We start from the raw sequence: 72089 nt of genomic DNA, 5'->3' as shown, positions 1-72089 counted from the left end.
CGCCAATGCTCCATGGGCTCTTTCAATTTCTATTCGAGTTTTTCCCCTCCCAAGATCTGTGGGATCCATCTTTTTATAAATCTTTTTATATCTGCCCCTTCTTCACCTTCTTTCAGGCCCACTATTTTTATATTATTATATCTACTGAAATTCTCTAAAATGTCAAATTTTTGGGCCAATAAATCATAAATCTCCTTGTCTCTATCTTCAAATTTTTTCCTAACTCATTCACCTCCATTTTCATGCCAATCACTCTGTCTTCCACTTCATCACTTTGTTTCCTCATGTCTGCCATAGCATTCTCCATTCTTTGCATTTTACATCTGTCTCTTGCATGTTTATTTTAATAGTACTGAGCTCAGCCATGATTGTTTCCATTAGAATCTTTATTTGACTGTCAAAGTATTCCTTATCAATCATGTGCTTCTGTTTTTTCTAACCTTGTTTTTTTTTGTAAGTCTTTATCTTCCTCTTGATCTTCTTTCTCGAGCTCCATTTCTTGGCTCCGTGTTGATCCTGCTTCTATCGGTGTCTTCTCCGTGCCCTCTCCCATTGCCGATTCAGCGTCCCACTGTCGGCGTCCGCTCCCACTGGTGTCCTTGCTTCACTGATCAGTCCATCCTCTTGGGGAGAGCTCCCTGCTCCTGGACACCAGTAAGGCCTTCCTCTTTTTTTCTCTGGCGATTTCTTTATCTCTTCTTTACTTGACATTGTAGTCTTTTCCTTCTTTGGAGCCATCTTCAAGTTTTTCTTAAACTTTTTATCTCGTGACTTTTTTATATTTCTCTGCCTTGTTTTTCTACCTTTTTTCCAACTTTCTCTGTGGAGGGCTGGTTTTCCCTAAACAACCACTACTCCATCACATGACCACCCGCCTTCTGAATCATTCTTAAATTTTAAATTGATATACAGGCCAATTCACCCCTACGAGTCCATGCCGCCTATTTTAAACCCTATTAACCTACACACCAGTACATTTTTGAAGGGTGGGAGGAAACCGGAGCCTTTCGAGAAAACCCATGCAGACATGGGGAGAATGAACAATCTCCTTACTAACAGCACAAGATTTGAACCCTGTCCAGTCCCTATCACTGGCACTGTAAAGGCGTTGCGCTAACTGCTATGTCAACTGTGTAATGTATATTCCCTTCCCTTGTCACACATCCTCAACTGCACTACCTTTTATATCTTGGATTTAAATACCATTTGCTATTTTCCTGAATAACTGACCACACTGTCTATATCCTCTCACAACATTATACTTTCTTCTTCGCTGTCAATCATGTGTCTACTTTTCTATTGTTTGCAAACTTCTTTATCATGTCTTCTAAGTTTAAGTTTAAATTATTGATATATTGCAGAATGCAAGGGATATGCACTGAGCTCTCTGAAATTGCACATTAGTACATCAACTATTTATTAAAACAGAAAATGCTCAAAACACTTGAGTTCAGCAGCATCTGTGGAAAGAGAAACAAAGTTAATATTTCAGATTGAAGCTCATGGGAAGAAGAATTTTTCAAAAAGTCATAAATAAATCATACTTACTTTTCTGATGAAGTGCTCCTTCTAATTTTTAGTAGCCAGAGTGCGCAAAAATCTGATGTGTGTGGTACGATCAATGACCACTCGCAGACACAAAGCAAGAGTCAAAGGATTTATTGATCAGAAGACCCAGACGTGGCTCTACATGTTACTGGCTCGTATCTTTTTTTAAATGAAGTCCAGCGGGGTGATGGGCAATGTATAGTTCAAAGATTCAGCCACTCCAGCGGTTTTATTTGGTACTGAGATCTCTGAAGTGCTGCTGGCTGTATCCTTGGTTCCAATGAAACGGTGGCTTGTTCGCTTGACTAGTGTTGGAGAGCTGAACAGTATCTGTGTCTACCGGGTCCATAGGGGAAATTAGTTTGTAACAGTTGGGGGGGGGGCACATTGGAGGTGGGATCACTACTTTGTCTGTCAGGGTGATCCCTGGGCTGCCTGGTCCCAGATGGACACTGTATCATCCCGTCCGTCCAGGTACCTTACCAACGCATGCTGGGGGTTCGCATGCAGGAGGTGCACTTCCTCAACCAGAGGGTCTGCCTTGTGTGTTCTATCATGCTTCTGGAGAAGCACCAGCCCCGGGGTTGTCAGCCAGACCAGCAGTGTGGTTCCCGACACAGACCACCTAGGGAAGAACATCTTTTCATGTGGCATTGTGTAAGTTGTCATGCAAAGTAGGGACCTAGTGGCATGCACTGCTTCAGGATGGACCTCTCCCACTGGGACTAGAGGGCCAATAGGACTGCCTTCCAGATCGTACCATTCTCCCTTTCCACCTGCCTGTTCCCGTGGGGGTTTTAGCTGGTGGTTCTGCTTCTAGCTATGCCTCTGGAAAGGAAGTATTGCAGCAACTCCTCACTCATGAAGGCAGGTCTCCGGTTGCTATGAACATAACTGCGGTATGCAGAGTGAATACTGCAGAGTGCTTTAATGACCGTGGAGGTGGTCATGTCAGGGCAGGGGATGGTGAATGGGAAACGTGAGTACTTGTCCCCAATGCTCAGGAATTAGATGTTCTGATTCATAGATGGGAGAGGCCCCTTGAAGTCCATGCTGAGACGTTCGAAGGAGCGAGTGGCCTTGATGAGTTGGGCTCCCTCTGCTCTGTAAAATTGAGACTTGCATTCCGCACCATCCAGGCAATTGCAAGACAGCTTCCTGACTTCCTCCACTGAGTAGGGGAGTTTACTGGCCCTCACAAAATCGTAGAGCTTTGTGACCCTGGGGTGGCCGAGGCTGTTGTGGAGGGCATGGAGGTGATCATCTTGCTCTCTGGTGCATGTTCCCCTGAACAGGGCATCAGGTGGCCTATTGAGCTTGCCCGGCTGATACAATATCTCATAATTGTAGGTGGACAGCTCAATTCTCCATCTCATGTTCTTGTCATTTTTTATTTTACCCTGCTCTGTTTATTATTAAACATAAAAGCCATGGCTCTCTGGTCCATCAGCTGGGTGAATGGTAAGTAGTGCCTTCAATGTCGCACGGCCTCTACTGTAGCTTGTGCCTCCTATTCGACGGCAGAGTGGCTGCGTTCGGGGCCATGGCATGAATCCCCACCTTGGCAATCTCACCCCTGATGCCCTTAAAAGTCTTAAGAGCCTCTACCAACAGGGTAAAGTAGTGGTTTTTACTAGGGGTTGGGCTTTGTCTGCATAGTTGAGGATCCATTAGGTATAATATAAGAAGAGCCCCAGGCACCTTTTAAAGCCTTGGAGTTCTGTGGCAGATGTAATTCCAGCAGGGGCAATATGCGCTCGGGTTTGAGGGTGATGACCCCATGCTCCACCACATACCACAAGATTGCCAGCTACTTGGTACTAAACACACAATTTTTCTTGTTATATGTGAGATTGAGGGCCTTTGTGGTGGCCAGGAAACTGCAGGTTCTCATCGTGTTCTTTCTGGTCATGGCCACAGATATGGATATGTAGCCTTTAGTTCATTGTCATCCACCATGTGGTTCCTTTCACTTTGGAACACCGACACTCCACTTATGAGGCTGAATGGGACCTGTAGGAAATGGCTATTGGCCTCAAACGCCATTTATGGCCAATCTTTTGGGTGAAGCCGATTTGAAGTCTATGGTAGTGAAGACCTTATACTTGGCGATCTCGTTCACTATATCAGCTATGTGTCACAAAGGGTAGGCATCCAGTAAGATGAACCGGTTGATGGTCTGATTGTAGTCTAACACCATCTGGTACTTCTCCCCACTCTTCACCACCACTACTTGCCCCCTCCAAGGACTGTTACTTGGTTCTATTATGCTCTCCCTCAGCAGCCTCTCCAACTTCATCTTAATGAAATCTCTGTGTCCGTCCACAGGTTGGGAGCCCAGACTGGCGTTTGGGTGAGTGATTGGGCCTCTTCAGTTGGGGGGGGGGGAGAGGGAGGAAGTGGGTGGGGCCTCCCAGAATTGGTTATTACTGATAGTGAGGGGTGGTGGGGCCCATCAAACTACTTCCGCACATCCATAAGCTGACATTGGAAATCCATCCCCAATATGATGAGTGTGCAGTTTTGTATTTGGTGTCCCCCATGGTTAGGGTCACGGTGCATCTCCCGTGGATTTCCGCAGAGAGGGATTTGGAGGCTAGTGCTACCTTGGACTTGGCTGGGGACTCCAGGAATAATGTTTGACTGTGCCCTGGTGTATGAAGCTTTCAGTGCTTCCTGTGTTGAACAGGCAGACTGTGGTGTGACAGTTTACCTCAATGTCCATCATCGATCATCCCAGTTGGTGTGATCTACTCTGGTCCAGCACAATGGAAGCCAACATCAGCTCACTGTCTGAATCGCTGCTGCTATGTTGTTGGGTTGGCTGCCACCAAGATGGTCACCCAGGAGATGGTGAAGAAAGCTACCCCCATGGATCGCACACCATGGAGTCTGGAAGTGAATCCAGATGTGATGTCCCTCTGTGTCATTGCGCCCTCAGACCAGAGGTTTTGTTCTCAGCAACCAGAAATTACAACAGAGGTGGGTCGGCCCAAGATGGCGACACGGGTTGCAGTCTGCATGCAGCCCTGCTAGAGAAGGGCTTAGAACAACATACCCTGGCATAGGGTCCATTCCTCCAGAAGTTCGAGCAGGTCACGCTATGGGCTGAGCAGTAATTTTGCAGATGTTTGCTTTGGCCGCTGTAGTTGCACCTCGAGTGCTTAGTGGTGGCAATGGCAGTCAGGGGCCCCGAGTCCCAAGATAGCACCACCTGTTCTCCCCACTTGGTGGCTGTGTGGCCTGTTGAGTAGGCCTCCGCATTCTTTTGAGCCGTCTCCATAGTTTGGGCCACCTGCACCACTTCCTGCAGGAACCTTTCTCCAGGAGTTGTTCCCATATTTGATGGGAACAGAATCCAGCGACTAGCCCATTGCGGATGAGCTCTTCCTGATAAATCGCTGCAGTCACATCCTGGCACCCGCACTCTTGTCCCAGCTCCTGCATGGCCCTCGCGAAATTGTTGACCAACTCATCCGGACCCTGGCATCGAGAGCCAAGCTGGAAGCGTGCGTACATCACATTCCTCAGACTCCATACTGCTGTCAGAGTAGGGCCATTGTCTCTTTGTATTTGCAAATTAATTGGTACACTCAGTGGCCCACAGCTGCAAACAGCAGGACATACTGATCACCATCAGCTGTGATTCCGTGGAACCTCAGATAGGCCTTCAAACAGTGCAGCCACATATCAAGCTTTACGGAGGCCTCTAATTCCTTTGGATCGACCTTCAGCTTCTCCAGTGCCTTGTCCATGGCACTTTAAAATTTCTGATCGATAAATTGTGGCGCCATCAATGACCACCCATAGACATGAAGCAAGAGTCAAAGGCTTTATTGATCAGAAGACCAATACTTGGCCCTATATCCAAAGCAAGTATAAGGGAGGAGACTAGGGCTCTCAGCCTTTATTAGGGGATCTTGTGGAGAGGGGCTACAGGTACAGGAAGCAGGCCAGCCTAGTGAGGACATGCCCACAGTAGCGTGTTCCACCTTCTGTGCACTGGTTGCAAAATGTATCTAAGTGCACATGCGCACAGCTTAGAGGAACAGTGTCTGTCACCCTAAAATGTTAATTCTGTCTGTTTCAACAGATGTTGCCTAACCTGTTGAGTATTTCCAGTAATGTCGTTCAATTTTACTTTCACCTGACTCTACATACACAACCAGTTAAAACAGCGTTTCTTTGGACCACAGTGCATACACATGCACACAAAATAATCATAAATATACATAAAGATAAAATTTTAAATAAATGTGAGATGAAGCTATTTCCCAGCCTGGCAATCCTAATTTTCATTCTTCTGTGCTTCATTTTTGGTGGTAGTGGGTCAATGGTACTCTGTTCTGGATGGGAATAGTCTATAATTCTTTGAGCCCTGTTGAATCAACATTTCTGGTAAATGGCATCAATAGAGGAAAGGGATACTTTTGTGTGGAGGAAATGTGGCCCCCTGCCTGCCTGGAATATATGTATTGCAGGTGGTCGCATGTTCCTTTCCCCCCCCCACCTCCACCATCTTGAACTTATTTGAAAGTCACATCACCTGTCATTCAAGGTTGGGCTCTGGCAACTAATTACATTACCTGTCAGTCAAGGTTGGTCTCCGGCCATTAATCAGTACACACCTTGCCATCGGCTAATTCAAATCACTCAGCACCACTATTGGCTAGACACACAAATTACCACCATATTTCACTCTTTCTAATTCTTGGTGATAGCCTGGACACTATTCCATGCCAAGTCGCTATTGTGGAAGTTACTTGGAAGGATCGCGGGCAAGGTATGCACTGCACTGAAGCTGAGCCGCAGTATTGCTATTGTGTGGCATCGCACATCCTCGTGGCGAACCGGTCCCACTTGTATCGCCACATGGCGAGGCAGCCATGGGGAAATGGCGTCATCAGAGATTTCTCTCTGACTCCAGCATCCCTTCCAGCGCGCACCCTGCGCAGTGATTATGACATCACAATGCACCAGGTGACTGAGCTCATGCTGCCCTTAAAGGGGCATGATGAATTTGAATAAAATCATGGTGCCTTTATCATCAGCGCTGGGGAGTGACAGTCTGCAAGTGCCACCAGCCCTGCAACTTCCAGGGGTGTGGCCAGGCAAACCGCCATTGACGGCTGCCACTGTTGGCCATGTGAACCGTCTCCTTTATGTTACTGACAAGTCCACGGGCCGCCGGTTCCTGGTGGACACAGGGGCCGAGCTGAGCACCCTCCCCCCTACAGTGCTGGAAACTCAAACCCGGACTCCCAATCCTACCTTGCGGGCTGCCAATGGTTCTGCAATCAAGACCTATGGCACCTGTAGGGCACAGACACAGATGGTGGATGAAAAGTTCACCTGAAGAATTGTCCTGGCCTCGGTGGGCACTGCGCTGTAAGGGGCTGACTTCCTAAGGGCTCACGATCTGCTGGTAGATGTGAGGGGAAGGAGGCTGCTCAACGCCCGCACCTTTTGCTTGGTGCGCCTGGGCATGGTGGACGACAACAGATCCAAAATCGCCATGGCAGCCACCACCACAGACGAGTTTGCCGAGATCCTCAGTGAATTTCCTCCCATCCTGGAGCCATGTTTCAACATCGCCTCCCCCTGCCATGGAGTTTTCCATCACATCTCCACAAAAGGCTGTATGCCAGAGCTAGATGGCTGCCACGGGAGAAGCTAAAACAGGCAAAGGAGGAATTCTCCAGGCATTGGGCATCATTCGGTGGTCGGACAGTGCTTGGATGGTGCCACTGCACATGGTCCCGAAGTCATCAGGGGATTGGAGGCCCTGCGGAGAATACAGACAGCTAAATGATGCCACGACTCCAGACAGGTACCCAGTCCCCCATATCTAGGACTTTGCAGCCAACCTCCATGGCGCACGGTTCTTTTCAAAAGTCGATCTGTTGTGCGGATACCACCAGATCCCGGTCCGTGAGGTGTCAGCGGAGACCTATGCTAGAGCCCTGGTCAGCCAATGGATCGGTCGTTTTGGTGTGCCGGCGTACATCATGAGCGACAGAGGCGCCCAATTTACATCCGCACTATGGTTGCAGCTGGCAAGGCTTTTAGGAGTAATACTGCATCACACCACGGCCTACCACCCACAGTCTAATGGGTTGGTGGAGAGGTTCCACTGACACCTAAAGTCCACTCTGATGGCAAGACTTTCCTGCCCCAACAGGGTGGACGAGTTGCCCTGGGTTCTCCTTGGGATTAGGACGGTGCCCAAGGAGGACCTGCAAGTCTCATCAGCAGAAATGGTTTATGGCACGCCACTCTCCCTGCCAGGCAAATTCTTTGGCCCGGAGGTCGAGATGACGCACAATGAAGGTGAGTGGCTCGCGGACCTCCATAAACGACTCGGCAACCTAACCCCGCTGTTCCCATCGCACCACGGCACCCGACCTTCCCATCGACTGATAGAACTGGATGTGGCGCAATTCATTTTCCTCCGGAGAGGACCACAGAGGGCCCTGCTGCAGGACCCATATGAAGGGCCATACAAGATTCTCCAGCTGTTGGGTGGAACTTTCACTTTAGATGTGGGGGCAGGGAAGAACACGACAGGACACGTAGCCAGTTCTGGGGGAGGGGATTGTGTGGCAGCACACATCCTTATGGTGAATTGTGTGGCATCGCACATGGCGGGGCAGCCATGGGGAAATGGTGTCGTCAGAAGTTTCTCTCTGACTCCAGCATCCCTTCCAGCACCCACCCTGGGCAGCGATTATGATGTCACAATGCACCAGGTGACTGAACTCATGCTGCCCTTAAAGGGGCGCGCTGAATTTGAATAAAAACAGTCGTTAACGACCTTCGGTGTGGCAGCAGTGATTTCCTTCAGCTCCTGCAAGCGCCACAATAGATCAAATTGCTATAGATTAATACTTGCAGTAGAACCAACACTCCCAACGATCAGGGGTCCAGGAAGGTGTATTTTATCCCTGTGTGAATTAGTAATTGTGTCCTGTTTAACATTTTCCTACGCTCTTTATAAAGTGTATATTCCCGTAACATTTTCCCATGCTCTTTTATAAATTGTTGTGTTAATAAAAGCTACGTGTAATTGCAAACCCTTTTGTCCAGATTAGTCGTCTCTCTGCGAACTCACTGAACCTGATAATTTCTCAACACAACAGAGACCCAGTGATCTTCCTGGCCATTTCCTCCGTGTTGACTTCGGGTGTGATGCTTTGCTGCTACTGTACCAGAAATGGTGCAGCCAAACAAGCCACTCTCCATTATGCTCCATAAAATGTTGTCAGGACATGGGCCGTTGGTCTTGCCTTCCTCAACCTCCTTAGGAAGAGTAGGCATTGCTGAGCCTTACTGATTAGTGAGATACTGTGGGTCCAGGATAGGTTGTTCTTTATATGGACAACAAAGAAGTTTATGCTCTCTACTCTTTCCACGACAGAACCATTAATGTGTAGTGGAAAGTGATCAGCCTTCATTCTCCTGAAGTCCAGAATCATCTTTTGTTTCTCGTCCATGTTGTGACTCGGGTTGTTCTCGCACTATCTGACAAGCCTCTCAAGTTTGACTCTGTAACATGACTCATCGTTGTTGCTGTAAACTCAATGATCCTGTTTGAACTGGATCTGATAGGAAAGTCATAAGTCAATAGCATGAACCATCCTCATATAGCCCTGAGGTGCACCAATAATTGGTGTTAACGATTTGAGATCTTGTTATTAACTCTGACTGACTGGTCCTTTGGTCAGAAGTCCAGAATCTAGTTGCAGAGCGAGGTGTTTTGTCTCAGTGATGAGAGTTTATCCACCAGCCTCTGAGGTATGATTGTGCTTTTTTTTGTTTGTGCAATTTATTTTTTGATCTTCAACCCTACTTACCACCTCATGGAATGGACATGAAAGATCCAATCTTCATTTCTAATAACAACTATGAAAGACACAAGGATTTTTTTAGACATACAGCACGGTAACAGGCCCTTTCAACCCATGGGCCTGTTCCGCCCAATTACACCCAAATAACCAACAACTCCGTATGTTTTGAAGGGTGGGAGGAAACCAGAACATGCAAGGAGAACCCACGTAGGTCATGGCGAGAACGTTCAAATTCCTTACAGACGGTGCCAAATTTGAACCCTGTTTGCTGCACTGTAGAAGTGTCGCAATAACCGGATCACCCCCTAAATGCTAATAACTGCTTTCCCTTTACAGCCATCAGCACAGTCCTTATCCACATCTCCTTTATTTCCCGTATATCTTCCTTGACTCCCTTCATCCTGAGATGCAACAAGGACAGGATATCCTTTGACCACACCTACCATCCCACCAGTCTCTGCATCGAAAATATTATCCTCCACAATTTAAGACCCCTTCAACATGATCCCACCACCGGAAATATCTTCCCCTCTCCACTTTCCACAGAGACTGCTCCCTCTGTGACTCCCTCATCGAATCATTCCTTCCCAGTAATCTCTCCCTCAGTACCTTCTCTGTGACCACAAGAAATGCTACACTTAAGCTCTCACTATTATTTGGGGCCCCAAACATCCTTTAAAGTGAAGCATCACCTCACATGTGAATCTGCATGGGTCATTTACTGCATCTGGTGATTGAATGTAGCATCCTCTACATTAGTATAACTGGATGCAGACTGGAAAATTGTTTCATTGAGAACCTTTGCTCTGTCCATTGCAATGGCCAACCATTTTAATTCCATGCACCATTCCCATACCAACATGTCCATCCATGACCTTATGCACTGTCAAACTAAGACTATCTCCATAAACTGGAGGAACAATGCCTTTATATTCTGTCTGGGCAGTTTCCAACCAGACAATATTAACATCAACGCCTCCAATTTCCGCCAAATCCCTCCCCTGAATTTCTCTCTTTCACTATACCTCTTTGCCTTCTTTCCTCCAGTTCCTCACCCCCTTCCCTTTCATCAGTGAGCTGCTTTCTACCCCTATAATTTCTCACTTTTTTTCTCTTCTACCCTCCCACCCATATCTACCTATAACCTCCTGTTGTGTTGGGAAGAGTGTCAGGTTCAGTGGGTTCACAGAGAAATGAGTCTGCCCACCAGTGTTACAATTACATGTAACTTTTACTTACACATGGGAAACAAACAGGGGAGATCGTTAAATGGTACACAATTATTAATCCACGTAAGTGACTAGGTAGACAATCACCTTGGACAACAGTTATATTCCAACCACGGTAAACCTATATTGGACTTTGCTCACACACTACACACATTGTTTCACTTAAGTGACAGTATATACTAGATGTTGACCTTGGTCATCAATTGCACTCCGACAACAGTAAACCCATATTCGACCCTTGCTTACATACTATAAACAGGGACTCTTATACACACTCCCGGTTCCCTGATCAGGGGTGTAGCTCAACTGCAAGTATTGATCTATCACAAGACATGCACGACAGTTCAGCTTCAGTGTGGTGCACACCTTACCTACAACCTTTCCTGTGATGTCCACAGTAGTGTCCGGGACTTGAACCACGAGGCAGAGAGAGCAAATGTGCTCTGTGCTGGCGCTAAATACAATAAGGCACTTTCAGGTGGCCAAAATACCCTGATGTAAAGCCGCATATTCTACCCCTATGCGACTGTCGGGAGGCCACCTGAAAGTGGAGAACCCAGCCAGGAAGAGCATTTGCCTCACCGTCCTGTAGGTATAATCTCCGGCTCCGAGAATTCCTCCATTGCACCTGAAAGCAGCAGTGGGACATGGCCACAGTCCACAGGAGCTGACATGTCCACTCTGCCAAAGAAGAGGGGCATTTTGATTGGCACTCATCTGAAAAGGGCATTTTGCTTGAAGCACCTCAAAAAGGGTTTTGTGAGTTACAAACATTCTGTCACACCCGGTCTCTTTCACCCAATTCATAAATTGCTCGTGTCATCTAAAGCCTGCATGTCTCACTCTTCCAAAACCTGCATGTTGCATCAATTTCAAGCCTATGAGTTAGCACTGAATTTCCAAAACTGAACTTTGAACTGCCTTTTGAGAATTGTGCCTTGAGCTGTCATGGTTTGTGGTATTCCACATACATCAGCATATTCGCGCATAGTTGGGGGTTAAGTTAGGTAAGTGTAGATAAGTTTAGATAGTTAAATTAGATTATAACACTGGGTTCATTTCTATTGTTGCTGTCTGGTACGTAACAAGCATATGTGAACATCCGCAATACACACATTCTTGACAGGCAGGGAGGCCATGTTTCCTCCACACACAACACCTCATACCTGTCAGCCCGTGCACTTCCCCTGCTCCTTCCTCCCTCCTCCTCTTCCCCTCCCCCTTTTTATTTGGGTGCTTGTCTGCTTTCTGCTCATTCCTTGATGAAAAGCTCAAGTCCAAAACACTTTTGGGAGGTTGAGATGTTGGAGCAGATAGAAATTGGGTCTGTGTTCCCTCTCAATAACCTCTCAGTACTTCTGTTTGTGGCACAGGTGTGGCCCATCCCCCACACCTGCACCTTGATGGTTACCAGAGCAGTCTTCCAGTTTATATGGGGATCCAAGATGGAAACATTCTGAAGTATCAGCATGTACAAGTCACCAGTCCACAGGGCAAGGGCATTCCCAACATGGCCCTCATCCTGATGACCACTTTCATGTGTGGCTGCATCAGGCTGGAACCAAAATATGAGGGCACCAAGTACTGCTATGTGCTGAGGTTCTCCCTGTCCCAGGTATTGTGAAGGATGGGCTTGGCCCCATGGCCATGCAATGTTCTAGTCAGCTGGACTTGGTCACACTACTTATTCTTCATGGTGTAGTGGCTACACTATGGTAGATGCTACTAAATAAAGGCAAACATACAAAGCTCATCAACTCAAAAGACTGGTTTATTGCAGACATACATAGACCTTTTATTCCCTGCCTGTTAATGACCTTGTTAGTGAACAGCTGCTGGTGTTAAAGCTATTAGTGCCCTGCGCCTTTAGGCAGGGGCTTCATCTGATCCACTCGCTATACTTTGGCGCCCAGCCCTGCTAGCCCGCGATGTGTCAGGTAAATCTGTGAACTGACGGTGGCAGTTCGCAATACCGCACTGTGCGCCCGCGACATTGGAAAAGTTTTTCCAGACAAACAACTTTGACCACAATGCAATCAGGCAGCAGTAATCACGGAACATCCTGCAGACACAGAAAGATGAGGACTCACTGGAAATTATGGGGTAGTTCCCAGAGCAGACCTTCTTGGTCATCTGGCAGAATGCTTCATTGCAAGTTCTCACAAACGAGCACTGGGTTCTGGCCTGGTTGGCGAGGAGAGGAGGCCTCCCAGTCAAATCAATCCTGTACAACTAGAACATCACCAACCATGCAGTCCCTGAGGTGACTGCGATGGAAAGGAGACAGTCGCCCACCTTTGTAGAATGCTGATTCTCTCAGTGTGTCACAGCTTATCCCAGCAGCAGCGTGGCAGCGAACTCACTGATTTACTGACTGCTCTTGGGGATTCACGCAGAGTCACATCTCCAGAACTGCAGTGAAAGGTGCCATTTGGTCTGCCTGAAACCTGTTGGCCTTTCAGCACATGTCTGTGTTCGAATGCTGCCGAATGGCACATTCCAGGGTCTAGGAGACATGCTGAGGGGCGCATTGAGGCTTGGTACAGCCGTGGGGAAGGACACAGTCCAGCGTCCTTCCGTTACAGATCTGAGACTGAGAGGAAGACCCTCAAACCACAGAGTGGTGGTAGGGTGAAGTCGTAAGGATACGGTGCACAGTGATAGCAACGGTGCAAATAGAGAAAGTATGTAAAATAATGGGAATATATGCACACGACACTAGGGATGTGAAGAGGGTTGAACGGTTTTCTTTTTGAAAATATTGTAAATAAACTTTATTTTTGTAAAAACGTTGGTTACCCTTTACTTGTAGTTTCTCCAGCATTTTTGAGCGCTGCATTTGACCCCAGCGCCTGCAGACTTTCCTGTTTAACCCGCAACCAATTGGTTCATTTACTGGCAATTGTATTCTATGCAAATGGATCGAACCAATAATATTGTGATTCCAAAGGTAAATATCAATTTTAGTTCAAAGTAGAGAATGATTTTCACTTATGTAACTTGTTTGCCCAACCCTCTGTTTTCGCTCCGATGAGCAAAGCAGGGGCGATGAATCAGATTTCATGAACCAATGGTTAAAGTGGGCGGGCCTTTATGTTTCGCCTGAGAAATTATTTCTCAGTTTTCAGCAGATGGGGAACTGGGAAGCAACAATGTCCTTAAGAGGTGAGTTCGAAATAAAATTTCTTCAACTTAATTTAGCTTGAAATATTAGTTGAGGCCCAATAAACTCGAGAAAGCATTTTCTATTCATCGTGCGGGCCTTAGAGTAAAGACTTTGGGAACTGATGCTAGCTAGAGAGTGCAACTGGTGGAATGGGGAACAAAACCTAAGGCAAAGCAACCTTTGGAGGAATTTGTCCGTGCAGGAAGAATGCGGAGAGTTGCTGATCCTGACAGCTCTCGGTCCTGACTTAGAACCTCGACCCGAAGCGTTGACACTTCCATCTGCCCCCACCTCGCCGTCCCCCTTCCACACAGATGCTGCTCATTTCGCTGTCATCCCTCCCACAGTTTGCTGCCCGTTTTTGCGCTGATTGCAGGCTTTCACCTAAAAAAAAGCCGCACTCAGCAGTAATTCCACATTTATCTTAAGGATGCGTGGTTTCCATCCTGTCGTGCCATTCGCCCGATAATAGTAGTTTTGCATCTGCGCCCGAACTTTTCAGTACATTAATTAATCCTTCATAATTCGAAGAACCCCAGCAATTTGAAAGAGGGTGTGCAGACGCTGGGATTGTAGTAAATGCAGAAAAGTGCTGGAGAAAGTCAGCGGATTCCATAGGAGGACGGGACTCTTTCATCGGGTTCTATAGGAGGACGGGACTCTTTCATCGGGTTCTATAGGAGAACGGGACTCTTTCATCGGGTTCTATAGGAGGACGGGACTCTTTCATCGGGTTCTATAGGAGGACGGGACTCTTTCATCGGGTTCTATAGGAGGGCGGGACTCTTTCATCGGGTTCCATAGGAGGACGGGACTCTCATCGGGTTCCATAGGAGGACGGGACTCTTTCATCGGGTTCCATAGGAGGGCTGGACTCTTTCATCGGGTTCTATAGGAGGACGGGACTCTTTCATCGGGTTGCATAGGAGGGCTGGACTCTTTCATCGGGTTCTATAGGAGGACGGGACTCTTTCATCGGGTTGCATAGGAGGACGGGACTCTCATCGGGTTCCATAGGAGGACGGGACTCTCATCGGGTTCTATAGGAGGACGGGACTCTCATCGGGTTCCATAGGAGGACGGAACTCTCATCGGGTTCTACTTGTGCAATCACAACTTGATTTTTCACCAAGGGCTCGGGCCCCAAACGTTGGCTGAAAACTTATGCCGCCCGGGGACGCGGCGAGAGCGCAGAGTTCCTTCAACGCATCTTGATGTTGAATTAATTGATGTGGATTTTGGTTTGTGGAATGGAAGAAACGCCTCGAATCAGGTTTATGTTAAACATCTCGATTGAACCGCGACAAACCACTTAGGTCGTATATCTGCACTGGTTTGTAACCTTCAATTACCACATTACTTCTCAATTCCTTTCACCCTCTATCTTTACCTGATTCTCCACCCTTTTGCCATTTATCGCCGCTCAATGCGATTCCTCTCACGGTCTCGGTTTCTCTTTATTCCTCCCCCCCCCCCCCCCCCCCCCCAACACGCACTCTTACCAAGTCTATGAGTAAAGTCTGCAGACACCGTGATTGAAGTAAACGCACAATACTGGAAAAGCTCAGCAGGTTAAACGGTGTCCTCTATAAGACTGTTTCAAATGGCCTTTATATCTTTCTCATCACCCTACCATACTGTGTCTCCGACTTTCCTCTCATTCTATCCTTCACTGCCCCCTGTTGCTTGGTCGCTCATGCTCTCTCCCCTCTCTCCACCAAGAATTTTACCTATAATGGAGAACATCAAGAAATCCAGGTTTATGAACTATTAAAGCAGCGGTGAATTGGATTGCAACTTATTACATTTCTTGCGTTTGGTATTTCACAGCCTGAGGATTCAAGAGCCAGTGCTCCCGATTTAACTTTCTGTCGATTCAGGAGTATTCTTCTCGGACTGCATATTCCATTCAACGTGCGGAGAGAGAAGCAATTGTAGAAAAGCAGGATTCTACAGAGGCTGGAATCTTGAGCAAAGAAAGATAATTTAGAGGCACTCAGCGACCATGGGTCCCGACCCGAAACGTTGACTAACAATTTCTACCCTTGAATATTGCGAATCGTAGCTGAGCGTGGATTGGTGGTGGGGGGGGGGGGGGGGGTTACGGAGATGAGGGGTGACCCGATAGAGGAGTACGGGACGATGACAGGCATTGATTGTGTGAATGGCTGGAGGTTCCCCCCGCCCCCAAGCGTGGCTAATATGAGGGGCAAAGTTTCAAGGTGATTGGAAGTAAGCTCAGGTGGGTGTAAGAGGTAGGTTTATCGCACCGTGGTGTATGGAACGGGCTGTCGGCAACGGTGGGAGAGACAGGTACAATAGGATCTTTTAAGAGTCTATTAGATAGGTGCACGGAACTGAGAAAAATAGAGGGATATGCAGTGGGTCAAGTGGGTCGGCACAGCTCAATGTTTCATTATGAATGGAAAAGATATCGGAACCACGAAAGTTGTTTCCACTGGTAGGGAAAACCAGAACCGGGGATCATAACCTCAGATTCAGAGAAGAAGATTCAAGACAAATGAGGAGGTACCGATTCTGCAAGAAAGCCGTGAATCTGGAATTCTCTGCCCAACGAAGCAGTAGAGGCTACCTCGAAATATGGTTAAGATGTAGATAGAAATATGTTTACACATTTGGGTATTCAGGGTTAAGGGGAAAAGGCAGGAAAGAGGAACTAAATCTAAAGTTATATTAGCTCTGATCTCATTCAGTGGTTGAGCAGGCAATGGGAGCTTCCCTTCTTTACATTTTTTTTCTGAATTGTCTGTTGACCTGGTAGTAAGATGAGTTAGAAATTTATAACATCTTCAGAAAAAAATAAAATGAATTAAAAAAGGGAATTGCATGTTTTGAGGTTAAAACAAACTGGCAGATAAACAGTAAATTATCATTTACATATTTCTTGCCCAAAACTATTAGATCACTAACAGGAGGAGGAAATATTCAAGCTTCAGTAAGACCATCAGTGATGATACACAGCACCAATTGCAGTGTGTGAGAGAGGAAGAGAATCTCTCCTGCTGTTTGAAGCCCATCATTCCCTCTGCATCCTTTTCACCAGAGACGTCTCCCCCTTCAGCAGACTCTCCTACAGCCCATTACCATGGATTTCTTTTCACTGACCCTTTTTTCCTCAGATCCTTCCCTCTCCCAGCCACTCTCTTCATCCTTAATCCTGTACCCTTCCCACCCCAGGCCCTTTTTTCTCTCCCTTCAACAAATACACAGCCACTTGCAGAGAACTCCTCTTCACACCCTCTTCCTCCCATGAAGATCTGAACTTTTCTTTGAGTTTGGCACCCTTAGGACTCTGCTCCAAGTTTATGCGCCCCCCTTCCCTGTGAAGCAGTTGTTTAGTTGTTTCTTCCATACTTCTCTTTTACCAATTACATTTTAAAAAAACATGTTATTTTATGATTTCAGTCTGTGGCTCCTCTTCAATGTGCTGCAGCCCCTGTTGAGACTGGCTGTCATAGACCACTTCCCATTACCATTTCACTTTCACTATTCCATAAATGATGTCCGCTCACAGTTGGCCTCTCAACTACTCATTGCATATCCGCTTCTTCACCCCTCTCTCAGTTTTTCTCCCCCACACTTCCCCTTGCCTCCCATAGAAATCCCTCTGTCACACCTTTCTCTTTCCTTTGACTCCCACACATATATTCCTCCCATTACTTCACTTCCCCTCCACTACCACAAATTCTCCTTATCTTTCCCGTTGCTTCCCAGATGTCTTCCCACCATTACCTCCCTTCCCACATATGTCCCTTACCCCCTACTCCCTCATAAACATCCCCTTCTTCCTCCCCACACCTCACTCCTCCCTCACAGACCTCTCCCATCCCCAGATGCCTCCTTCCCATCACCCTCACCCTAACACTGCTCTCACAGATCCCCTCTCCTCATCATTTGTATTTAGACATACAGCACAATAACAGGCCCTTCCATCCCATGAGCCCATGCACACCAAATACACCAATTAATCTACAACCCCTATATGTTTCACTGTTGGGAGGAAACCCACATAGACACAGAGAGAATGTACAAACTCCTTCCAGATAGTGTCGGATTTGAGCCCAGGTCGCTAGCACTGAAATAGCTTTGCGCTAATCATGCCTCCATTTATTAATACACACTACGGATAATTCGTCTCCATTGAAGCATCTCATTGATAATATCAGCCTTGCGTAATCATTAATTCCTTCCTGCTAGTGATGTAGATACTCCACACAGAAATGCCGCAGGTTCACTATTTTACCAGTTCTGTTATTTCATTAGCATGATTAATTCACCGCAAACATTTCCCCCAAGACCAATTAATTAAAGACAACTCCCTGACTTGTGAAGTTACAATGTTATTTTACTGGTTATGACCATAATTAATGGCAGGTTTCATTGTTTTCTCTTATTAGGAAATGAAAGTAATTACTTCAAAAGGTACGACTACAATAATCGCTATAAAATGATCAGAAATATAAATGGTGAGATCCTCAAAGTTCATATCAATGAGATGAGAGAGCCTTTGGCAAACTTTGAGCATCTGGTATTTCCTTTATCAGAAACAGGTTTGTATCCTCTCTTATCTTCATTCAACCCCTCTGTAGAATGAAACAGAATGAAATCTCTTTTGGCTTATCTGATCAGTGTTATGTTTTTGGAAAGATTGTTCCAATCAGTTCACTGCTCGTGTTTTTTGGCACCAAAAATGAAAAAAAAAATGATCATCTTTAATTTTCCTCTATCTGGCTGCAATTTTTGTTCAGGCAGAGTTTTCCAAATCACAGTTTGGTGTAAGACTTCTCATCTATTCATCTGTATTAGTTGCTTCTCTTAGATCCCATCAATTGATTCCAATGATAATCAATATAACTCACTTGTGACATCAAAACTAACCATTGTCTTCATTAGGGACATTCCACGCAATCATACAGCCTTGTCTCTGACCACAACATTTTCAACCCAAATCATTCAAAATCCCTTCATTAATTTCAAATCTATGTTTTTGCCTTGCCCTGCCTCATCTTTTTTTAACTCTTCCAAACCCTGTAATTCTTTTGAGACACTGACCTTCCCATCCTGAGCCAACCATTCCGTAGATTGGTGTGCAACCACCTTTTGCTCCTAAACCTTACATCCTGACTGGCTAGTGCTTCGAGAGGGCCCACCTGACCATAGAATTCAGTAGACTTCATTATGTTGTCAGGTCTATCGATATGCATATAATGTCCACCAAAAGCTTGATGATCAGAGGCTGACTATTCACTTTGCCAGGCATTCGGAGAGCAACAGGCACATCTTCCATTAATAATATAGAAATCAGTCATTGAGCTGGCAAGCACAATTCATCCATTTGCCACATTCTTAATTTAGCTTTACCCACCTGAGCTCTTTGTTAAAGTTGCTCAATCTAATTTTTGGCTACCAGACATTTACTTTTTTTGTATTTTACAAGATGTTTACAGAACAGAATCAGACCATTATGCCCATACCTGTAAAAATGCCTCATGTGTCACTTCCACTCTACCACATCTCACCATTTGCTCATTTTTCATGTACTGATCCAACTGTTGTTTAAATAGTGAAAATACAAACAAAAAAACTGCAGATGCTGGAATCTTGAGCAAACAAAGAGCTGCTGGAGAAACTCAGTAGGCCAGACAGCATCCATGGGTAAAAATGGCCAGTCATCATTTCAATTCATGATCCTTATGCAACACAAAAGTAAAATGGGGGTGCTATTATTTTTATGAAGGGGGAAAGCAGCCCTCTCCAGATGTTAGCTGGAGGCCAGATGTTAGCTCTCGGAACACCTCTTCATACATGACTCTAAACCAAGACCTCACTAACCATCATTGAGATGTCATCTCCCAGACCTTGTCACTGCAGATGATCTCCCTACCAGCACCTCTAGCATAATAATTCTCCTACACTGCACCACATACTTCTATCGCCTACCCAAAATTTACAAACTGAACTGCCCTGGCAGACTCATTGTTTCTGCCTACTTCTGACCCACCCAACTTAACTTCTTGTACCTCGAGACTGTCTTGTCTCCCTTGACCAGTCTCCTTGACTACATTCAAAACCCCCCTTTGCCTCTGAAGAATTCAATTTTTCCCCCACAGCGTTATCTTCACCTTTGATGTGCAATTCTGTACACATCCATTCCCCATGAGGAAGGCCTCGTATTTCCTCTACCCTAGATCTGGAGGAAATGGGACAAATAAGGAGAGGTTCAGGGAGAGGACAATTTCCACCAAGTGGAGGAGAGTGTCAGTCAATGGAGACCATGCAGATTTTCATTCAAGAAAAAAGTAGAAGGCCTGAGGTATTTCTTGCCTTTTCGTCAGTTCTATGGAATCCAATCCAAACCAACTCAAGTATCACTCTCCAACTCTTCCTTCACTACATCGATGACTGTATTGGTACATACTCTTGTACCTGCACAGAACTCGACAGTCTCAATAACTTCATTGCCAATTTCCATCCAGCTCTTAAACCTACTTGTACTGTTCCTGACACCTCTCCCCATCCTTGACCTTCCTGTCTCTACCTTCATAGGTCAATTGTGCAATTGGGGATCTCCACACTAAAAGAATGCTACGGTTGCCCTGGAGAGAATGCAGGGAGTCACAGGAATGTTCTTTGGATTGGAGGACTTTAGGTATAGAGAGAGACTGGATAGGCTGTTTATTTTCCTTGTAGTGAAGGAGGTGACCAATAGATGTAACAAGATTATGAGAGGCACAGAGAAGATAGTCAGAATCTTCTTCTCATGAGAGGAGGCATCAAAAGCAATGGTGCATTGATGGTGAGAGGGAAGTATTTTAAGGGGCATTGGAGGGAAACTTTTACAAAGAGAGTGGTTGATATTTGAATCGTATAGACAGAGGAGGTTGGACAATCCGATCCCATTTCTAAATTTAAGAGGTATTTAGATAGGAAAGTCAGAGAAGCAAATAGTCCTAATGCAAGGCTTTGGGATGAGTGCAGATGGGCAAAAAAAAGTCATAATTGATATGATGGGCCAAGGGTCCTGTTACTGTGCAGTTCTATTATGGGTTCCCTCCAGTCCCTCAGAGAGGGAAGTCTGTTAATAGTTCTAAATTTCAAATTAAAAGGATTGGTAGTCACTTCTGAATTTCTTGAGATTCGCTTTTATCAATTGTGCAACAGAACTCTGAATTAGGATAATTGCACAGCTGTCCAATACTATAGAACAGAAACAGCATGTGACTGTCATTCCAAAACAGGAAAGCACTTGGCTCTCTGGAGAGCAGCATAGGGAAAAAGCATGTGTCATGTTCTTTCACAGGCCATGAAACTTGTCAGGACTTCTGGTTTAATTTCTCAATCTGATCATTGTACGACTTTTGCTTCAAGACCAAATTTATTCATGGCATGTGGTATGTTTTAAGACATGCTGGGGTCATCTCAGGAAGTTAAACAACAAATTCTGCAGATGCTGTGAATGTAGTTTAATGCACAAAAGGACTGGAGAAGCTCAGCAGGTCGCATCGTGTCCAAGCAGGTCGCATAGTTTTGTTGCACAGAATTTCCCGCAGACAAACCAATGACAGCAATGAGCTGTCGCTCTGAACAGACATTATGCTTCATGGTCCACACATACTTCATGTCTATAATCTCTTCCAGACTTTAAATTCATCAAAAACTCTGCTCTCACATTTAATTCACATAAGCCCTGATTCTCTTAAAATTCAGAATATACTTAACTCTCATTTACATTCAGCAACTTAACATCTGCAACCCTCTATAATGAATATTTCCAAAGATTTACAAACTTCTTTGTAAATTATGTGGCTAATGTATTATATAACTCTTTGACTGTGCAATGTCACCAAGTGCTTCATCTTTCTTGATAGTTTATTTTAGAACAGAAATAATCAGAAAGTCTCAGTCATTCTAAAATGCTGCTTTACTCAATTAACAAGGCAAGAACTTGTCTCACAATAGGTGAGAACAAGGTGCCAGCTGAAGTGGTGAAAGTGGGCTCAATTTTGTTATTTAAGAAAAATTTGGATAGTTGGGTGCAGGTTAATGTGACCAGGCAGAATAATAATTTGGCAGAGATGAGATGGGCCAAAGGGCCTGTTTCTGTGCTGTAGTTCTATGTTCCTTTTTAAATAAGGTATTTTTATTTGCATAAATGACTGACTTTCCTCCAGTATCTTGGTGAATGAAAGAAAGAAGGGCCTGAAATACTTTGTATGAAGGGACCTAATTCTGAACATTTTCAATTGCATGAAACAGCCTTTCAGCAACACCCTGCCAATCCTTCTTTGAATCTTTTAATCTTTGAATCCAAATCTTGGTTGCTCATTTGCATTTAACATGGCAATATACTGTAATTATATTAAAAAAGGTTTTTGAAATAACTCTAAAACTCAAATTCAGTCATTAACAATATTTTGGTAAATTCCTTCTTCCGAAAAGTGATGTTCCCGATTACTTCCCTATTGTTCTAATCTATCTGCCCAAAATACCAAATCCCAACTCACAATTTGAGTATACGCCAACCAACCAAAAAGCCAATTTTTTTCCACATTGTGGGAATCTCATTTATGGAATAGAGGTGTTCATATTTTTTTACAATCCCAAGCAAGCCTCTCTACCATTATCATGGTCAGGCTTTTCTCCTTTCTTGAAGATGATTATGCTTATGGGAGGATAGGCTCCAATGGAAGAACCTTCTCATTTTGGGGATGAGACAGACCTGGAGATATGACAATATTACTCAACAACAAACTGTCATTCATTCAAGGTGCTTCTATAATTCTATGATGTTATAGAGAACTAACTAATTCTGGCACCAGATTCAAAATTGTATGTAATAGTACAGAACAAGTAATATTACACAAAATTGCCTTCTACCTGCTGTAAGGCAGACAAAGAGTTGCCAGGTGTCCCTTACAGTATGAGAGAAAGAGAAGTTAAAGAGAGTACCTTCTGAGTCACTGAGTGTCCGTGGATTTGCATCCAACACTCCTGCAACCTCTGTGGCTGCGCAGACTCCTGTTCAATCCATCGGCAAGCTGAGCTCCAAATCCAAACCTCCAACATGATCAGGAAGCCTTCAGCAGCCAAGGCCCTTTGGGGACACTACTTGCTCTCAGTACCCTCGTGAATCTCGATTCTGTGAGTCCCTCATCCTCAAGTCGCTGACCTCCTTTAACCCGTGTGTCAATCTCTGAGCCTCTCACTGGTGTGCTGCCATGGTCATCATCCTGTTGGGTCATCTCCTCTGCTTCTTCTTCTCAGTGGAGGATGTTATACCTATTTCTAGTCCCCTGCTAAGATCCACTGCTTCCCCCAGAGTCTGCAAACCTTTGTGGCCAATGCCGAACTCAGGCGTCACTATCTTGGCTACAGATCTTGTGATGACAGGATTTTAAGATAAAACACCATCGGCTCCTTTAACAGGCCATTTAAAACCTGTACAGAGCCGTCGGCATTAGGACCTGGCAATTGAACCCTTCGAAGCAACACTGTGTCTCCACTCTTGGTTCTCCTGGGTCTGCACAAATGGCAAGGGAGTCATTTTTGACCACATGTAAGATTGCAGATGCCGGAAGATAGCACCAAATTTTTTAAAAATGTACTCAAGGAAAAAGGGAGGCTAGAATTTTTTTCACAAAACAAAGGAGAGAATTATTGGGCATTCTATAAAAGATTTTTATGGAGTTAAAAAGTATAGCAAGAGGGTCAGTAACCAGATAATATAAATTTAAGGATTTTTGTTTATATAGTGAATTCATAGATTGTATCAGACAGAACTCAGATCCTGACAAAGAGAGAGGGAGCAGTATGTGCTTTCTAGCTAATACCACCTGGTGCACGGATGTTGGAGCCATCACGACCTCCTACTCTACTGCCTTTTAGAAAATCTTGATTAAATGTTGGCCTTTCTACCTACCAGGAAAGTTCTCATCAGTGGTTCTCACCAGGGTTTATATCCCTCCCGATGCCGATTACAAATACAAATAGACACTTGCGGAGCTGGATGATGGGGTCAGTAAACAGACCAACTCACTTAACACCAGGCCTATCTCAAAAATCCCTACCCAATTACTTCCGGATTGTAACCTGCTGCACCAGAGGTTCCAGCACTCTTGATCACTGCTACACCAAGATAAGGAGGGCCTACCATTCTTCCTTGAAACTGCATTTTGGCATGTTGGATCGCCTAGCTGTGCTCATTCTGCCTTCATACAAAGTCTAAAAAGAGAGGTTCCAGAGATCAGGACAACTGGAAGGTGGTCGCAGGAGGCTGAAGAACAGTTATAGAATTTCCTCAGGTCATCAGATTGGGATTAGTTTTTGAGGGGGGTGGGAAGGGTGGGGTGAGGGAGGCTAGGGGGAAGAAAAGAGGGAAAATGTCAATGTGTATATTTAATGAAAAACATTTGTACATAGTGTTGTTGATATGGTTATAAAGTTGCAAAAAAAAAGTCATCAGAATGGGCAGTGTTCAAGGACTCATCTGAGGATCTGAATAATTACACTCTGGCTGTCGTGATCTTTAGCTAAACAGCTGTGGATGAGGGTGTCTCCACCAAATTGTTTAGGGTTTTCCCCAACAAAAAGCCCTGGAAGAACAATGAAATCTGAAACCTGCTGAGAGCCAGATCACAGGCATTTAAGTCTGGAGATCCAGGACACTGCAGAAGAAGCTGGTATTTCCAACAGAAAGATATCTCCCAGGCAAATGCTGTCTCCGGACAAAAATGAAAGCAACAAAGGATACCCAATGGTGATAGTATAGGATACTATCACCAATGTATATATTTGAATATATTTACATGTAGCGACAGTGATTGGCTGAGAGCTGTAGCCACTCCTACTGGCAGGTCATAAAGAGCTGCTCCTAACCAGACCCAGGTCAGTCTGGACTGATTAACTTTGATGTAATACGCTCCAGTCTTTTGCTAATAAAAGCCTTGGTTCAAGTCTACAAGTCTTTGAGTCATTCAACACGCTACAATTTTATTAGCAAAAATTTCACCAGATGGAGCAAATGCTGCGACCAGAATGCCTCAGCATTGACCCATGGTCAGCTACTGCCCAGAGTGACTTCAGGCACTGGGTGAGGTGCTTCGAGGCATACCTGCAGCGATCAGACCCCATCGTGGAGGAAGACACAGATAAACTACTAGTCCTGATGTCCATGGTGTCCACGAGAGACTATGAAAATATCCAAGACATGACCTCCTACACAGCTCCCATGAACATGCTGAGGGGACTCTACGAGTGGCCTGTGAATAAGATCTATGCCTGGCACATGCTAGCGACCAGGAGGCAGCAGCCCAGTGAGTCTTTCAGATCTTACCTCCAGACACTGAGGTTACTGGGTAAAGCTTGTATGTGCACTGACAAGATGGCGGCCGGGATCACCAACGACCTCATTCGGGATGTTTATGTGGCTGGGGTCTGATCCAATGAAGTGAGGCAATGATTGAAGGAGCATGGGGGAGACACCCTGGTGGAGACCATTCAAATTGTTGAAATGATGGAGGCTGCAGACCAAAGCATGGATGCCTACACTCAGGGCTAGGCCCACTGTTATGATGGGAGTAGAATGCCTGCATTTAGCCCAGCCTCCCCATCGCCCCACTGATGGCCTCGCCGCCGCCACCACACCACCCGACGTGGCCCCAAAGTGCTACTTCTGTGGGAGGGAGAAGCCCAGTCAATATCTGTGCCCCGCGAGGAAGGCCCAATGCCAAAAGTGCATAAAGAACAGCCACTTCACCACCATCTGCCAGTCCAAAATGGCCACCGCCAAGCACAGTGCCTCATGTGAGGCCCAACTGCCTTCCCCAAATTCATATTACTTGTCCTCAGAACTCTCATCCAATGAGAGCGAGGAATTGATCGTGCAGCAATGCTTGACGTCACCATGCAAGCACCGCGCTCGGAAGGTGCCACCCTCGCAACGCTCCAGGATTGCTGCTGTGACACTGATTCCCAACATGGCGCCCCCTGCCCAATGGGACCTTCGAGCCAGCAGGCCTGCATAGTGATAGTCGCCGCTGCTGCTGACTCCAACTGGGTCCCAGCACCGGAAGACCCCGTTGGGCTGCCTGCACCACTAATATCGCTGCCTACACAGCTCGCCAAGGGCGAGTTGCCCATACTGATGACATCACCGCGCGAGCATGCACTCCGCCCCCACTCCAGCGAAGTGAGGACCACCCGACGGCCCCCGCAATGACGAGCAACGGCATCATGCCAGCCTCCACAGTCACCAACACAGGCAGCAGCCCCACTTCCTGTATCGTTTGCTGCATTAGTGACATTAAACCAGGACCGCCGCACCCCCTAGCTAAGGCTATGGAAACGATTAAGGTGAACAGCCAATATACTAACTGTCTGTTTGATTAAGGTTTAACGGAGAGCTTCATTCACCCAGACCTGGTCCAACAACGTGCGCTAGCAGTTCACCCGACAGACCAGAAGATGTCGCTGGCCACAAGAGCCCACTCAATGGGCATCAAGGGATATTGTGTAGTGACCTTGAAAGTTCAGGGCATCAAATTTACAGGGTTTAAGTTACTGGTCCTATCTCAATTATGTGCACTTGCGCTGTTGGTGTTGGATTTCCAATGTCATTTTAAAATCAGTGTCACTGCACTACGGCGGTCTCCACTCTCTTTCTGCCACCACTCCACCCCAGAGACCTCCTGCCAGCGACAGCGCACGCCAGTCCCCGCGCCCCGACGCTCCACTTGCAGCCTCCCCACCCTCCGGGTCGCTCCTCCAGCACTCTTCGCCAACCTCACCTTGGCTGAAAAGCGATTGCCACTAAAAGCAGGCAGTACAGCTTCAGGGATATTAAAAGCGAGGTGCACAGACTGCTGGATGAGGGCATCATTGAGCCCAGCGCAAGTCCCTGGAGGGCGCAGGTGGTAGTGGTGATGAACAGGGAGAAGCTGCGGATGGTGGTTGACTACAGCCAAACGGTCAACCGCTTCATGCTTTTGGACGCTTACCCTCTTCTGCAAATCATGGATATGGTGAATCAGATTGCCCAATACCGTGTGTTTTCCACCATCGACCTCTGATCAGCCTACCACCAGCTCCTAATCCACACGGAAGACGCCCTTTCACGGCCTTCGAACTGAACAGGCATTTGTACCAATTGCTCAGGGTCCCCTTCCATGTCACAAATGGTGTCGTGGTCTTTCATCAAGAGATGGACCAGATAGTAGACCAGAACGCCCTAACAGCTACATTCCCATATCTGGACATTGTCACCATCCGTGGGCATGACCAGCAAATGGCAAAACGGCTGAATCTGACCTACAATTTCAAGAAGTGTCTTCCGGACCACTCACCTTGCAATTTTAGGTTGCGTGGTGGAAAACAGGGTGGTAAAGCGACACCCCGACTGCATGTACCCTCTCATGGACCTTCCACCACCCCAAACCCAGAAGGCAATCAAACGCTGGCTGGGTTTTTTCCCTATTACGCCCAATGGGTCCCAAAGTAGGCTGACAAGGCACGGCCACTAATTAAGTCCACCTACTTTCCCTTGTCAGCAGAAGCCAGAGTCGGACATCGCTGTGGCCCCTCTGCATGCCGTCGACGAGTCCATACCCTTCCAGGTGGAGAGTGACACGTCCAACTTTGCAATGGCACCCACCTTGAACCAAGCTGGTAGGCCAGTCGCCTTCTTTCTAGGACCCTCCAGGGCCCAGAAAGCCAACACTCCTCTGTTGAGAAGGAGCTCATACGTCGTTGGAGACACTACCTCGCTGGCAGGTGCTTTACATTGCTGACCCACCAACGTGCGGTCTCATTTATGTTTAGCAGCAACCAGTGGGGTAAGATCAAAAAAGACAAGATTGCCAGGTAGAGAATTGAACTCTCCACCTTCAACTAGGACATTCTGTACCGGCCTGGCAAACTCAATGACGCACTTGATGCCCTTTCCTGTGGGACATGTGCCAGTGTATAACTGGACAGGCTGCAAAGACTCCATGAGGAGATCTATCACCCGGGGGTCACCAGGTTCACCCACTTTGTAAAGGTCTGCAACCTGCCCTATAAGATCGAGGTGATCCACTCCATGACCCGAGCCTGCCCAGTATGCGCTGTGTGCAAGCCCAACTTCTTCTGGCCTGAGAAGACCCATGTCATTAAAGCCACCCGGCCCTTCGAACATCTCAGTGTGGACTTCAAAGGGCCCCTAACATCGATGAACTGTAAGACCTACATTCTCATGGTGATCGACGAGTATTCCAGCTTCCCGTTCACTACCTCTGCTCGGACATGACTGCCTCCTCAGTCGTAAATGTACTGCACAGCATCTTTACCATTTTCAGGTAACCCAGTTACATCAATAGTGATCGTGGGTTTTCATTTATGAGTGCGGAGCTGAGCCAGTACCTTCTGGAGCGCGGTATTGCTTCGAGCAGGACCACTAGCTACAACCCATGTGGTAACAGGCAGGTCGAAAGGGAGAATGCCCCTGTCTGGAAAGTGCTTTCCCTCCAGTCCAAAGGCCTCCCCACCACTCACTGGCAGGATGTCCTCCCTAACGTCCTACACTCCATCAGGTCCCTGTTATGCACTGCCACCAATGCTACCCTGCACGAGCGTATAGTTCTCGTTCCTACGGAAGTCGGAATTGGGAATGACCACACCGGCTTGGCTAACGTTCCATGTCTGCTACTCAAAAACCCCCTAGTCGACCGGGTAATGCTGTTACACGCAAACCCGCACTATGCCTATATCAAGTACCCGGATGGGTGGGAGGACACAGTCTCAGTAAGCTGGTCATAAAGGCTGCTCCTAACCTGACCCAGGTCAGTCTGGACTGGTCGACCTCTATCTAATACGCTCCAGTCTTTTGCTAATAAAAGCCTTGGTTTGAGTCCACAAGTTTTTGAGTAATTTGACAAGCTACACTCAACAGCTGTGGCAGGGCAAAATGACATAACCTGCTACAAAACCAAATCCGGTGCAGTAGGAGACAGCAAAGCTTCACTCCCAAATGAATTCAATGCCATCTATTCCCAATTTGACCACCAGAACAAAGACTTACTGTTCACCCCCCATGTCTCCTGATGATCCTCTACTGTCAATATCCTATGATGACGCTTAGGCTGCCTTCAGGAAAGTAAATCCGAGGAAAGCATCCCGTTAGGACAGAGTACCCAGCCGAGTATTAAAAACCCATCCTGTCCAACTTGCCAACGTATTCACTGATATCTTCAACTTCTCATTACAGCAGGATGTGGTACCAACCTGTTTAAAACGGGCATCAACTGTATCTGTGCCCAAGAAGAGTGTGGTAACCTGCCTAATGACTATTGGCTGGTGGCACTCACATCAACAATGAAGAAGTGTTTTGAAAGCCTGGTGTTGAAGCATATCGGCTCCCACCTGAGTGGTGACATGGATTGGTTCCATTTCGCCTATCGTAGCAACAGGCTTACGGTGGATGCATCTCATCGGCTCTACACAAAGCCCTGAAACACCTGCTACAGTTTGGCACTTAGTACAATCATCCCCTCAAACTTGATCAGTAAAGTCCAAGACCTGGAACTCAACACCTCACTGTGTAATTGGATCGTGGATTTCCTCACCTCCATACGACAATCAGTGAGGATTGGTAAGAACATAATCTCCACCAGTACCGGAGGACCAAAGGTCTGCATTCTTAGCTCCCTCTGCTCTACTCATAAGATACCTAGGACTTGTGTGGCTCAGTACAACAGCCCCACCATCTACAAATTCATTGACGGTACCACAGTAGTGGGTTGTATAAAAAAAAAGCCAATATGTTAACATACAGGAGGAAGATTGAAAACTTGAATGGTGCATCAACAATAACCTCGCACTCACTGTCACCAAAACCAAGGAGCTAATTATTGTCTTCAGGAGGGAAAACCAGATGTGTACAATCCAGTGATCATTGAGGGATCGGGGTAGAGAGGGTGAGCAAATTTAAGTTTTTGGGAGTCACTATTTCTGAGGATCTTTCCTGTCCAAACACACTAATTGCATTGTGAAGAAGGCATGTCTGTGCCTCTTCTTCCTCCGAAGTTTGTAGAGGTTTGGTATGACATTGGAAAATCTGGCAAATTTTGAGATGGAAAGTGTGCATTACAATCTGATATTATGATGTAAATACCCAAGTGCAAAGTTCTGTAAAAGGTAGTGGACACAGCCCAACATATCACAGGCAAAACTCTTCCCATCATTGATAACACTGCCCTCAGATAGCAGTAACAATCATCAAGGATCCACATCCCCCAGAACACGCTCTGTTCTAGCTGCTACCATCGGGAAAGAGGTATAGATGCCACAAGTCTCACACCACCAGGTTCAGAAATGGATGCTACCCCTCCACCATCAGAGACCTCAATAATAAACTCAAACAGGGACTCATTTAAGGATTCTTACTTTTGCACTTTATTGATCTTTTTTTCCTACCTTTTTTGCAGTTTGTTTTCTTTATATGTTTACATGCACGTTGAGTGGGTTTTTGCAGTTCCAATTCCCTTGGTAGTTCTGCCTTACCCACAGGAAAAATAATCTCAGTGTTGTATATGATGTCAAGTATGCACTCTAATAATAAATCTGAAACCTAAATTGCAATGATTTGGAATGCACCTCTTGAAAAGACAGTGAAAGCAAATTCGTTGCTAACTTTCAAAAAGTTACATATTTGAAAAGAAAAATATATGATTCATAAAATAAGTTGCGAAGGTCTAAGATATTTCTTCAAAGAGCCATTGGTTTCAGTTGTGCACTGAATGGTTTAGCGAACAGTTGATTCCACAAGATCCACTATGAATTTTTTAACTTTTCACAGCATACAATGGTTAGAATGTAGTTGGGCTCAAATGAGAGAGATACTTTAGGAAATAGAAAACCAGTTCTATTGCCATAAAGTTTGGAAAAGAAAAATAATCATATCTTTTTAAATATTTAACATGTTAACATATGTGGTGCTTTTCTTTTAAATAGAGAATGATGGCATAAAGTTTAATCTGATATTCTACAAAAATCAGTTGAGTGAAAAAATGCCAAACGGTATCCCACTCGTGTTCCAGATTAAAGTCAATGGATTGGACTATCATATGTACTGTACTGATAAAGGAAACCAGAAAGTGTTGATGTTTAAGGTAATAAAACTTGCATTTACTTAGCCTATTTTTAATACAATAAAATTAATATGGTACTTGAGTAACATGATCAGGGAAAAAATTGATAGTCAAGAAAGGTAAATACACACAGTTTAAAGTATTATTGGTCTTTGTAGCCAATAATCAGTCACTAATAATGGTGAAAGAATACAGAAGTATACAGAATTAGAATTCTCCTCAAATGGAGGTTACTCAACTGGGTAGCAGTCAACTGAAGTACCGAAGTTCTCATCTCTATTATTAGAAGTAGTATCGAGATATTTCTGATATTCATCTCGTAAGCCCAGAAGTCACAGACTTTGCCAGCTCATGCCAGAAATGAGATTATTGGTCATGTGGGTTTAAAGTATCTTTAAATAGAATAAAAAAGTTTCAAGAAAATAATACTCAAAACATTAATACCTGCAAAGACCCGTTAAAGATTTAAGATAGTGTAAATGGGCTTCCTGATCTGCAGTAAATGAAATTAAGGGAAAAACATTGTGTACATTTTCAAAGTAATGTGCACTTTAATCACATGTGAATTGCTTTGATTACAAATTTAAAAATGTGGACCACAGTGGCAAATAAAGGAACAAAAAAGTTTATTTAACCCAAACATTATGGAGGGCACAGTATTTCACTATTGTTTGTTTCTTTCACAATCCTTAAATTTGTTGCAGTTAGATGAGAGTCTAAATGTGGTCAGGTCAGCATGCAGCAAGCATTGCACAAATGCAATCTTGAATATAATGAAACTTAGTCATTGGTTTTCATCAGCAGATTCTAAATAAAATGTCTCTTGCTTTTAGGAGGGCAGTGCTCCAAGTAATGTCAAAGGAAATATGAAGAACATGATCTTTTTCCAGCAACGTTTTGGTGACCAATATTACAAATTCGAATCTGCATGGGCGCAGGGCTGGTTTTTGTGCACTAAAGGTTGCTCTTTCACTTTGAATAAAATTGAGAAGACATACAATGAAATGATAGCTTTCTACTTTGATAACATATAGTAAGATCATGTACTATAGGTAATAGACTGGAAAACAAGGTGGAGACTTTCCACAAGGACAATTATGTTGTAACTTTATACACTAGTTTAACCACATCCCGGGCTCAGCAGATAGTCCTGCTCACATTTGATGGGGGTTGGGATTTCTAGAATGAGTGCAAATAAAATTATGACGATGATGGCAGGGCTTTAAAACCTTAGTTATGAATAAAGAGTAGATTGGGTGGGATTTTATTATATCAAAGAAAGAGCTTAAAGGAGACCTTATTTAAGGTAAATAAAAATTGAGAATATCTGACTGGCAGACACTTGGGGTTTAACCCATCTCGGATGTTGATGCATGCTCCCATAAATGCAGAAGTCTGAAATGAACTATAGGTAAAATGGGTAGAGCTGGAGATGAAATGAGCTTGTGGTAATATAGCGATACATCCTCTACTAGACTCACCATCTCATTAGGTGGGTGAAGAATGGGAGAATGAGAGATGTTTTAATTGATAAGTACATAATTCATAGTTTGACAGGACAGATGTGGGGTGGCTGTTGGCCTTTCAAAATCAGATGATCATTCATGAATAAGATAAAAAGGTACATATCAAAGGGTTCAGAATCTGGAACTCTACAGGAGGGTTTGAATACTCAGTTATTGAATGTATTCAAGACTGTCACTGACAGACCTTCCAATATTAAGGGAGAGGTTAGTGTTAGGGAATGGCATTGTGATAAAAGGCCAGCCCCCACCCTGATCCCTTGTCTTCAGTCACCTTGTGCTGTGAGCAAGCTGGTCTGTGGGTTTGTCCTCAGTTTGAAACCTACCGCTCCCTCACCAGTCCCCAACGATATATAGCGGTGATTAGTAGGGGATTGCTTTCGTGGAAAGTGAGTAAAAAGCTAAAAGTTTGAACACAACTGTTTTAATCACACCTAATTGACTCATGCAGTTTCATAATGGCAAAGGAAATGGGCCAATTACAATTTTTACTCAAGCAAAATATTTCAGTAACAATTGCATCTAGAGCAGTGGTTCTCATCCTGTTTTCCCCCCACTCACATATCACTTTAAGTAATCCCCCTTACTAATCACAGAGCACCAATGGCATAGGGATTGTTTAAAGTGATATGTGAGTGGAGGTTTGAAATTCACTGCTATAAATCAATACTTGCAGTAGATTTTCCCATGGTTTTATAAATTGTGCGCATGTTTTATTAAATTATGCAGATATTTTCCCCATGTTCTTTTATAAATTGTATTATTCTCGCTACAATTTTTCCATGTTCATTGTTAATAAAATTAACATTTGATTGGAAACCTTTGTGTGCAGACTTGTCTCTCTTGAATCGACAGTGGGCCACCAGAAATCTCCTGACAGCTCACCACCAACCTCCACACTGATCCCACCACCACCCCTCCCTTCCCCCCAACAGCCTGCCACCAGACCCCAATGATAGATAGCAGTGATTCTAGTGAGCCATGCAGGAACAATAATCACCATTATACCCTAATTTCAACTTCATATGCAAGAGCAGCAGAATATTTTGTGAGCTATATTTGTGGAAAAAAGTGGGTCGAACATGCCATCAAATATGGTATGTAATATGTCACACTAGATGCTGATGCTGTTACGTTACACATCTCACCTCTTTTGCTCCTGTAATGCCGGCTTCCTGTGTAAAATGACACACTGACCTGGCATTATGCCATTTTGTTTGTTTCAGTGGAAACGATGAAAGCTGGCTTAATGTCTGTTTCTTTTAATGGTAACGTTGCGAGATTTCTGTGTAAAAAGCAGGTATGGCTGCTTAGAAGTTGAACAAGATAGCAAAGGGAAGAAAATACAAGAATCAAACTGGGCGTGTGCTACGTGATGACGTGGGGCTAGATTTGAATTCTCTACTCTCTCCAAAAGTTTTTTTTTAAAAAGTCAAGAAACCTGAACTGACTGAAAGAAAATAGAATAGGAAGCTATTGGAAGGCCTATAGAACAATATACAATGCCACCTAAGAAAGATAAATTGACTGTTACTTTTCAAGAACTTGAACAAGAAAAAGAAGCTGATAAAGAAGAGACTAATCTTGAAGAAGGATCCTGGAGCTCTCCAGAGGGTAGGTGCCCGTGGTGAGAATCCTGGAGCTCGGGAGACCTTGGACATCACTGTACAAGGTCTCCCCTGACATTGGCCATCTGCCACAGGTGAAGTGACACTGTGCATGCACAACTCCTCGAGCATGTGCAGAGCACAAAAAAAACAGGCAATTTTTAAAAAAAGTTCACTCCAGCTATCAAGGAGCAGGAAGAAGAAATATATGTTGAACAGAGAGTATTGGCCAAAAAACAGGAGAAAATTAGAGTCCTATATATCCACAACTGAAATGAAGTATATGGATTCTTTCCAGCAAACTTTGCTGCAGTTAACAATGGAAGTTAAAAAATGTAATGAGGGTATAATTGAAAATAAGGGTTCTACGAAGAAGGTGGCGAGAATGCTGACGCAGATGTAACAAAAATTTGAAGTGATGGACACAAAACGTAAAGGTAATGAATTTGAAATTCAGCATATTAAAGAACAAATGAAGAAGGTTCAAGCTGAAGCGGCCACAACTAAAGATCAATTAACTAAAAAAATAGATATGTTAGAAAATTTCAGTGGAAGAAATAATATAAAATTTTTTGAACTTGAAGGACAAGATATGAAGAGATTTTTACAACATTGGATTCCACAAACTTTGGGGATAACTGAATTTCAAGGAGATATTGAGATTGAAAGAACTCATCAAGCATTACGATCTAAGCTGTAGCCAGATCAAAAGCCACGTTCAATTCTGGTCGTTACTTTGTTATGAAATGAGGGATAAGATCTTGGAGGTGGTTGCGAAGGAAGGGAAGGAGACAATTGCCAGTGATTTATAATGATGATAAGATTTTCTTTTACCTTGATATGTTTTGATTTGTTGAAAAAAAGAAAATTCAATGCTGTTAAAAAAAAATGTGCTATGGAAAAAAGGATACCCTTTTGTTTTAAGGTACCCAGCAATCTTAAAAGGTTTTTGTTCCTGAGGGCAAAAACAATTTAAAAAAAAATTATTTTACAGAACCCAATGAAGTGAAAGTGTTTGCAAATTCACTGCCTGAGAAAATAAGACAAGAACTGGAAGATATTTGAAGAGAGAGGTAGTGAAAGATTGGGGATATAATGAAATATGTTTAGGAGAGAGAGTATTAGGGAGGACAGTTTTTTCCCCCGATAGATCTCTGTAAAGTTTGAGTAAATTTGAGGCACAAGAGATAGTATAATATTTCGAGGGAGTTAGGTGGGAGTATAAGCCTGGTCTCTAATAGAATCTAGCAAGTGGGTGTGGTTTTGATCACAACTCCGACAGATCAGGGGTGTAAAGACGTATTGTTAACAATGTACGCCTTGGTGGGGGGGGTGGGGTGGTGGGGATATAAGGTTTCTGTTCTTTGTTTCCTTTTTCTCTTTAATATAACCTGAATTTAACAATTGTATTATGAAATATTTAGTTAGTATTTTGGATGTGGGAGGAGTGGAGATGGAAAGTTGGATGGTTATTGGATTTTATGAAAGATTAGATGGCTGATAAATTGAATTTTATTAGTATTAATATTAATGGGATTCAGAATCAAATAAAACAAAAAAATATTAGTTTATATGAAAAAATTAAAAGAGCTTTTTTACTGGAAACATGTCGGAAAAGGAACATCAAAAATTAAAGAGATTAGGTATGGACAGTAATAGCATCATCTTTTAATTCTAAGGCAGAGGTACAGTAATATTAATTAATAAAAATTTACCAGTTAAAATATTGGATATTAGAATAGATGTAGCGGGAAGAGAAGTTATGGTAAATTGCCAGATTTATTCAGAACAATGGACCTCAATGAATATATATGCACCAAATATAGATGATGGTATATTTATGCAAGATGTCTTCATGAATTTATCAAATGCCAAGGTAAAAGTTATGTTGGGAGGGGCTTTAATTTTGCTTTGGACTCTAAATTAGATAGAGGAGATAAAATGGTGAAAAATAAGGTAGCAAAAATGGTAACAGATTTGATGTAAGATATGGATTTAATGGATATTTTGAGAAAAATCCACCCAAATGAAAATTATTTTTTATTCTTTTTGATTTAAAAAATGTTCACAGATAGATATGTTTTTAATTTCTGCACAACTATATAGATAAAAAAGTGAAATATTAAGTGCAGGTTTTATCAGATCATTCACCTTTAATTTTGTCTATTTTATTTGAAGAGCAAAAATTAGGTTCTAGACGGAGGTTAAATACAACTTTGTTGAAGAAAAGAGAATTTTTTTGATTATATGAAGCAACAGATAATTTTTTTAGGTACTGATAAAGATACAGTTGCGAATAAGTTTATATTATGGGATTCAACAAAGGCATATTTGAGGTCAAATAATAAGTTATACTTCAAAAATAAAGAAAGAATATGAAAGAAATAATATTAGATAAAGAAATAATGAAATTGGAGAAGGAAATTCATACATAAAGATGAGAAAAGAATTGAAGAAATTAAGACTTAATGCTGTGCAGACAGTAGAGCGAGATATAATGAGAACACGAGAAAAATATTATTAGTTGGGTGAAAGGGCTCAAAGTTTTAGCATGGCAGTTAAAAACAGGACATAATTCTAGAACAATAATTGCAACTAAGAAATTATCAAGACAGTTAACTTATAAAATGAAGGAAATAAATGATAATTTTAAAGACATATGTGCTAAACTATCATTCAGAATCTATGAAAGATAATAAGAGATTATTTGAGACAAGTTAAATTATTGGTGTTAACAGAGGATGAAAAGTTAAGACTATCCGAGAATTTTTTCAGAAATAGAAGTTTATGAGATCCTAATGTCTTTACAGAATAATAAGGTGCCAGATGAAGATGGTTTTCCACCAGAATTTTATAGTTTTAGGAGTTATTAATACCTCTATTAATGGAAGTATTAAATCAAATGAGAGGTTCATGATTTATCAGAATATTTAAAAAGCATTAATAACTATAATTCCAAAAAAGGAGATTGTTTACAGCTTTTCTCATATAGACCTATATTATTGAATACAGGTTATAAAATTGCATCAGAATTGTTAGCTAATAGATTAGTTGAATTTTTCCCTCCAAGTCAGGGGTGGCCTTCGTCAGCCACTGTCTGTGGCTCAAAAAGTAGCAGAGCAATAGCCGTCTTCCCTACCCATAAATACCTCATGCAGCTGGAACTGTTCTGGGAACCAGAGTATTGATGACAGGTGGTGCCATTGGATCCGGAGGGCACTACGAGGCTACTCTGGAAATTAATGGGATGCTGGAGCAGCCTTTTAGGGCTGCTGTCTGAAAGATAAGTTCCCATTTTTCTTTATGCTCTGTAGCCGGTCTCAAGGTGGATGCCCGACATGAGAGTTTAGTTTGGGTGGGGGAGGGGGGGTTGAATGAGGTGTAATTGATGTAGTCTAGATGAGTGTTCAGTTTTCATATTCTCTCCTCCACCTTAAATCTGACAAAAATCAAGTTAAATATCAATAATTTAGAGAAACAAGTTCAAAATTTGAGGTAAAAAATCTTAACTTTTTAAAAATAATTTAGAGATAGAGCACAGTAACAGACCCTTCTGGCCAAGTACACCCACATGACCAATTAACTTTCTAACCCAACAGGTCTTTGGAATGTAGAAGGAAAGTGAAGAGCACCGGGAGGAAACCCAGGCGAACAATGAGAAGACATACAATCTCCTTACTGACAGCAATGGATTTGAACCCAGGTTGCTGGTGGTGTAATAGGATTGCCCTAACCGCAACACCAATCATACATCCCAAAATGAGCAGTTTGAAAGTAAATACAGAGGTTGGATTTTAAAAAATGTTCACGAATGCCTTGTTGGGTGAAGCTCGGCTAGAATTAGATGGCAAGAGCGGAGGGTCCATAGAAAAATACTGTACAGAAAACAAATCAAGCAGACGAGTGTTTGAAGCTTAAATTTTGCTTTACAGCTGCTTTTTTTAAAAAAAACCTACTGCCAACAAATACCAGTTTATCTCCATGTACAGAGATTTCCTTCCTTTTTCTTAATGAACAGTACTTGGAGCCATGGGAACACTGCATCCCGGATTAGCTACTCAAAATATCAGCAGAGAATGAAATTTTAGGCTGATTACTCCTCAGCACCATTAACTACAATTTATTTTCATTTCAAAACTTCTGCAGAGCATTGATTCATCCATGGCGTAAATCCCTCATTTTCTTTTGTGGCAGTCTATGAGACCTCATTCATGAAAACGCTGTCAAATTTCCCAAGGTACAGAATAAAAATTAAAAAGCAAGTGAAACCATGTTCTGAAAACAGTTAAACCTCAAGAAATGAGGAAAAACAAATGATGATTGCATGAAATGATTAGGAAGATCCAGGACAAACTGCAGAAAATATTGAATGCTTGCATTAAAATAAATTCCATTATGTTTCTCAGGAAGGCTGGTTATTGTACAATTTAAAACTTAATACTTGCGGAATTTGACAAGGACCAGACCACTACAGTCCCAGCATCCAATTCATACCACCACCACTTGTTGCACCCAGTTCAGAGAAGCAATTTTCATGCACGGGTGGTATACCTGCTCATGCCTCCAAGATGAAAATTATGACAAGCCTTACGCCCACAAAGGAACATAACATAACATTGTTTTATAATATACTTTTAATCATCTTAAAGATTACATTTTTTTTTTAAAGTCTTTTTACATTGGAATGTTGTCATATTCCCTCATACATTTTACAGGGCTACAAAATTCATTGATAATTTTTCATCCAAATCAAGGAACAAAAAAATAATATTCACTTCACTTTGAAAACTAATTCAACAAAAAAAAAAAGGCCTAAAATGATAATTACAGCCAACAAGGCAATACAATAGGGAATAAGGGGTTGTGTGGTTGACATACAAGATGTTGTAGATGCTACCAAATGTCATCCCTCTCACCTCCACACCCTCCTTTTAAAAACAAAAACATATTTTCTTGTTGGTTAATTAAAGTATTAATATCAAACTCCTTTTGTGATCTGAGAATAGTCACAGTCAGCATGTTTGGACAACAGATAATAAACCACATTGCTGTTTAAGCAGTCAGAATCTTCCCCCTATACACTGTGCAATATTTTTATGAAGTTTATGGTCTCCATTCTTGTATGCAGCTCAGTGATACCTGCTCGCATGTTCTCTGGATATTTCTTGGAAGTTGATTTTACAATATTTCATATCTGTCAACCAAAAACATGGTTTCCAGGGAGAACCTCACTGGACTGTTGCTGTCAACATGATTTATTCCACTCACCTATGGAAGAAGGGGAAAAAAATTCATTTCACAAGATTTAGGAGCAGAAGTTGCCCATGGGTCTGCTCCACCATTCTATCATGAGCTGATCCTCCTACTCAGGCCCACTCCCTGGCCCTCTCCATGTAACCTTTGATGCCCTGACCAATCAAATACCTGTCAATCTCTGCCTTAAATACACCCAACAACCTTGCTTCCACAGATACATAGCATTCTGACCAATTAAATATTTCTGTATCTGTTTTATATTAACACCCATTTATCCTGAAGTTGTGCCCTTTTGTCAGAGACTCCCCTACCATGGGAAACAACCTTGCCACATTTACTCTGTCCAGCCTTTCAGCATTCAAAATGTCTCTGAGGTCCACAATTATCCTTCTGTATTCAAACAAGTATAGCCAAAGGGCTGATAAATGTTCTTCGTATAACTCTTTCATTCCAGGTATCATTTTTGTAAATCTCAGAACCCTCTCCACCACCAGCATGCCTTTCTCAAATAAGGCACCCAAAACTGTACACAAAAAACCAAGTGAACTCTCACCAGTGCTTTATTGAGTCTCAACATCACATCCCTGGTAGAAATAAATTTCATATTGCATTCAACTTCACCACCAACTCAAACTTGCACTCTCAAGTCCCTTTGCACCTCGGAACTTTTAATTTTCTAACCATTTAAATAAGAGTCTGCCCATCTATTTCTTCTACTAAAGGGTATGACTGTACACTTTCCAACAATTGTATTTCATCTACCACCTCTTTGCCCATTCTCCTAATCTATCCAAGTCTCTCTGCAGCCTTTCCATATCCTCAGCACCACCCGCCCTACCATCTATTTTAGTATCAACTTCAAATTCAGGCACAAAGCCATCTATTCCATAATCAAAATCATTTATATACAACACAAAAAGAAGCTGCCTCAACACCAAACCCTGCGGAACTTCACTAGTAATCGGTAGCCAACCAGAATAAGTTCCCTTTATTCCTGCTGAACAGTCAATGCTCTACCCATGTTAGTATCCTTCCTGTAATTCCATGGGCTCTCATCTTGTTCAGCAGCCTCATGTGTGGCACCTTGTTGCAGGCCTTTTAAAAGTCCAAATACAAAACATCCACAACATCTCCTATTTCTATCCTACTTGTGATTGCTTCAAACAAAAATTCCAAAATTCCTCACTAACATGGATAACCATGTGATGCTCATCACGAGGCACAGTTCGGCAATTCAATGGCAAGTCTCAACACGGGGCAAAGCCAATCACTCTCTCTCTCACTCTCACACCACCCCCCTCGACACCCACACCCACACGGACCACTGTATAGTAACCCCAAGGGAAAAAGGGTTTTAGTTCTCGAATTTTTATTGGAGAGTATTCAAGTCATTTATACCTCAAATTCCAGAAATAGATAACAATCTTAAAATTTGCAAAGTTGTACTAAATACTTAGCTTTAAGGTCACTTGCTGTTGCAGTAGAAGCAGCAATGGAGCTCAATTAAATGCTTCCAAAATATCTGCACATGGGATGTTGGTAACACTGGCATGAGCAGTGTCTGTTGTCCATCATCAAGTGCTGGATCAGGTTGTGTTTCAGCAGATCATACTGCTGTGTGTCTAGAGTCACAAAGGGTGACTGAGCAAGACGGTCAACTTCCTACTCCAAAAATATTCATGAACCAGATGGGCCTTTGCAATAAATGTCATTATCACCACTGAGAAAATTTAATCAATTTAATTGAAACTCCCTCATCACTATGGCAAGGTTTGAATTTCCATGTCTCATTAATTAGCCCAAAAATCTGGGCTGATGGTTGAGTAAATGCAACCATGGTGCTCTTACAAATCTGTAATGCACAGTAAAGCATCTTTACATGTACTTCATAAATAGGGAGAGAATTAGGAAAATTGTAACAAACTCTTTATCTGTAGGTGTGTTATGTCTGGTTGTGTGGACCAGAGAATGCTGTAGAACATAGAACACTGCAGCACAGTTCAGGCCCTTCGGCCCTCAATGTTGTGCTGACCCAATTATTTCTTTAAACTCTCCCTATTCCTGCAATCAGATGATAATAAATCTGAACATGAAGGGACAACTTGAAGAAGTTGTATCTAATAAAAAAAAATTGGGTGCATAAATTCTTCTAATTTGATATCCTGCACAAGCAAAAACCTAAAAAAGGCTTCCTGAATTGGCAGACCATTTCAAAAATGATCAGAATTCATACCTGTATATTGCAATAGTTCTTTTTAGACACAAAGGACACATTGATTGGGAAGAAGTCATTGGGCTGCCCTGCAAAACTGAACTCCATGCTGCCAGATTTATTTTTGGCGTCAATGACAGGCAGACACCATTCGAGAAGGTTCTTCCGGCTGTCGTGGCGATACTCTCCCTCCACTTCGCTAATTAAAAGAGTTCCAGGACCAGCCCTAGAAAGAACAAAAGTTACTGGGTTGGTGTTATGCAAGTGCTTGAATGTTTTATTTTAATAGCAGGATGGAAAACTAAGATCTGCAGACTTTCCTGTTTAGCTAAGATATTCCACATCTGAAAGAAACACTGCTGCCGCATTTAACAGGTAGCAAAATATCTGGCAAAACAAACAATTTTTCCAGTTCAAGACAAAAGGTGGTCAGCCCAAAACATCTTTCTGCACCAAATACCTGTTGAATGTTTTTAGTTGATTGGGATTCACCACAATTTTCAATTTCAGAGCATTATCATTGAACTGGTTTAATGTTTAGAAAGCATTAGAATCAGAATTTATGGCCACAAAACTTGAGGTTTTGCAGCAGTATTACTGATATTTTTAACTTGCCTCTAAAATTTCCAAGAACAAGGCAGCCAACTTTCATCTGCAAAACTGAAGCCATAGGAATGCAGCTTCTTGTGGTATTACTGGAAGAATAATTAGGAAACTAAATATAAATTTTCAGGCAAAAGAAAAACTTACGGAAGTGGAATGGCGATGACCACATCATTTAGTTCCAGACTGCTCTCCTGCAACTCGTACTCAATATTTACATCACAACCAGTGGCACTCTCTGAAGGCCAACAGTTAACTAATTCAGAAAGAGAAAGTAATGAGAAAAAAAAAAATCACTCAAAGACAAGGGCAATCCCTCAACTTTAAAAAGATCATTGTAAAAACAGTTGCCCAAGTTGTCTTTCCAATTAAATCAATTCATTGCTGAATAACGAATCACAAGAATTCCTGAATTGATTTTCCTCCCAAATACTGTTGAATTTTAATGGTTTTAAACATACAAAAAGAGCTTGAACAAGGTAAAATTTCATCAATCCTGGGCAAGTTATAACAAAGTGCCAGATAATTTCACAGGTTTCTCTGGTTACCGTGAGATTTATTACCCTCTTAATGCAAAATTCTAATTGGAATGATAGCTAGTTTTAGTAATGAATGCTAAATGTAGTTGGCAGAATGCAGCAGAAAGATTCTGTTGCTGGGAAATTCCTGTATGATTTCTCCACAAGTCAGATCCTCCTATTTTCTAATTTAACAATAAGATCAAATTATGCAGGGGAGAATTCATGCAGTTAAGTCAGGTCATTCACAACTCACTGTAGCCACTGGAGGACCAAGAGCTACCTTTTTAAATTCTGCTTCCATTTAAAAGGGTTTATTTTAGACTTATTGTCAGAAAACAAACATGTCATCACATAACAACCCTGAGATTACTTCTCTCCACCCCCCCCCCCCTACAGGCGAGGCAAAATTACCACTTATTGATGGTGCACAAAACTGTACTCAACATATAAATGGCAAACAAAGAAATGTCAACAAACTGTGCAATACAGAGGAAAAGAAAAATCAATAAAGTGTAAGAGTCTTTAAATGAGACCCTGATCGAGTTGTTGAGGAGTCTGATGGTGGAGGGGTAGCAGCTGTTCCTGAACCTGATGGTGAGAGCTTTGGGACACCTGTACCTCTTTCCTTCTGGTAGCAGTGATAACAGAGCGAGTGCTGGGTGATGTGGATCTTTGATGAATGCTGCTGCTCTCCGACTGCAGTGTTGCCTGTAGATGTTCTCAATGGTGGGGAGGGTTTTACCTGTGATGTTCTGGGTTGTGTCCACTACCATTTTTCAGGGCTTAATGCTCCATGGTGTCCCCATACCAGTCCGTGATGCAGCCAATCAGCACACCTTCCACCACACATGTAGAAATTTGCCAGGGTTTCCAATGTCATACCGAGCCTCCGTAAACTCCTAGGGGAGTATAGGCACTGACTTGTTTTCTTCACAATGCCATTTGTGTGTTGGGTCCATGAAAGATCCTCTGAGATGGCGACTCCTAAAAACTTAAATTAACTCGCCCTCCGATTCCCCCAATGATCACTGGACCATAAACATTTGATTTTCCCTCCCTGAAATCAACAATCAACTCCTTGGTTTTGGTGACATTGAATAATTGTTTTTGGTGCACCATGAGTTACCTCAAAACTTACATTTATATAGCATCTTAAAATAGAAAAGCTCTGATGATCCACAGTATTCTCAAACACAATAGCATCAAGTTCAATCAAAAAGTGAGATCCAAGAGGGGAGAAGTAATGAAAACAAGAGAATTCTGGGATTAAGGACAGATTATCATTTCCAGAACATTATGTCCCGTTTGACAGAGATGCCTGAGCAATAATTGCTGATATAGATTTTTAAACTTACTGGCAAGGGGAATAAAGGCATCATCAGTAGTTTGTAACCTCCACTTTAGGACACCAACATCGTTATTCAATGGGAAGGACTTCTCAGGATTCTTTAAACCAATCAACGATTCTGTCGTGAAGAGCTTCTTATCCACATTTGGGTGTGTCTAATGCAAAAAAAAAAGTTTAGAACCAAATCCCATCATCTTAATGCAAATCAATATAATTTGGGGATCTGGTAATGAATAGTTCCACTATGAGCCAGCAAGAAGCTTTGAATACAAACCATGAAAATCCATTGACTCGGGTCATGTTTGCACTTTTACACCAGAGCATAGTTGAAAAATTTCCATCACCCCATTTCTTTTAAAAAAAATCCTTTCACAACTCTATATTCCTTCTTCCAACTTTTCTTTCCAAAGTCCTTTAAATTTTTGCGCCCTTCATTTTCAACTTTCTGAGAGCTTCATAACTAATCACTTGTCTGATTTCTTCCTCAGCAGTATGGAACTAAATAAATCTATCCTGGGGCCTTCATATTGAGGCAATCGTGAAAAAGGCTCGCCAGTGGCAAAACTTAGTGAGAAGTTTAGGAGATTTGGGATGTCACCAAAGGCTCTTGCAAATTTCTACAGGTGTACCACAGAGAACATTCTGACTGGTAGCCTCATTGTCTGATGTGGAGGTACCAATGTCCAGGACAGGAAGAGGCCACAGAGAGCTGTGAACTCAGCCAGGGCCATTATGAACATTAGTCTTCACTCCATCAAGGACATCGACAAGAGGCGGTGTCTCAAGAAAGCAGTCTCTATCATCAAGGACCCTCACCATCCAAGCCATGCTCTCTTCTCACTGCTACCACAGGAAGGAGATACCAGAGTGTGAAGTCGTACACCCAATGGTCCAAAAATAGTTTCTTCCCTTCCAAAGTCAGATTTCTGACTGGACAAAGAATTACACACTTGACCTCACTTCTTCCTCTTATTTTTGCACTATTTATTTATTTATAGTGATATAATTTGTAGCAATTTTTGCACCTGTGAGATGCTGCTGTAAAACAACAAATTTCATGATACATTCACAACAATAACTTCTGATTCTGAAATCTCTTAATTCATTAATGTGTGCATGTTGGCAAAATATCTCTCCATACCTGCTCACTGCCACTGCTGTGGGTTGTAATATTCTTCCAATATTGCTGCATTACTGACCAATTGTAACTGCTCAATCCATATTTGACTGCTTGGTCGAAACTAAAAAAAGTCTCCCGAGTTGGGAACACCAGAGACAATTGGAATTATCAATCCCAGGCAATTTCACACCAACATGCCAATTTGTAAAGCCCTCAATCAACAGAGCTTTAGTTTCTACATGTAGACTCATGAAACCATCCCTTATCATCCCTATAGAAACTCGAAAGTTCCAGACTTCTTAGTCTGATATCTAGTCCTGACCAAACAAAAATGTTTTCCATCCAGCGAAATTTTGGGAAGATAAAATCCAAAGTCCTAAGGGCATTTCACAAAACTATTCTCTAGATGCATACTCCAGCCTGTTCACCACAACCTGCTTGAGGTAGAACAAAATTGCTCGTCTTTGATTTCAGGGTGAGGTTCAACAACTTACCTGTACCATTACTGTCTATTTTGCCATTACAAGCATGCTTGATTCTGCTTTCCCTCCATTTATTGATTTACCTTCACCCATTCCAAGAGTTAACATTCCCAACACTTCTCCCTCAATCTATCACCATCAAACACAAAATTATCCAAAATAGAAATCTCTAATTTCCACTGTTCTAATTATTCAACTAACAGATTGGAGCTCAACCACCTACAAAGGCTCTCAGCAGCACCCTAATTTTAAAATCCTTCATCAACAAATTGCCTACAGTTCTCCCAATCTCAAGTTATTTGCACTCCTCCAGTCTTAGTCTTGAGACCTCAATAATTGCTCTGTCATGGGTGACTATGCCTTCAGCCGCCAATGATCTAAATCCTTTTAACCTTACTGTCCCTGTACCCCATAAGAGATTGCTTGAACTCTATCCCTGACAAAATTGTAGGTCATTCACATATCTTTTGTGACATGATCCCAAACTGCTTTTGTAATTTAAGACCACTATATGCGCAATTTGGCGGGGGGGGGGGGGGGGGGGTAGAAAGCAGGTACTTTACATGACTCAATAGTTCACAAGGGACCAAATTATGATAATAAGTGTTTATTATCACATACATTGTACATAAGCAGGGGAAAAAAATTCTTGCTGTCGCTGAACCTTGTAAAGAATCTACAAAAAGTACACTACAATAGTATACTTAACTGAATTAAAAAGGGACAAAAAATAGATTGATGATAAATAATCAATTATCCTAGTGCAAAAGTGACTTAATAATAGTACAGTTAATTCCTTTGTGGCATTGGAATAGTCTCTGATTAGTGTGACAAGGGCAGTTTTAATCAGAGACTGTTCAGTTACCAAACAGCCAAAACAACCGGGACATCAATTCTATAGTTGCAAATGATTAAAAAGATACCTCGTGCATATGCTATTGCTGTTACCTGCAGCTGAATTCCCTTTTTATCATCGTTCTCCACTTGAAGTCGAATTCGCCCCTGCTTTTCATCAGTAACCCGCAACATGATCATACCATGCACCTCCATGTTTTGCAAGCCACCATCCCGGCCACATACCAATGATATTTTCTCTTCAATCTTCAGATGTACACTACATAGGTTGTCAGGAAAATATCAATTATAAAGAGCTTATGTCATCATGATGGCAACTTCAATTATGATAAAGGACAATGAATTTAGAGTAGAGAAAAAAGCATCTCAATACAAACCAGAATTAAATTTCTGAGCTATAGATAATTGTGGATTTTCTTCCTTACTGCTCTTCAAGCAACAACATAATGTTCACAGTTCTCAGCTTCTACCATTCTGTTTGGAGTTTGTTGATTAATTTCACACCCTACGTGGCAAGATGGAGCCAAATTCAAGGAGAATGTTTCACCGACAGATTAAAGGTTTTTTAAAAAAAGCCATTTATAGTGCTGCTTCCTTCATCATTTTCCTTGCAGTTGTATGAAGATCACATCCACTGATCAGGGAACCGTACTTCACTCACTGGCTTGGCCAACAAGCATGGGTGGCAATAACTTTACTCATCAGTGGAAAAGTATTTCTGCATTTACCACAGACAAGCCAGGATATGAGTGATAAGACTGTAGAATATGCAATTGGTAAGAAAAGCCTGATAGCAACTAGAAAACGTATTTAATAATAAAGTATATCAGTTGTAACAATATTAATATTTGGGGAGAATTTATAAGATTTACAGTAGGTCACGTACATACACACATTTTAAAACAGATCTTATTTGAAAGACTGAAGAATTCACATTCAGGATCTCTGGAGAATGTAAGCACCTTTCACAAGTAGGTGTCAATTGAACTGATGTCATAAAATGCTTGACCATTGTCTTGTTGGAGTAATGCTGTCTATCAGTACCCTTTCTGCAAAGTGCTCATAGAAAGGTCACTCCTGGATTTTGTTGATCTAACAATAGATGGAAGCAGAAGAAGGAAATCCTGTTGTTTGCTGGAGAAGGTGGGGGTTTTGCAAGACATGAGTCACATGCCCTTTTTGGAGATTCAGTTGGAAAAGAGAGAGAGCTGAGCTCAGTCAGTCAGTCAGTGTGTGGGACACTGACAAATAAATGAAAAGTGCAATCCAGGGAGAACTGTTTGAAACTGATGAAAGCAAGTTCCAGAGCAGTAGATGGCTGGAAGTGCTATCTGTCTGATGTTTCTCTTGAAATAGAGGAAGGAATGGAACTCTGTGGTAGCGTGAAGAAAGAGATTACTATCTAGAAGACCCTGATGGGGCAAGTTTCATCAACAAGACCCTGAGGTGACTAGTCGTGGTACCTCAGTTGTGGAAATCCTGGAGCAACAAATCTCTCTCTCTCTCTCTCTGCAAAACCTACAAGAACCTTCCTGAGCGGTAAACATTTACCTTTCAAGCACCAAGCCTGGTGAACTTTATACATGTTAAATTCTGTGCACAGTATGGTGATTGCCTGCAACCAGAGAACTTGGAAGAAGGAGAAGTGAGATTGAACTGTGAACCAAATAACTTTTCTAGAATTTACACACACATTACACACATGTGCGCTTAGAATTAAAAGGGGGTAATTTGGGTTAGTATAGAGTATAGTATAATAAGAGTTTGATTCTATTTTCATGTTTGAAGTTGATTAAAAATAACTTTTGTTTTGAAAGCCACTTGTCTTGGTGAATGTCTTGCTGCTGTGTTTTGAGGTCCTTTGGGCTTGTAACACAGCTCTGAAAAAAAAACAGACCAGTGGTTTTCAAACTGCCCCCCCATACTCACATTCCACCTTAAGCAATCCCTCTGCCATAAGTTTTCTGTGATTAGTTAGGGATTGCTTAAGGTGGTATGTGAGTGGAAAGAAAAAGGTTTGAAAACCACTGTTTAATCTAATCTAATTAACTCATTATGTGCACAGTTTCATAACTCCAAAGGAAATGGGCCAATGACAATTTTTCTCAAGCAAAATATTTCAGTAACAATTGGGTCTAGAGCAGTGATTTTCAACCTTCTCTCCCACTCACATACCACCTTAAGCAATCCCTTGCCAATCACAGAGCACTTATGTGAGTTTATGGGGGCAGTTGAAAGCCACTGATATAGACTATTGGATAGGTATATGGAACTGATAAAAATGGTTATTCTCAGCAGTTTTTAAAAAAGGTTATTAGGTTGGAACAAAACTGTGGGCCAAGGGGCCAATATTGTGCTGTAGATTTATATGTTCTAAATTAAGACTGTTCACATAAAAATCAAAGACCAAAACTGACCTTTCTACATTAATGGGAGGTGACAGCACTTTAGCTGCTTCTGACGAACGCTTCATTGAGGAACTGATTTGTTCTCCTTCTAATTTCAGTTTATCTACGAAATTCTCCACATCTTTTCCTTTCGCTCCAAGTTTTAAGGCTTTGCTTGGACCTGAAGGTCTGAAGAAACAAATGGATATGAATGCATTTTAGAGTTGGAGTAATAAATCCTGGATTTAATTATGAACTCAATCAGCTTACCATTTGACATGCCAATATTTTCACATTTGCTTATGTAATTCAACCAGTTTTCCCAAATAGAACTTTTAAGACAATGCAGTCCTTTCCCCAAAAAACTGTTTGGTTCAGTACACTAACTGAACAGCTGTACCAATATAGTACATCTGTCAACATTTTAGTCTACTATGCACACAGTGACACCACAATCAAGCCAAGGTAAGCAGAAGCAATCTGAATAATGAAAACAAAAAGGGCCTTCAACTCAATAGGCTACCGTATATTGGGTGTTGCAGGAAGGGCCCCCTTCCCATGCATTACTGAGAGCAATTGAAGCACACCGTACCTGATTATATATAAACCAGCTTCACACGCAAGCCCTGCTGCATCAGCCCTTAATCCACAAGAGAACACAAGTGATAATGGGTTTAAAATGGCATAGGTTTGATCCATAATATATCACAACTAACATTTTTCCCCACAAACGGAAACAGGCCAAGGAATGATCAACTATTTTACAAGCTATCCCACAATAATAAATTTAAATGTCTCAGTTAGCAGGTAAGGAAAGCTGCAGAGACAAAATATTACCGTCTCTTTACTCAAGTGATTTCAGACACCTTCAGGATCTAATTAATTATAATAATTTGTCTTTAAAAAAAAACCTCTCATGCCAATACATCTGAAGTCATGGACCAAAATTTCAAGCTATATTGATCTAACTGTTTATGAATAGTTCAAAAACTAGTATTTTAATATCTTCAAGACAGAAGAATTATACCAAAATTAAATAAGGGTTCTTGACCATTGGTAAATAGTCCATAACCTGATCATGGAGATCATTGCCACACCTTTGCCTGCTATGTATTGAAACCTATTCAAGATTTTACTTATCTTTATAATTTACAAGTATGAAAGACAAACCAATCACTGAAATCAGCCCTGCTGAGCAAAAGCTAAAAATGTAATCATCACTATTTTAGCAAATGTGCCCAAGCATTAAAACACACACCCTAAAAGTACATAAATTATCTGTAAACTTTGGTGGGGGGGGGGGGGGGGGGGGGGGTGGGAATTGAGAAATAAGAAATGACCTTGTATATGCAAATAAAAGTTAAAGTCAAAATGAATGAATCTGCTTCCCCCCCCCCCCACCCATTACAAATCATTGCATAGTGACGGCAAGTGCAAATGTCAACCCCGCAGCTGCCTTTCATTCCAATAATTTTTCAAATCAATACAAACTGAATCATCTTCCAAGTTACCATTTTGCAGAATCATGAAAATTGAACTTTTCTAATGCGAGATTTTTGTTACGCCAACATTTTCTTGAAGCTAAAGCCTGGGCACATATTGCCCAGGATTTAGATTGACAAATTGGAAGGAAACTAGCAAACTAGTTTTTTATAAAATCAGTAATCACTCAGCATTGAAAAACAATTGCAATGAATAAAAAAAGATATAATGCAGGTCATAAGTAGAGGAGCTTACACCAATGGTGATGAGTGTGCCCTGATACCAAAAAAAAGTCATTCATATTCTCCGAATCAATTAGCTTCTTCATGAGTAGAGCTTTCCGTATTAATTAGACCCTGCAGATAGTGGCAACCCACCTCATCACTGCTGGTGTCATCTTCGGTTTCTCTGGTTCAATGATAGTGTCCGTTATCATGGAAGCAGCAGAGCTGCTTGAGATCCCTCCACTGCCAAATCCTCCAAAGCCCGAGGTTCTCTTCCCTTGTCTCTCTGCATCCCTGCGAGCCTGCTGCAATTCCTTAGCCTTTCGGCGCATCTCTGCTTTTGCTTCTCGTTCTTGTGTCTCAAAAGGAAAGGCAACACTAACAAATTAACAAAGCCCATACTGTACAAGTTTCACAGAATATTCACCACAAATAGGAATTGCATTTTCGAAAGGTCTCCAAATGTAAATGGCATTATCTTTTAAAAAATGTTTTCATGGGGGAGGAACGGGGGACGGGACGGACATCAATTGCCTATTCCTAATTACCCTCAGAGTGGTGGTGAGAGCTTCCTTGAACCTGTGCAGTTCTTCTGACAGGGGGTAGGTACCATGCCATTGGCAAGAGTGACAGGATCTACACCCAGTGAGGAGAAAGGATAGTGATACGGATGGTATGGGACTCATCTTCCAGCACAGCTAGTTCAATGGTCTTGTCTTTTTCTTTGGTGGTAGTGGATGAAAGAGGGTTGGTGCGAGAACACAGCCTTGCTTCACGCCATTGTTAATGGAGAAGGGTTCAGAGAGCTCATTGCTGTATCTGACCCGACCTTGTTGGTTTTCGTGCAGTTGGATAATCATGTTGAGGAACTTTGGGGGACATCCGATGCGCTCTAGTATTTGCCAAAGCCCTTTCCTGCTCACGGTGTCGAAGGCTTTGGTGAGGTCAACAAAGGTGATGTAGAGTCCTTTGTTTTGTTCTCTGCACTTTTCTTGGAGCTGTCTGAGGGCAAAGACCATGTCAGTGGTTCAATCTTCTTCAGCATGATGCTGAACCAAGCCATGAAAGACCCCAACAATGAAGACGCTGTTTAAATCCGGTACCGCACGGATGGCAGTCTCTTCAATCTGAGGCGCCTGCAAGCTCACACCAAGACACAAGAGAAACTTGTCCGTGAACTACTCTTTGCAGACGATGCCGCTTTAGTTGCCCATTCAGAGCCAGCTCTTCAGCGCTTGACGTCCTGCCTTGCGGAAACTGCCAAAATGTTTGGCCTGGAAGTCAGCCTGAAGAAAACTGAGGTCCTCCATCAGCCAGCTCCCCACCATGACTACCAGCCCCCCCACATCTCCATCGGGCACACAAAACTCAAAACGGTCAACCAGTTTACCTATCTCGGCTGCACCATTTCATCAGATGCAAGGATCGACAATGAGATAGACAACAGACTCGCCAAGGCAAATAGCGCCTTTGGAAGACTACACAAGAGTCTGGAAAAACAACCAACTGAAAAACCTCACAAAGATAAGCGTATACAGAGCCGTTGTCATACCCACACTCCTGTTCGGCTCCGAATCATGGGTCCTCTACCGGCACCACCTACGGCTCCTAGAACGCTTCCACCAGCGTTGTCTCCGCTCCATCCTCAACATCCATTGGTGCGCTTACACCCCTAACGTCGAAGTACTCGAGATGGCAGAGGTCGACAGCATCGAGTCCACGCTGCTGAAGATCCAGCTGCGCTGGATGGGTCACGTCTCCAGAATGGAGGACCATCGGCTTCCCAAGATCGTGTTGTATGGCGAGCTCTCCACTGGCCACCGTGACAGAGGTGCACCAAAGAAAAGGTACAAGGACTGCCTAAAGAAATCTCTTGGTGCCTGCCACATTGACCACCGCCAGTGGGCTGATAACGCCTCAAACCGTGCATCTTGGCGCCTCACAGTTTGGCGGGCAGCAACCTCCTTTGAAGAAGACCGCAGAGCCCACCTCACTGACAAAAGGCAAAGGAGGAAAAACCCAACACCCAACCCCAACCAACCAATTTTCCCTTGCAACCGCTGCAATCGTGTCTGCCTGTCCCGCATCGGACTTGTCAGCCACAAACGAGCCTGCAGCTGACGTGGACTTTTTACCCCCTCCATAAATCTTCGTCCGAAGCCAAGCCAAAAAAAAAAGAAAAAAAAAGAAAGAAGAGTGGATGAAAGCATGGTCAACTAACCCAACCATTCTCAATCTTTTTCGGCTATGACCCCTTTAAGACTCTGCTCAAAGTTTATGGGGCCCTCCTTCCCTGTGAAGCAGTCATGTTGAGTTGGTCTCTTTTGCACTACTCTACTACATAAAAAGCACTTCAAGATTTCAGTTTGTGTCTCCCCCTTAAATCTGCTGCAGCCTCCATGTTGGGGTGGGGGAATGGTGGGCAACACTGCAGATTTAAGTGGCTGATCTAACCTACTCAAGTAACTGCGGTTCATTTTGTAAAGGGTACACACTGCATGTTACTGGTTCTGGAATAAATGTTTCAAGTTGTGGAAGGAGTACCAAACAATTAGGATGTTTTGGCCTGCATGATGTCAAGTTGGAGTAGTCTTTATCCAGGCATATCCATGCCAACCATTTTATCTTTTGCTAACAATCTCATTTGTGTGCACTGGGACCACATCCTTTTAAACCTGGCCTATTTAAGTGACTGTCTAAATGCCACAGAATAATTGGATCAGATGGGGACTGGACAAAATCATTTACTGTCTCTGGCGCAAGATTTTTATATCCACTGAAACAAATTAAATTACAATATAGTAAATACAACAAGTTGATTGGAAGAGGTTGATAACAAATCTCTTCCTACTTATCATTTTTATAATTTCAATGAACCCCTACATATTATTCATTTTTACATCAGTTACCTCTCGAACAGCACGGAAAACTTTCTCTTCATGGGAATCCATTTCTGTAAATGTTCTGATCTGGGCTAGATTGACATTCTCACGGTAACCGAGTGCCACAATCTCATCAAAGGCAAAGATTAGATCGAAACAATGTTCTGATATTTCACTCTCTTCCAGCACTCTACAATACTCTGGAATCTACAAAACAAATAGCAATTTAATAAGTAAATATTAGTAAAGCAGAGGAAAAAAAACTAAATTTCAGTGTTGTTTGACTATGGCTTGTAAACTCAGCTTTCAAGGAATTTAAATCCTTCAGTTATACAGATTATTTATACAGATTCAGGAAATAATTATACAGGAAACCAACTTTAATCAATTAGCATATATTAAAATTTTCATATTGAGTCAGTTTTACAGCACATAAATAAACCCTTTCGCTCAACTTGTCCACACCAACAAGTTGGGGCAGCATGGTTCGGGTAGCAGTTAGTGCAACACTGTTACAGCACCAGCAATTGGGACCAGGATTCAAATCCCACACTGTCTGTGAGGAGTTTGTATGTTCTCTCTGTGTCTGCATGGGTTTCCTCTCCCAATTAGGTTAATAGGGTGACACAGGCTCGATAATGTGCTGTGCATCTAAATTGTCTACCCAAGCTAGTCGGTCTCATTTGTCTGCATTAAGTTGAAGTCCCTCAAATCCACGTGCCTATCCAAATGGCTTTTAAGTATTACAATTTATCACCTTTACCCCTTACTCTGGCACCTCATTCTATATGCCCACCTCTTCCCTCTGTGGGGAAAATCCTGCCCCTCAGATCCCCAAATTATTCTCCTCCCATCTTAAATCTATGCTCTCTAGCTTTAGACACTCCAACATGGTTAAAAAGACTATTTACCTGATCCATGCCTTTCACAATTATATAAACTGCTGCAACATTTTATCTCCACCTCCAACCCCTTCTTACCCTGTGGTTCAGGTAGAGCGATCCCAGCCTTTCTTTATAGTTTAAGCACACCAGCCCAGTAACATTATTGTGAATCTAACGTGCACAGTATGGAAGGCTGAGTACCCGTGTATGTTAAGCACACCAGCCCCAGTAACATTATTGTGAATCTAACGTGTACAGAATGGAAGGCTGAGTACTCATGTAATTTGCAGCTGTTGTTTCAAATCACCAATGTTATAAAATCATACAAGGATAGAAATCATGGTTCCTGCTGAATTATTTACACATTTTAATGCATATAATTATCAGTCAAGATAAAAGAGTATTCCAAAGAAGATGAACTACATGAGGTATTAGAAAAAAAATTGGACATAATTTAAAGCAAAAATAGAGATCATCCTCCTCAATTATTTAAATTCAAATATAAAGTACCTAATATTAAACACAATATCTAATGTTTCTCACTGTTCCTAAAACAATTTCCAATTCCACTCACGCACATACTTCCCTGCACAAAACTCCTTAAAAAGTTTAGGAAGTAACAGCATCTTTTATTCAAGAGTCAAGGAACATGCAGTACTATGTTTTGCAAATCAAACATATCCTAATCTTTTTATTCAGTCCCTTCTCAGTTCCCTTTCAATTTTAATTTCTTGAGAAGTTGCTCACAGCTTTATTTCAAAATTACAAGGATGTTTTTTTGCCAATGTCTATTAAATAACAATGTAGAAAAAGAATATGGTAAAGTTATAAAACATGAAACTATCCTGACCTAGGAGTAAATTGTATTCAACTGATCCAATTAGTGATCCTGCATGTAAAATTTTATTTGATCTTGAATTTCTATTTAATGTTTACATTACAATATGACAAGACAAAGGAACAGAAGGCGGCCACTAGGCCCATCGAGTCTGTTCCATAAATCTACACTAAGCTACTCTACACTAGTTCCAATTTCCAGCCTTTTCCCCATATTTCTTGATGCCCTCACTAATGAGATACTTGCCTATTTCTTGTTTAAATACTCCCAGTGATATGGCTTCCACTGCTGTATGTGGCAGCGAGTTCCACAGATCCACAACCCTTTGGCTAAAGAAGTTCTTCCTATTCTCTGTTTTATATGGATAACCTCTAATTTTCAGACTATGACCCCTTGTCCTCAATTCCAAAGGCAACATCTTACCCACATCCACCCTATCTAAACCTTTCAAAATACGAAATGCTTCTATGAGATCTCCTCTCATACAACCCAAGAGCTGCCAAACGCTCCTCATACGTCAGCCCTTGCATTCCGGGAATCATCCTAGTAAATCTCCTCTGCACCCTCTTCAACATCACATCCTTTCTAAGATAGGGATCCCAAAACTGCACACAGTACTCCAAATGAGGTCTCACCAGTGCCCCAGAGAGCCTCATCCACACCTCTTTACTCTTGTACACTATTCCTCTTGAACTGAATGCCAACATAGTATTCGCTTTCTTCACTACCAATTTCACCTGCTTATTAACTTTTAGGTTTCCTTGCACGAGGACACCCAGGTCCCTTTGCACATCCGAGGTCTGAATTTTCGCCCCATCCAAATAGTATTCTGCCTGTTTATTTCCACTGCCAAAATGTACAACTGTACATCTCTCCATGTTAAATTTCATCTGCCATAATTTTGCCCAGACTCCTAATCTATATCCTGCAACTTTACGGTTTCTACTACATTTCCTACTCTGCCACCTATCTTGGGGTCATCCGCAAATTTGGCCACAAAACCATTCATACCACAATCCAAATCATTAATATAAATTGTAAAGAGCAGTGGCTCCAATACTGATCCCTGCAGGACACCACTAGTTACAGGCAGCCACCCAGAATAGGAACCCTTAATTTCAACCCTTTGCTTCCTGCCTATCAGCCACTTTTCTATCCAGTTTAATAACTTCCCTGTAATTCCATGGGCCCTCATCTTATTTAGCAGCCTAATATGCGGCATCTTATCGAAAGCCTTTTGAAAATCTAAATAGATAACATCCACAGCCTTCTCTCTGTCTATCCTACTTGAGATTTCTTCAAAAAACTCTAATAGGTTGGTCAGGCAGGATCTACCCTTTAAAAAACCATGCTGACTTGGACCTATCCTGTCATGCATCTCTAGGTATTTCATCACCTCATCCTTGAGGATCGACTCTAATATATTCCCAACCACCGATGTCAGACTAACCAATGTTTACACTAAAAGACTCAAGAATGGAAAATTAATTGGGAAGAGAAACATTAATTCTGCTCCCTACAATATTGTGTATTTGCTGAAATATTAACTAAACAATATTAGAACTAATCAAACATAGGCAAAACTATGGGTGGTATTGCAGACATCTTTACCAATATCTATTCAAAAATTGACACAGAACTCAATAATGATATAGAGATTGAAGATCTGAAATCAATTCAGAAATTCTTTTGGACTTACAGGATTTATCTTACAAGTCCTATAATATAATTATTTATCTCAACCAACTATTTTAGATGTCAGTTTTTAAAAAATTGATTTTTTTTTAAGGTATTAATAGTTTTAAAGATTTTTTAATACAACATTTTATATCTCTTCAACAATTGGGCATGATATTTAACCTATCAAATAAACATTATTTCAGATACTTTCAAATTCGACATTTTGTTCACTCTAAGCTTTTAACAATTCCTACTCTTCCTGGCACAAATCTTATTGATGAACTCTTTGACTTACAATTTACTCATAAAGGCATGATATCTGCTTTATATTATAAACTATTGAATATGAAAGCAATTTTTTTCAGTGGAATTAAAGCTGAATGGAAGAATGATCTGAATATCTCTCTCAGAAGAATGGGCTTCAATTTTGGACCTGATTTATGATTCATCATTGTGCACTAGCCATAGTCTTATTCAATTCAAAGTGCTACATTGTGTACATTTCTCCAAAGTCAAACTTGCTCAAATTTATTCTGCTATTAATTCGCTTTGAGACAATTGTAAAATATTACTGCCTCTTCGTTACACGTTGTGGACTTGCCCTAATTTGCAAAAATATTGGACATTTTTAGAACTTTTTCAACCCTATTTAGGATCACTTTAGATCCATGTCTGATAATTGGACTATTTGGTTTTTCTAAAGATATATTATTTTATCTTCTAATAAAAGACAGGTTATAGTATTTTCTACTTTATTAGCAAGAAGAGTAATTCTGTTAAAATGGAAAGATGAGTTTCCACCTACACATAATCAATGGCGATTACATATTATGTCCTTTTTAAATCTGGAGAACATTTGGCATAATGTTATGAAAATCAAGATTTCTTTTCATAAAAATTGGAGCCTATTTATAACTCAATTCCATAATTTGAATAATTAGATGCGATGATGGGCATGCTTGTTTGGATCCAGTGAAGCCAGTTGTTTGGATTTAACAATACATACAATATGAATGTTAACCTTGATTAGCGTGGGGTTTTTTTTCTTTTCATTTTTTCTTACCTCATCATATTGTATGTATAGCTATTTATTGGATTTAGAATTAAGTAGTATTGCCATTGCACCATATGTCATTATTTGTAAAGCTGCAAAGGTTTCATTGCAATTGACTTTCTGCTTTTTTGTTTGTTTTTCTGATAATTTTAAAAGAAATCTGCAAGTAGAAATCCCTCATCATGTTAAGCACACAAAATGTGGCGAAATCCCACTAGAGATCTTTGATGGTATAGAAAAAAAAATCTTTGTATTATAATTTTCTGTTACAAATCCTTTGCTACAGAAGGAAAAACAAGTATGGACCCCTTCTACTTTCCTGACCTACTAATTTTTAAAATACACCATACAAACTCAACTATTTTCTGATCTTTACTGAAGTATATTCAATAATGATGAAAGTACAATAAAACATGTACCCCAGAGAGGGCAAAACACCAATGGGAATATGTGGCCAGAATTTCATAGCTGAAGAATAACTGATTGTAGAAGAAATGTCATCCACAATACAAGAATTCACATGCAGTACTACAAATTTCACCTCCACCAAAAGACAGATAGCATGTATTTAAAGTCATTTCCAAACGATACCATACCCCCAAACATGCAACATTCTCTCAGACTACCAATGAAGTATCAGCATTTGTGCTGTGCTCAAATCTCCAGAATGATGGTTCCAAGGAAAGAGCCAGACACCAAATCTCAAAATGCATGTGCACTAACAGGAAGGCATATTTAGACGCAATCCCTAAAATTTCGGAAGAATTCTAAATTCTAGTTTCTTTCCCAAAGAATATTCATCTTAAAATCCACCAGCTTAAATCGAGGATCCAAACATCCAAAAGCATAAATTTCTTTTATTCATTAACAAGATATAAAGTTGTTCAAGACCACAAATATTGCACCACCACAGTAGTCAAATTCTAACTTTTATGTGCATTAAGGCATTGCAAAGAACATTTACTGAATTCCACAGCTGTGGCAATTTACAAATGATGAAATATCATAGTGAGAAGTGTTCTTACTGCCACAACCCCTTGAAAATTTATCTGCTTCACCCGTACACTTGCAGGAATGGCAAAATGTCCAATTTAGTCTATTTGTGCAATGTTATAGGTGAAATCTAAAATTTGCTAGAAAATATACTAAAAATTTCAAAAACATTATTTCTGGCAACCTATTCAATATTCTTACTGCCACTTCCTTGCACATCCCCTATTGCACCTTATTCACTCCTTTCTTACCGGAGAATTTCTCCATTTTCTAACATTTTTATCTTAGCCTGTTACAGACGAAGGAAACTGGTTCTGATAGTACGAGTGCATCATTCTACAAAATCCCCTGAACCTTACATACATGTAAAACAAGAGATGATGTTTGTTTATGGATGGATTTGTTACAAGTTCACTTGTACCAATTAACACTGTCACATTTGTGCATACCAACAGCTTTTTTTTTTAAAATTGGTCTTACCACTCGAGAGAATAGACGGAGTGTTTCTAAATCTTCCAGGATGTTGCTATTTTTGGTTGTGATTAACACCATGTAGAGTTTTTCCAGTGGCTGGTAAACATAACGCACACTCTCTGTCTCCACAAATGTGTGCTGTTTCCCAGTGTTCATAAGCTTAGGGAATGCTGCCAGTAAGCCTTCAATTCGGGTCCTTGTCATTTCCACAAACTGCCGTGAGATAATCGCCTTCCCAGCCTTTGTGCAAACAGCTGTAGCCAACAGCACCTAGAGCAGAGGAGCAAAATACGATAAGGGAGAAAGCACAGAAGCAATATATCTCAAAGATCTTCCCAATTAATGCTGCAAATGCTCCCTTGGAACAAAAATTTCATGAGATACTGTCATCTTTATTGATGAAGCAGTGTTATAATTTTGGACAAGTCCTTGTGTAGAAACCTTGAGAACTATTCTAACATATGAAAAGTATCAAGCAAGTTGCCAAAGCAAGCTCAATAATTTCTGGGCCTGCACACTAAAAGCACTTTTCTAATCCCAGGTTTGTTTTAAATCCAAATTTTCATCAAATGTTAGGAAAAAAGTTGCAAATAAATACCACGAGAGTGCAAGCCTTTAGTTCCAGTATGGCACAGGTGTTCAGGTGAAAGTAGTGAAACAAAAACACTTGTCTGACAAAACAGTTTGAAAACATACAGCAATGCAAATATGAAAAAAGTACTGGTACATTTGTTGAAAAAAATTCTCTCACATTTCCATCAGTGTCCTGGGGTTTAGCTTTTAACACTTAACCACTCCTAACTGAGACACTGAATGCTTTCATACTTGCAAGGAGCCATCCCTGGAGTTAGGACTGTTCTACCTTCTACTAGAGATGTCATGACGCATTGAGTGATGGTGAACCTGTCCTAAATCCTGATCAATAAATTATGATCTTATATTTGAACAAAAGCAATGCATAATTATAACATGATTAAGCTTTATGTACGGCACAGTATGAGCCCTTCAGCTCCTGTTGTTGTGCCGACCATTATAAACCTTTATATGGGACCGTGGGAAAGTGCGACCAATAAATAGTAATAGCAATTTTTGAGCAAGGTGGGAAAGTTGGTAGCGCTTTAGCGCTCAATTTATACAGTATGGGAGTTTGTAGCACTATTGCGTACAATTTATATAGCATAGGAAAGTTTGCAGTGCTATAAGCACTCAATTTTTGAAACGTAGGAAAGTTGGTAACACTATCATGTACAATTTAAACAGTGTGGGAAAACTGGTAGCGCTATTGTGCACAATTTATAAATACTGTGGGGGGGGAAGCAATGGCGGACCTCCCAGAATTCCTTGCAGCAGAGAAAGGGCTGTATGCCTGCGTGCATACATGATGCATTCATAGAGTTTCTCTGCCATACTGCATTCTGGGAAGTCAGGTCAGGTCCCACGCGGTTTAAAAATTGTCCACTATTGCTATTTACTTCCTCTCTCTCTTCCACTCTGACTTTCCCATTCATTTTAACCTTTTCTTCCTGCACTCGCGCAAAAACTTGGGCCATTTCAATCCCACAATCCAATTACCCCTTTCACACTTGCCTGATTGCAACGCCAGCATCTGCAGACACTGGGGTTTGTACTAGGGGATTGAGGCTGTCAATCCCGGCATGAGATGATGTCATCTGATGCTGGCGTTCAGCTGATTTTTCTTTCATACTTGCCACTTTAAAGATCGATTAGCATTTGATTCCTGGGATCACTTACAAGTGTGAAAGGGGCTATAGAAACAATCACAAGTAAGAAACTTTTGGAACTGGCTCTATGAAATTGCAATTCTAAACAAAACTTTAGTTGTAAATAAAAATACCCACAAAATGCCATAATTTCTCTGTCCTTCCCACTTCTAAGCAGAAACTTAGCCATTCCTATGCATACACAGACAACGCATATCAAGTTTTCATTCAATAACCTTGTGTTTACATGGTCCATAACCTAACAGGATTGAACCCGAGCTAAATTTTCCTGATTGTAAATGGTCAGTGTCACCCTGCATGTACCTTTAAGCTTTCAAATGTGTATTCACCATAAAAGTATGGTGGAGATAACAGATGAATAGAATAATGAAAACCACCATGATATTGGAATATTTTCTTCTCCAACCCCCTCCTCCACAAAAAAACCCAATACCACCAATATTTAAAAGTAACAAAACGGCACAGTTGGTGTGGCAGTTAGTGCAACACCTTTACAGCGCCAGTGATCAGGACCGGACCTGGGTTCGAATCTTGCGCTGTCTACATTCTCCCTGGGTCTGTACGGGTTTTTTCCAGGGGCTCCGGTTTCCTCCCACCCTTCAAAAGCATACTGGGGTGTAGGCAACTAGGGTGTCATTTGGGCAGCATGGTCTCGTTGGCCTGTTACAGTGTTGCATGTCTAATTTTTAAAAAATACTGCAAAAATTATTACCTATCAATCACATCTATTGCATTCAATTTGCTATCCAAAGAGTTTCAGCATGGTTAGATTCCAGCACAGATTAGTTGCTGGACTAATTTCAGGGAATACTTAAACTCTTGATGTACCTTGAAACAAGGTGCTTTTATTCAAACTGAAAAAATTTATGGTATAAATATGAAAGTACCCCCCCCCCCCACAAAAATTAAGTACCTTGATGGCCAATTTTTCATTTCAAATCATTGTCAAACTGGTCTTAGTGACAGTAAACTCGAAGCCAAAGATTGTGGGGTTCAAGTCATTTTCCATTCTTCTAAATCAGAAAAATAACAACAGCAGTGATTTGAATATTTACATGCTAGGAGGTCATTCCTGTCGAAGTCTAAAATTTGCATGGATACAAATGCTCCTCTGATGTTAAGGTGGGTTGAGGAAGTTGTCCTGTCCCACACTCAACATTTATCCTTCAACCAACACCATCATGGAGAATAGACAAAAGTGCTGGGGAAACCTCAAGCAGGACATGCAGCATCTTGGGGAAGGATAGTCAACATTTTGGGCCTGAGCCCTTCTTCAAGGGATGAGCAAAAAGCAGTTAGGCATCTGAATAAAAAGGTTGGGGGAGAAGAGGGAGGAGGAAGAGGCAGGGGAAGGAACATAGGCCACAGGCAAGAAGTCATCGAAGGCAATGAGTGGGAGGCAGGAAGAAAAAAGCTACAGGAGGGGCTGGGATAGCTCTGAATGGAGCAAAGGAGGTGGGGAAGCTGGATGGAAGGAAGCAGGGGGATAGGCAAAGAGAGAGATGGTGAGAAACTGCAGAGATTATGATCTATAATCACAGAATCTGAGGTCTATCTTTTTAGAGAATCTTTCATTTGGGGAAATGTTCATGTGTATACATTGCTGTTTCATCATAATCTCTGCAGTCTAGGCACAGAAAAAAGTACAAAATTATCATTTCCTTACATTAAAAGAAAACTACGTTTCAGTCTTAATATGCATCAGTAAAAACAATGCTGGAGAAACTCAGCAGGTCAAATCGACATTTCGGGCTTCAGCCCTTCTTCAAAGTATGGAAAAATGTCAGCAGGTGTCCGAACAAGAGTAGAGGGAGAGGTGTGGTTGCAAAGGCAGGAGGTAATAGGTGGAGAAGGGATAACAGATGGAAGAGAGAAGAGCAGAAACTGGAAAAGTCAATGTTAATGCCACCTGGCTGGAGAGTGCCCAGACAGAAAATCAGGTGTTGTTCCTCTAATTTACTTATGGCCTTGGTGGGATAGTACACAAGGCCATGAACAAACATGTGAGTATGGGAGTGTGTAACAGAACTGAAATAGTTAGCTACTGGGAGGTCTCTCTCGCTAGTTCAGTGGGGCAAGAGCAAGCAGAAACAATGGGTCTACCCAGATAGTTGGGTTTGTGCATCTTGAGTAGAAGGTGGAAACAAGCAGTGTGGGGATGGGAGATAATGAGATTGGTGGCCATGGTGACCAGAGGCGATGAGGTTGGAGACAGTGGCTTGATGAGCCATGGTGGAGTTCTCTGGGAGGAATAAGTAGGAGGAGGTGTTTCTGCTTGCTCTTGCCTCACCAAACTAGTTTAATTTTATATTGACATTATCTTTTCTCTCCTGGTCCAATCCCTCCCCATCTCGATTCATGATACCTTACATGCCCTCCATCTCTTCAATGACTTTATATTCCCCGAACTGTACCACCTCATCTTCACGAGAGATATCCAATCCCTTTATATCTCCATCCCCTTCTCTGAGGATTTGTCACCTTGTCACAGTGGAGAAGCTTGTGTGGTCCAGAGATCCTGAGAGTGAAGCCATCTGGAGCTACGTTCCTGGTAGGGCCACTTATACTATACTAAAGACTACATTGGGGCTACCTCATGCACCAGCGATGAGCTTGACAACTTAATCCATTTCTTGGCCAACTTCCACCCTCATCTCAAACTCACCTGGTCCATCTCTGACAACACTCTCCCCTTCCTGCATCTCTCTGTCTCCATCTCAGGAAACAATTTTTCCACTAACATCTGCTGCAAACTCACTAACTCCCACAACTATCTTGACTACCCTTCCTCACACTCTGTTTCCTGCAAGCATTCTATCCCCTGCTCTAATTTCTCTGTCTCCAGTGTATCTGTTCTCAAGATGAGGTCTCCCAGTCCAAATCTTCTGAAATGTCTGCCTTCTTCCACAAACATGGCTTCCCCTCCACCACAATCAACTCATCCCTCATCAGCATCTCTTCCATTTCCCGCTAATCTGCGCTGGCTTCCTCTTCTCCTTGTTCTTATCTAGCAGCCCACCAGCCTCTGCATCCAACACATTATCCTCTGGAATTTACGGCACTTACAACAGGATCCTACTGCCAATCTTCTGCTCCCGCATGGACCACTCCCTCTGTGACTCCCCCGTGCACTCATCCCTCCCACTAATTGCACCACCCCTTCCCGGCACCTTTCCTGTGGCCATAGGGGCTGCCAAACTTGCACGCACACCTCCTCCCTCACCACAATCCAAGGCCCCAAACAGGCCTTTCAAGTGAAGCAACACTTAAATTTTGTATCTTCAGGATTGATTTACTGCATCTGGTTCTCCCTTCATGACCTTCTCTAATCAGAAAGACTGGGTGCAGATTGGGAGACAGCTTCACTGAGGACCTTCACCTCCATCCACAACAGTGATAGAGACCTCCCAGTAGCCAACCATTTTATTCTGTGTCACACTCCCGTTCTCACATCTGTCCATGGCGATATGCACTATCCCACCAAGACTACCTGTAAATTGGAGGAAGAACACCTGATTTTCCACCTGGACACTCTCAAGCTAATGACATTAACATCTACTTTTCCAGTTTCTGCTAACTTATCTCCCTCCCAGCCCTTCCAGCTCTCCTCCCCACCTTCCCTCTCTATTCACCTAGCCATCCCTCCTTTCCTTGCTTGTTGCTGTCCCCTCCCCTCCCTTCTCCACCCATTACCTCCTGGTTTTGCAACCATGCCCCTGCTTCTCTTTTGTTTAGATGCCTGCCAACATTTTTCCATACCTTGAAGAAGGGCTCAAGCCTGAAACTTCAGTTATGTATTTTTACTTTTACCTATATAAAGATGCTGTTTTACCTGCTGAGTTTCTCCAGTATTGTGTTTTTACTTCAACCACGGTGTCTACAGATTTTTGTGTTTTACTTCAATATGCATCACTCACAGGATGTCACTGCTCAACTACCCACATCAAGGAGAACCACAGATATTATACAAGATGGACACATGGAGTGGCCTTAACTCTATCTAAAACAATCACTCTACTACTAGTCAACCAGTTAGCATCCATTCCATCTGAGATCTAGATAATATGCATCAAAATATTAGATACCATATCATCTGACATCTGTACTTTTGCTGAAAACCTACCAGCAACAAAAGGCAACAATAAATATAGATGTAACATTCGGAATTGAGAAACTTTGTGATGCAATTCAATACAAAACACTATATCCATCATCTGAGTTGCAGGTACAGCACTTCAAATGCATAAAGAATCTTAAACTGGTAAATCCAGAGAACAAGTTAATTTTTAAAAAAAAAATGTGTATAATGGCCACAATGACCATAATTAACATTAAATCAAAATGTATGCAGTGATCCTCTGAATCTGCAATAATTGCTCTCCCCTTTTCAGGAAGCCTTCACTGGGTAGGCAAGACCTTTTACGTGCCTGTGTATGGACCTCAATTATTTTGTTGCCAACAAGTGAAAATATTCTCTACATCTAATCTATCAAACATTTCCAGTATGTTGAAGACCATGATTAAATCAGCACTCTATTTTACCCAAAAAAGAGCTTCAATCTATCCAGTTTAAGAAAACACTTCAAAAACAATTGATTAGCATTGAAACACATTGAAAATGCATGCCTTTTCTTTTCCATCAGACACAGGGAGCAAGCAATGTAGAGGAACCCACATATTATAGCAGTTTGGGTATGGGAAAAAAATAATTAAAAAAATAGGATATAGAATGAAAATTCATTCCCATGTCTGTATAAACTTTACTTCAAACTTCCATTTCTTGACAGCTTCATTTAACATAAAATTGCAATGTGGACCATTTTCTAGAAATGTAATCCCCAATCCCCTCACTCCTCAAGTAATACAAGGATCATCTGACTCACACATCTCCTCTGAACATACTTTGTTGTTATTTTGAACCTACTTACATTTTCCAGTTTGCCACTTTGCCAAATTGAACACAATATATGCATAATGCTGAGATCAGGGAGGGCTATCCTGATCTTCTAGTGTGCCTTGATATTTAGGTGGTGGCACTGGGTATCTTGAAAAACATTAAGATGTACATCTTCTCAGGGCCTGATGAGATCTATTCCAGCAGACTGAAGGAGGCGAAGAAGAAGATTGTTGAGGCTTTGAGAATTTTTTGCAGCCCAAGAACACTGGATAATAGACAATATTGTTCAACAAGAAAGCCTGCAAATGCTAGATGCAGTTATAATTCTGGAGAAACTCACCAGGTCAGGCAGCATCCAGAGGAAGTAAAGCATATCCAACATTTCAGGCCTGGGCCCTTCATCAGGTACAAGCAAAAAAAGGTAGGTATTTGAATAAAAATGTGAGGGTAGGAGAGGAAAAGGAGGAAGGGTTAGGCAGAGGGAAAAGCACAGGTTAACAGGTAAAAGGCCATAGGTGGATATAGGTGAAAGTGTAGAAGAGGAAAAAAAGCTGATAGAAGGGAATTGGATGGGGAACTGGAGGAAAGGAACAGAGGGATAGAGAAAGAGACACGGGGGCAGGGGTTAACTAAAAGTTTTTTTTAAAATAATCGATATTATGCCATCTGGTTGGACACAGCTAAAACAGGATACAAAACATTGTTCCCCCAATTTGTGGGTGGCCTTGGTTTGGCATTATACACCCCTGACAGTGGGGCAATGGTGTGTAGATGGGGAGAGATTGGACCAGATGAAGGACTGAGGCCAAAAATGTCGACTGCCTTTTTCTTCCTATGGCTGCTGCATAACCTGCTGAGTTTCTCCAGCACTTTTATGTAGAATACTAGACCCCACCATCTGTAAATCTCATTTATATAGGATCACTGTGGTGGAATATCACAGCTAAATCAATTGCATTCAAAACACTTGTCAAGTCTGGCAAATCACAAAATGTCAATTGCTCTCTCAGATGAGAAGCATTTATTGTACAAATCAGGAAAGTGCAATCTTTTTATTCAGCACTTCATCAGATAGCCCATTTGGCCATAGTACGCTATTTCAAGTCAGGCCTCTGCCTTGAGGCCGGCTACAGGAGTGGATGGAAAACTAAGAACTTACCTTTCAGATAGCTGCTCTAAAAGGCTGCTCTAGCACCCTATTCATATCCAGAGGCACCTCATAGCACCCTCTGAATTCGATGGAAGCAGGGCAACTGGTACTGCAGCACCACTCATCATAAATATGCGGTATAGTAATGGCCATCTTCCCTACCCACAGTCCCGCACGCAGCTAGAACTGCTCTGTGTTTCCCAGAACAGCTCCAGTTGCATGGGGGATTAGGGCTAGGGAAGATCGCCATTGCTCTGCCACGTTTTGAGCCGCAGAGAGAGGCCCCAAAGACCAAAGCACCCAGTGGAGCTGTTACAACCTGCACCATCCACCCCCTGACGTTCCTCCCCCCTTCCCTCCCCCCCTGCCCTGACGACCCCCCATGACCTCCCCTGCCTTGACAGCCTGTTGGGCGGCAGGGGGGGATTGTCGGGCACTGGGGAGTTGGGTCGCTAGCTGATAGAATCATTAGCCCACCCCCAAACAGCCGCTTAGCGCAGCTGTACATTCAGATCGATTGGTGGAGCGCAGCACTCCACTGATTATCCCTTTCCAAGAGGAGTTGGATTATGCAGCTCAGAGGCGGCCGCCATACGTTTTGGTGGAAATTTTCTGCCTTTACATTTGGACTTTTGCCTCATATGAAAGGGGCTAGTGACTCCAGATATTCAGTTACTTCGTTTTAAAAAGGAAAATCTAACAAATAACACTTCCTCAAAAATGCTAATTTTCAGCGGCAAAAGGCAGCACTGTCATCTTTGAAAAGACAATAAATGCCAGTCTAAACACACACCTAATGAACACCTTTCTTTGGCTTGGCTTTGTGGACGAAGATTAATGGAGGGGTAATGTCCACGTCAGCTGCAGGCTCGTTTGTGGCTGACAAGTCCGATGCGGGACAGGCAGACACGGTTGCGGCGGTTGCAAGGGAAAATTGGTTGGTTGGGGTTGGGTGTTGGGTTTTACCTCCTTTGTCATTTGACAGTGAGGTGAGCTCTGCAGTCTTCTTCAAAGGAGGTTGCTGCCCGCTGAACTGAGGCGCCAAGATGCACGGTTTGAGGCGATATCAGCCCACTGGCGGTGGTCAATGTGGCAGGCACCAAGAGATTTCTTTAGGCAGTCCTTGTACCTCTTCTTTGGTGCACCTCTGTCTCGGTGGCCAGTGGAGAGCTCGCCATATAACACAATCTTGGGAAGGCGATGGTCCTCCATTCTGGAGACGTGACCCACCCAGCGCAGTTGGATCTTCAGCAGCGTAGATTCGATGCTGTCGGCCTCTGCCATCTCAAGTACTTCGATGTTGGTGATGAAGTCGCTCCAATGAATGTTGAGGATGGAGTGGAGACAACGCTGGTGGAAGCGTTCTAGGAGCCGTAGGTGATTCATGATTCGGAGCCGAACAAGAGTGTGGGTATGTCAACGGCCCTGTCTACGCTAATCTTTGTGAGGTTTTTCAGTTGGTTGTTTTTCCAGACTGTTTTGTGTAGTTTTCCAAAGGCGCTATTTGCCTTGGCAAGTCTGTTGTCTATCTCGTTGTCGATCCTTGCATCCGATGAAATGGTGCAGCCGAGATAGGTGAACTGGTTGACCGTTTTGAGTTTTGTGTGCCTGATGGAGACGTGGGGGGGCTGGAAGTCATGGTGGGGAGCTGGCTGATGGAGTTTTCTTCAGGCTGTCAAGTACTTGTCCAAAGCGCTCAAAATTTGCCAAAAGCAGGAAAAGTGATGTTTATAAAGAACATGGAAAAACTCATGCCTGTTTGTTTACAATCAGAAGTCAAACCACAAACAAAATTTTGCTTATGTTGAACAGTCTCCATCCTTTTAAAGTTCCAAATTGTATCTTCATCAACCTTGTCATAAATTCCCACATCTTGAATGTACTTTACTGCTACGACACATGATACTATCTCAGATGACAAATGGGCAGGATTTATTACTTTAATCATTCCCATACATTTCTATTCCAAAATCTAACATTTTGTGACTGAAAATATCAATGTCATTTATCAAGTGCTGCAACTTAAATTCAGAACTTTTATAACTAAACTGTGTAAAAAAAAAAATCTAAATTACCCCACCATAAAATTTAATTCGCAATTTTAAACCATTTTATTTTTCTCTTCAACACCACGACTAGATTAGTATGTGTGTACTATGGTGATGTGTCACATCCACGTAATATGGGGGGGGGGGGGAGAGCCTGACAGCTCTCGTTACAGTAATACTCAGTGCTGAAAAGGGTGCGGGGGAAGAAGAGAGGGTGGTAAGAAGAATCATTGATAACCAACAAAAAAAAAGTCACAATTATCCAAAAGAAAGAAACTACAGTCATCAAACTCCCCGAAGCAGCTGCAACGATCACAGCAGCGTCATTAGTCTCGGGCACAAGGTGTGCAGTTCCACTGTGAACCTTGGTCTGCCGAAATAAGCTGTTCAAACTTAATTGGCAGTCATTTCTTCTCACTCCCAGGAGAATGGCAAGGAAGAAAATGACCAAAAACTGAATGCTGGCCTCAAAGGGTTTAAGAGGTGAAGATCTTAGGCCTTCTTTCACGCACAGGTTAAAAAGAATGTATTTCAAAAACAGTCCAGGCCGGGTTCGGCTCCATATTCAGTATAATAAGAAGACCAGCACCAACCATGTTTAAACCTGAGGGGTTTGATCAACAAAGTCGGAACGATAATCGTCCTTGAAGAATTTGAACTTTCGGAGCGGTTATGGAGCCAAGGAAGTGCTGATTTCAACTCTTTGTGGGGAGTGCGGCCTAGTCGCGCCCGAGTCCTCGGCCAACAACGCTCACCTCCTCCCCTCAAAAGCACTCTCTTCCTTTGCTTACCATCCTCGCAACGTCTCGGAACCTCTTTCCGGGCCTTCAAAATAATCACGTTGATCAGCAGCACCAAAAAAAAAAAAAAATCCCCCTTGGTCCGACAGTCGTGCACCAGATGACGGGAAAGACCACGGCGGCCCGAAATATGGCAGCAGCGGCCACGTCTCCAACCGGAAGCGCGCACCCGACATGTCAAAGGGCACGAGCACGCGCCCCAGGATGGAACACGTTCCGAAGGGGCGGGAGGGGGGTGGAGGGGCACATCGATTCATCGACAATGTTTCGCAAAGAAAGAAGGAAAATGACGATTTGGGGGCGTTCTATTTTTAACATTCCATATTTCCCCATTGCTTGCAATGGCATCATATAAAATGTAGACGTCATCAAGCTCCATCATGTGCAAAGGATAGATGTTTGGCTTGCTTTTAGGAAATGGAAAAAAAAAGGAAATTCTTTGCTAATGCTGGAAACACGAGAGCAAAAATAAAAGAGGCAAGAAAAAACGTACTGAAAACAGGCACTATTCTTAGTTGCAAATGAGATAAAACCATTGCACCAAAGAGAAAAATGAATCCGATCGAAAGTATGAAAGAGACGAGGGTCGTGGGCCGAGCGCCCTCACGGTTGGACAGACCCAATCCTTGTTCCAGTCCTCTGACACAACATGGCACGGGCCCCCCCCATCCCTTCCGAGGAGAAGCCCGCATTGCCCGGTCGACAGTGCCGCTTCCGGGTTGCGTGCCGCTGGACGGGGAGTGACGCCGCGAGGCGCGGACATCACTTCCTTGGCCAGCACGTCCTTCACAGGAAGTGGGTGGTCTCCTCAAGCCGCACGAGTAATTCAAAATAAAGTTTGGTTACTGGTTCATCTTGTGCTGTGTGGACGGCTCTCATTTCGGTCGCTGTCGTTAGCAGACACTACAGTAGTGGCCCCGACAGTTCCAATGTTTTTGGAAACCGCCTTGAATGTGACAAAATGCAGGACACAACTACCACTACAGTCGCAATGCCTGCAACCAAAGCTGTGGGCGTGCATTTGCCGCTCTTCAGGGCAAATTAGCCCAGGCATAGTCTCTGAGGATACCAAGTTCTGGCATGTCGTCAGTGCCCTGGATGCCATTACCACAGCAAAAGTATGCTCCTTGGTGGAAAGTCCTCCTATGGAGTGTAAGTATGAAAAGTTCCGGTGTTTCCTCCTCAATTCCCTGGAACTCAGCCAGCATGCTGAATGTGCAAGGCTTGGGCAATAGGAACCCCTCCGAGCTCATGCACGAAATGGTGGCTTTAGCGGATGGACATACAAACTGTTTCTTGTTCGAGGCCCTGTTCCTCTCCAAGCTACTGGTGCATGTTTCCTCAGCAATATCTGACATGGATTTCAGGGCCCCACACCTGGTAGCCAAGGAAGTAGACAGACTTTTCCGCACCCTGCAACAGAGCTCCAAACATGTGCAATTGATCTATGCTGTCGGCACCCCCGGTTCAGCCCCCCCCCCCCTGCCATATCCCCCCCAGGAGTAGCCACTGTCCAGCCACCATGTAATGAGCACTCAAACGGAGCGATTACTGCTTCTACCACCGCAGATTGGGCCGTAACACCCGGCAACGTGACCCTCCATGCTTGTATCCCAACACCAAGTCAAGTGCGGTGGCAGGAAACAGAGAGGCCAGCTACTGATTGTGGCCTCGGCAGTTAGCACACATAAAGACCCACCAGCGTTATCAGTCGAGATGGTGTACGGCTCTCCGCTTACCATTCCAGGGAACATTCACTTCAACCCTCCAAACCCACAACCCAGTGCTCTAGACGTCCTCCAGCAATTGAGGGAACAAATCGGTTATAGTGTGAATCAAAGCTCTCACAACTGGAGGGAGAACAAACACTTTTACTAGCTTATAACTAGGGGTAGGATCTCACAGTAGTCTTCAGAAGGATTCTGGGTTTAGGCGGGAAACCAGGGTTATATGTGAGCAGATGGGGGCGAAGCCAGCCATCAGCACAACACACTAGCAGTGAATCCCAGTTCATTGCATTAATCCCTTCCTGCAGAATTTAGGGTTTGTAAGACAGAGAACATAGATTCAGAAAAAAAATAAAAAAATATACAGTT

The 72089-nt window shown here is 42.5% G+C and overlaps 1 protein-coding gene across 4 annotated transcripts; it reads right to left on the bottom strand.

Moving 5' to 3' along the window:
* Positions 1 to 38677: 38677 nt before the first annotated feature.
* Positions 38678 to 70166, bottom strand: LOC138741133 (coatomer subunit delta). Of its 4 annotated transcripts, XM_069894721.1 has the most exons (11): positions 69985 to 70166; positions 62012 to 62111; positions 59363 to 59626; positions 53461 to 53640; positions 50705 to 50910; positions 48876 to 49034; positions 46552 to 46717; positions 44009 to 44156; positions 42280 to 42388; positions 41551 to 41755; positions 38678 to 39329 (listed from the first exon to the last, which is right to left on the bottom strand). In XM_069894721.1, exons 3-11 carry the CDS (start codon positions 59558 to 59560, stop codon positions 39240 to 39242), a joined length of 1461 nt encoding a protein of 486 aa, XP_069750822.1. In that variant the 5' UTR covers positions 59561 to 59626; positions 62012 to 62111; positions 69985 to 70166; the 3' UTR covers positions 38678 to 39239. The 4 variants fall into 4 exon arrangements, with proteins under 4 accessions (XP_069750822.1, XP_069750820.1, XP_069750821.1 ...); XM_069894719.1 differs by lacking the exon at positions 62012 to 62111; XM_069894720.1 differs by lacking the exons at positions 62012 to 62111; positions 69985 to 70166 and adding an exon at positions 69787 to 69947.
* Positions 70167 to 72089: the final 1923 nt, after the last annotated feature.

The sequence above is a fragment of the Narcine bancroftii genome, chromosome 8 (assembly GCF_036971445.1).
Source record: "Narcine bancroftii isolate sNarBan1 chromosome 8, sNarBan1.hap1, whole genome shotgun sequence".
Taxonomy (NCBI): domain Eukaryota; kingdom Metazoa; phylum Chordata; class Chondrichthyes; order Torpediniformes; family Narcinidae; genus Narcine; species Narcine bancroftii.
This window is presented reverse-complemented; position numbering and strand designations above follow the sequence as displayed.

Bases quoted from the DNA above. Each gene is read 5' to 3' on its own strand.
- LOC138741133 (XM_069894719.1), bottom strand. The intron at 53,641-59,362 runs GTAAGACCAATT...TTTGTTTTGTAG, and splicing joins TCCGTCTATTCTCTCGAGTG to ATTCCAGAGTATTGTAGAGT. The intron at 46,718-48,875 runs GTCAGTTTTGGT...CAACCTATGTAG, and splicing joins CCTCCCATTAATGTAGAAAG to TGTACATCTGAAGATTGAAG.